General features: G+C 44.2%; 2 protein-coding genes and 1 long non-coding RNA gene across 3 annotated transcripts; all 3 read left to right on the top strand.

The window, feature by feature from the left end:
• The first annotated feature begins 14,789 nt into the window (after positions 1-14,789).
• Positions 14,790-55,088, top strand: MTHFD1 (methylenetetrahydrofolate dehydrogenase, cyclohydrolase and formyltetrahydrofolate synthetase 1). Its single transcript, XM_041476353.1, has 28 exons — positions 14,790-15,186; positions 23,105-23,189; positions 25,497-25,556; positions 26,227-26,280; positions 26,643-26,779; positions 26,901-27,001; positions 27,330-27,466; positions 28,884-28,995; positions 32,740-32,867; positions 33,505-33,602; positions 34,154-34,327; positions 34,835-34,971; positions 35,260-35,306; positions 37,588-37,695; positions 37,797-37,871; positions 39,659-39,761; positions 40,925-41,001; positions 41,967-42,107; positions 44,657-44,725; positions 45,268-45,379; positions 45,570-45,709; positions 46,131-46,172; positions 47,196-47,296; positions 48,020-48,197; positions 48,548-48,655; positions 49,855-50,007; positions 53,870-53,978; positions 54,160-55,088. Exons 1-27 carry the CDS (start codon positions 15,146-15,148, stop codon positions 53,957-53,959), a joined length of 2,808 nt encoding a protein of 935 aa, XP_041332287.1. The 5' UTR covers positions 14,790-15,145; the 3' UTR covers positions 53,960-53,978; positions 54,160-55,088.
• A 3,230-nt stretch (positions 55,089-58,318) lies between these two features.
• On the top strand, positions 58,319-59,337 carry LOC121358186. The gene is made up of 2 exons (XR_005955844.1): positions 58,319-58,452; positions 59,095-59,337. It is a non-coding gene; the product is annotated as an uncharacterized LOC121358186 (long non-coding RNA).
• A 388-nt stretch (positions 59,338-59,725) lies between these two features.
• On the top strand, positions 59,726-62,429 carry AKAP5 (A-kinase anchoring protein 5). The gene is made up of 2 exons (XM_041476392.1): positions 59,726-60,842; positions 61,470-62,429. The coding sequence occupies exons 1-2, from the start codon at positions 59,726-59,728 to the stop codon at positions 61,955-61,957; spliced, it is 1,605 nt and encodes a 534-aa protein (XP_041332326.1). The 3' UTR covers positions 61,958-62,429.
• The last annotated feature ends 7,930 nt before the right edge of the window (positions 62,430-70,359 follow it).

The raw sequence follows: 70,359 nt of genomic DNA, 5'->3' as shown, positions 1-70,359 counted from the left end.
CCTGTAAACAGATACAGGGGAAAAGGGTTTATACCTTCACACAAAAACTAAACTCAATTTACTGATTGCCAGAAGTAGTCATAGCAAGGAAGGATCACTCCATACAGGAACCCTTCCTCTCATTTTTTCTTGGACATCAGTTATTGATCAACATTAAAAACAAGATATTTTTCTAAGTAGAACTTTATTCTAAACTATGTATTAAGTCATAGGTGTTATGACTCATAAATTACGTTTTTTAATACATCTTTTGGATGAAGGAATTGTCTGTATTTCTTAGGGGAGAGAGAGAGAGAGATTTGTGGAAGCAGCAGGAAGCTATCATGCTCAGTTCAGGACTGCTCAGATCTGATACTTTGCAAACATTCAGAAATTTTGCACAAATGGCCCACAGCTCCATGTTACATGGAAGATATCTGAACAACAACTTCCACAGAAGTACCACACTCCATCATGCTGGGGGTGGTCCTTTCCAGATTTTACAGTATTGCCCAACTAAGTAGGAATTCATGCCTAAGTTTTCCACTGCAAAACACTTCTGGTCCAAGAAAATATTTAGGCAAATCACATAGAAAAATAAGACTGCTTGTTGTAACAAACTCCATGTAAATATATGATTCAGCAACACACAAAAAGATGTTTTGCCAGCACATATTGAAATTGATTCTAATGCAATACCACTAAGGAAAGGATGTGATAAAAGGCAAGTAAGTGTCTATCAGGCAGTTTTAGAGGCACAGAAAAATACAATAATGTTGTTAAGTGTTTCTTTTCCAAGCCTTATATTATTAGCTGCTTGAGAGGTGCAATTTTTCCAGGCAAAATGTACTTCTCATTGATAATTTTAGTTTTAAATTGAAAATTACCTTTAATTTTTTTTTTCAAGAATAACAATAATATTAGCTGTCGGGAGCTCCTATAAGCGTGTTAAGGGATTTTAACACACCATGAAACCTTTCTGTTCTCTTGACAACTCTCTGCTGAGTGGTCCCAATGCCTGTATATGATATCTCCAGTTTCCTGTGCCAGTGCAACCAACAAGAACTCCAAGGATGCCATTTCTAGCTGCTGCTCCTGTTGTCATGGAAACAGGTGTCAGAAGTAGGTACTTTTAAACTAATCACAGTTTCATGTAAAAAAAAATAAGAAACTGTGATTGTGTATGAGTGTCCCCCTTCTTCTGTTTTTTTGTTTTGTTTGTTGTTTTTTTTTAATATGATCTTTGATAGATGTTTTCCCTCCACTGATTATTTGCTACACTTTTGGTGCACTATTGGAGTGAGAGCTATTGAGTTCCAATCCATGCTTGTGTGAGGTGCTTGGTACAGTCTCCAGGTAACAAATTACAAGTCCTTACCATATCTTTATATAATTGATGTAGTATGAATCTGCTAGAGCTACTGCAATTGTTTGGAAATTCTAATGTATTTTAGCACATTACTGAACACAAAATCAAATCAGTCACTCCTAATTATTTCCTAGCTGCTTTTTTGATGAAGTGAGACCAGTCTCATACCATAATAGATTGGCTTTCCTCACTTGCTGAGTATCCAAAAGCCACTTCTATTTGGATCAGGTCTGGCTGGGTCCCACCAGCCTCAGCCAGTCTGGTAATATCCACTGGCCAGTGGAAAGAGCAGCTGCAGATGATCCATTATTTTTTTGGCCCAAAAGGCAATGCTGGTCCCAGTTTAAAAAAAAAAAAAATGATCTTCTCTGCAGGATCTTTTTCAATAAGCTGATCTAGCAGAGGAGACAAACAGCTAGCCAGAAAGAAAAGCAGTGAAATTCTGATTTCTGTGATGATATATAAATTTAATCTAGGAGAATGTGGGTGTGAAATTGTCCATATAATCTTAATGTTGCTACATACCTGTGAAGAGCATGATTAGATTGCAGAAAACCTAAAATCATAAGGTGAAATGAAGCATCTGAATTACTAAGTGGGCAGGTGCAATCCATATAACAGGAGCAAGTAATCATGGCTTAGTATCAGAAATAAGAGGTATGTAACTGGAAATGCAGGATATCTAAAACAGGGAGAACACAAGCAATCTAATTCATAGGTAAAAGTCTCATTAGCCAGAAGAACTAACCAGGTTTTCATGTGGACACCATTATCTCCCTCTGCTACCTGCCCAATCACACAGTTCCAACTGACAAAATATGAGAACTGTGAAACTCACAGGAAAATGTCAGAGACCTCCTTGATGTGATGAAGACAGCCAAACAAGAAACCATCACATCTTTTTGATTACAGACTCTAGAAATGTCTTCCACAGATAAAAAATTTGTTGAGATCTTTACACTAGCAGTACCTTCCTTAAACAACCTGGACAGTGAGAGAAAAGAAGTGCTACTGGGCTAACTGAGGTACAATAATACAAAAGATAACAGGAACTGTGTAAATTCACAACAAATTTTATCTGCCATACCTAGAAGTAAGCTGCTTAATATCCTGCTCAAACCTCTCCAGATGCTGCAGGAAGTGTACAGTTAATTCTGGAAAATAACTAAGTCCTACTCCTTCAAAGAGCATAGGAGTTTGTTTCTCATGAATTGTGCTCTTTGGGTGAAAAGCAAATGAGAAGTATTAAGCAAGTTACCATTCGGGTGTAAATGAGGAAACAATTTCTGGCATTCAGGCTGCTGCTAGGGAAAGCCTGCAATGCAGATTGCAGTGCTTTAAAAGCCCAGTGAAAAAAAACCAAAAGAGTCATGATTAATAATAATAATTTTTCATTATCATGACTAAAAAATCTTACAGAAGACCCAAATGATGATTTCTTCCCCCCCATTTCACCAAGTCTCTGAAGGATCTGTAATCCATAATGCAGCATATCAATATTTATTTTATAGATCTGCCTCTGAAGCCAGTGTGCTTTCAGCTGCCAGCCAGGCTGTTCATTACACACTGTGCTGGGGACCCACGGCAGCTCTGAGGGACGGGGAAGCTGCTGGCCCTGCACCACACCTGAAAATCCTGACCAGCCCCATCAGGGGCTGCAGCCCCTGCCCAAGGTGAGTTATACTCACACACGTCCCCAGTCCAGTCTCAGGCCCAGTGTGCTGGGCTGGCCATGGAGCTGTGCCACAGGTGGATGGAACCCAAAAATCCACATTTTAGCTTGCTCCCAGCCTGTCTCTGTCCGTGTATCCTAGATGGACTTTGGACACATGTACCAGCCTTGTCTATAACCCTCTCTCCATTTGCTCTGGATCCGAGTTTGGACCCTGGATTTTGTTCATTACTTGCCTGGTCTGGGACTGTTGATGAACTCTGTTATCATCGTCCATGTCTGTCCATCACATTCAGACAGAACATGAAGACATGAAGGCATTCTTCTTAAAAAGACAGGCTGAGAGAGCTGGGATTGTCCAGCCTGGAGAAGAGAAGACTCCAGGGTGAACTTAGAGTACATTCCAGTACCCAAAGAGGGTAATAAAAATAAGGAAGAGTGACCTTTTACACAGGCAGATAGTAATAGGACAAGGGGCAATGGTTTTAAACTAAATGAGAAGAGACTTACATTAGATGTTAGGAAGGAATTTTTTACTCAGAGGGTGGTGAAACACTGGAACAGGTTGCCCAGAGAAGCTATGGATGCCCTATCCCTGGATTCAAAGGTTGGATGGGGCTTTGAACAACCTGGTCTACAGAAAGGTGTCCCTGCCCATGGCAGGGGGTTTGGAACAAGATTGTCTTTAAGGTTTCTTCCAACCCAAACCATTCCATGATTCTAAGTTCAGCCATCAGTGAGGACACTTACTAGGCTGTAATCACCCTCTGCTTCTGGCTCACCTTCCCTTAAGGAGCAACCAGCCTTGCTGCTCCTGACAATTATTTTGCAGTGCCCAAAAATTTATGCAATTTTTAAATTTCCTTCTGCCTTTATTCTGCCCATAGGAAAACAGAAAAGAATTAATTAAATTATACTATTTTGTTTCCCTTGTGAAAAACAACGGGGCAATACATACAAGACCATTTTATAACAGGACCTTGATAAAGTATGTACCCAGTTTTTCAGACTTAGCACAAACCAAGGAGTCATAGGGACTGAACTAATTCATAGACAGTAGAACTGGGGCTGAAACCTAAAAGATGAGAAAGACAAAAAGAAATCCTTTGTCTTCAGCCAGACAGGCAGGATCTCCGTAGCACACAGACACAAGAGATTATCTCACCAGCTGTAGAGGCTTTAGCTGCCTGCACAAAAAGAGCTCTTTATTAGCAAATGCGATAAATACACTTAGGTTTTGCAAATAAAGCCGTAGGACCAGACTAGCGCTGGGAGCAGCCTTACACCATCCTTTGCCGTTCAGTGTCCGCAGATGATGCAGGGCAAGTTTCTCTTCTCTGTTACCAGAGCTCCCCTGTGTGTCGAACATCTGAGTAACAGCTTCAGCTGCACAACTCACTGAGCATCTACCTCGGGTCCAGTCTCTCAGGTTCTGGCATGCAAGGGCCATGTGGTCACTCAGTGTACAGTGGAGCATATTTATTACATGTTGGAGTGTAAACGCAGTACTGAAATATTCTGATAGAAAAGTGTGTAACCTATTTTCTTCTTACAGCTATAGGAGGGGTTCTGAGGAGAAAATCAAAGAACCTGGCAAGAAAAAACTAAAGACCACCTGGCAAGAAAAAACACTCTATTGCCAATTCTCAGTCTAAAGATCTCACACCAGACATTGAGAAACTGCTTTGCTTTTTGACATTTTTGATTTTACCAGATTAATTCCACAAATGGTTTTGGTACTAGGGCAAATGGTAAAATAAACATATCCACAAAGTTCTTGTTCAAGTTAATGGAAACTATAAATATTCATAATGCAGGCTTGTGCTTAATTCACGGTCTCTTGAATTCAGTCTAACATGTTTACTTTTTTTTTTTTTTTTTTTTTTTGATGGTGTAGAGGACTCTCCAAATAAGCCATAGGATATCTGGACTCTTCCAAGAGACAATCCAGACAATATTACCATTTTATTACCATTTGCAGGACATGGCACTACCAAAATATTTCTTGGAGAGCAATGGTTTGCAAGGAAGAGACTGATAGAGGAGAACTCACATTGCTTTCTATAAATAACTGTCTCCCTCCAAGTAGAATTGGGAGCATGGAAAGGCCTTGAGCAAAACGCTGTCTAGCCCAGCCAGTTCCACTCCTGAAGCTCAGGGGAGCATGTGCTTCACTGGGAATACTGCCACTGTCTGAATGTGTTCAGCAAGTGCTGTCACTGCCACTTGTCATGAGAGGGTGGGGAAAGGTTCAGTTTATATCCATCACTCCCACAGAACTGGAAAAGACAGCACTGCCTTTTACCAATAGAGTCCTTCAGGATTGTTTAAACACAGCTGTTGGTGTTTTGTGTAAAAGCACAGAGAGGGTGAGCTTGTGACATTTGTTACACAGCTTAAAATGCTCCTTCTCATCTGTGCAGGTTTTCAGCTTGTGCTGACCTTCACCATTACCAAATGCAGTGTCTGCCATACCTGTGCAGTCAGGGACATATTCAGAAAGTCTAAAACCACATTTGAAGTGATTGCTTTTAGCTGGCCTCTCGACTTTCAGAGGGCTCGGCCCATAGGGATAGCCTATGGACACAGTTGACATGTAACCCCATCTAGATCTCATAGAGTAAAATTAAAGAATTTCTCTGTGAAATTCATATTTCTCCAGGAAAGAAGCACTGATTCCTGCTCTTGCTGTGTGAGGAGCATTTACTTTGAACTTGTGGTATAACCAAAATATTTCTCACTATTTAAGAAAAGATGACTAATTCTTCTTCAGAGCTATTTAACAAGAATAGAAATTCTGTGTGCATGCAGAACACTTTGTAAAAGTTTAAAAAAAATTCTAAGCAACTTACCTTCCTCCAAGTTTTATTTGCCTTGGCTGGCAGCTACTGTTGCTGTCTGTTTGCTTTTTTTTCCACTGGGTCAAGCACCTACATTGTGACGTTTGTATCATTGTACCACAGATGTTGCATCACCTGTGATAACAGAAGTCACTGACTGTCACAGGACAAATGGCAAGGTTCCCACCCACTTCAGCGGGCTGGGAGGTCACAGCCTGTTCCATCACAACACCACAGCAGGAACAGCACTGTCCTAGGATCCTGCCATAGCAGAGTGACACCCAAAACCAAACAAGGGACTTTTTAGCCTGTTATCTTGGTCAAAGCTTGAATGGTTGGCCCAAGGATGGGGTTTGGTGTGGGTACTCTTTACATCACTCAACTCTTTTTATTAATTTCTTAATCTGCCAAAAGAAAGTATTTGAGGTCTGCTAATTCTGGGGAATGGGACAGAATTTTTTTACTTCAGCATTGTCATGAGCAGTGTTTTCTGCCTGTATCTTCAGGAAAATCCCTCTTCTTCTCATCAGAATCATTAGCTCTCACTAGGCACTTAATGTGGGTGTACAAAATCTTCAGTAAACTCTAGATTAAAAAGTAATCAGGCTGACTTGAATTTTAGCCTCTTTCCTTCATGATAGCAACCTTGCTGTAACAAACACCACAAAAGAAAACAAAATAACATTATGCACTTCTTAAAATACAGTGCTGAAAAAGTATGAAGTTTTACAGAGAGCAACTGATAGGAGGTTATGTTGATCTTTTCATGTACTAATTAATTGCTCATTCACATACATTCAAGTTGTACCAAGAAGAAAAGCTTCCTAGGAATATTTCCCTGTGGTGGGATTACCCCCTCTTCTGGTTTGGCTCAGAGCTTCCTAGCATGAGCTGGGCCTGAGGAGGGAGAGGTGCAAGTGTTAGAGACGGCCAGAGCAGAGAGCACAGTCCAGCATAAGTGGTTCAAGGAGGCAATAGCTGAGACAGAAAGGGAAAAGCAGCAACAGTAAAGGGGTCGTGAGGGTGGCTGGACTCTGGAACAGGTTGCCCACAGAAGTTGTAGGCTCTGCATCCTTGGCCATCTTCAAAGTTCTGGACACACCAATCTTGCTGACCCTGCTTGAGTAGAGCAAGTTTAACCATCAGTTCTGAAAAGGTTCCTTCCATCCTCAGTTGGCACTACAGCAGAGAGGTCAGCTGGATCCAGAGGTCAGGACCAAAAAGGAGAAAGACATTGCCAAAGCTTGCTAAAATAAGGCCAGGAACCATTTTTACAAAGATATTATGACATTAATGTCTCGTATGTTCCAAAATGGTGAATAGATAATTTCTGAAGGGACCACTTATACAATCAAATTCCTAATGTGTAGCAGCCAACTCCACATAAGAGGTGCTAAAAGCTCCAGAGTTCAACTCCATTCTTTTAGCATAAGAAGTGCTAAAAGCTCCTGTCTTCCTTAGAAAGTAACACGGAAGCATGGACACTTGAACTATGCCCACATTTTCTAATTTCTTCACACATGAAGACATTCCCCTTCAGACTTTTCCAATAGTATGGCTATAGGGAAAACAGGATACTGGCTCATGTTCATATATTTCCCCTTCCAGCCCAGAGTATTCTGACTAATCAAGAACATGCAATAGGCACCTGCAAGAACTGTTCCCATAAAAACCTGGAAAGTACTCCTGCTAACAAGGCTTCATACACCTTAAATTTTAGATTAAACAAAGCACAATGCCAAAGCTGGCAGTTGTAGAGCAAATTATCCCCACATCTTCCATTAACCCAGAGGACTGAAGTGATCAGCACAAGAGACCATGGGCTGGGAAGTTTGGTATGGACCTGCTGTATTAGGTTTGAATGGCCTGGTTTTGGTGGCAGGGGTGCTACAGGGGTGGCTGTCCAGCAATTCCTGGCAGCTCCAAGCTGGACAGGCTGCTGGCCAAGGCTGGGTCAATTAGGAATGGTGATAACACCTCTGTGATAACATATTTAAGAAGAAATAAGTTGTTGTGCAGATGTAACTGCAGCCAGAGAAGAGCAGGATGAGAATATGTGACAGGAACAGTTCTGCAGACACCAAGGTCAGTGGAGAAGGAGGGGCAGGAGCTGCTCCAGGGACCAGAGCTGGGATTTCCCTGCAGCCTGTGGTGCAGACCATGGTGAGACAGCTGTGCACCTGCAGCCCATAGAGGAGCACAGGGATGCAGAGATCCGCTTGCAGCCCATGGAGGAGACCCAAACCAGAGGAAGGGCATGTCTGAGAGGAGGCTGTGACCCTGTGGGAGGCCTGTGCCGGAGCAGGATTCTGGCAGGAACCTGCAGACCTGTGGAGAGAGGAGTCCAAGTGAATCAGGTGTCCTGGCAGGACTTGTGACTCTGTGGGGGACCCACACTGGAGCATCCCATCTTCGAAGGAGTGACCACGTGTAAGAGCGACCCACTCTGCAGCAGTCTGGAGAGAAATGTTGCCCATGGGATGATCTCACATTGGAGAAATTCATGGAGAACTGTCCCATGAGAGGGACCCCTTGCTGCAGCAGGAAAAGGATTCCTCTCCCTGAGGAGTGGCAGCAACAACGTGTGATAAATTGACCATAACCCCCATTCCCATCTGTCTGCACCACTGATGGGGCCAAGTTAGAGCTGGGAAGGAAAAAAAGGAGGGGGGAAGGTGTCTTTAAGGTCTTACACTACATCTCATTATCCTACTATGATTTTGTCAGCAATAAATTCAATTAATATCTCTAACTGGAGTACAGTTTGCCCATGACAGTATTTGGGGAGTGATCTCTCTCTGTCCTTAACTCATAAACCTTCATGATTGTACTTTTCTCTCTCCTGTCCAGGTGTGGAGGGGAGTGAGAGAGGATTTGGTGGTGTCTGGCACCCAGACAGGACCACCAACTACACATGTGTAATGCTGTTCACTCACTCTAAGCCAGTCTGTTCATCTTTAAGCCCAAATTCGTCTTGCAGTCAAGCTGCCTGGTTTCCATTCCAAGCTCAGAAGCACATGTTTATGTCATGGTGATATTTGGGACAGTTAGAAAGAAAGCCTGAGCTCATCCAGATGCTCAGCACAGGCTCTGCCACATGTACCCTGCAGTGTGGTTTGGCAAGACACCAGCAGCTCACCAGACTCCTCCATTCCCTACCTCCCAGGGCTTTCAAGAGATGTCATTTAGCCAATGGCAAGTGGACAAATTGGCCAATTCTCCTTCACAGAATCTGTCTGCCAGTCCTGTGCTGCTCTGGTGGGCACAAAGGACACCAGCAACATCCCAGCTTGGCACAGCTCCTCTTGGAAGGATTATTCATTTTCTTCTCCTGGCTTCTAGGCTATAAAGAGGAATCACAGGCCAAGCAGACTTCTCCCTGCTGAGCTCACTATATTTCCATTCCACTGCAAGTCTACAGGCTCTGAATCTTCCTGTGACCCAGGCAGCACCAGCCACTGTCTCTGTCTCAGGAACAGTTTGGAACACAGGCTCATCACGTTTTTATCTGCATAACACTGGGGCTCCAGAGCATTACTACATATACAAGCATCTGCACCAGGGTGCTCAGGCTACAGATGTCAAAATCCAAAGCTTCAAAACAACAGAAAGGACCAGAAAGGTCCTTATTGTGCTTCTTGCCAGCTATGGCTGACATAGGACAAAACATTACCACTGCCTTGCTGGATTATGTAAAGATCTTGGAGACAGGAGCAAAGGATGGACCATTTCATGACACAGACTTTCTAATGAGATCTCCAGCTGGTTTATGAATCAGGAAGCTCAGAGAGAGCTCACAGTAACAGACATGAGCAAGCCTTGCTGTTCTTTTGAGAAATCTTCCTCCCAGAGGTGTGCAGGACAGGCACTAGAGCTCTGCAGACTTGTGAGATTAAATCACTGGAATCACTGCTTTTCATACCTGATGCAGCTGAGCACGAGGGAAGGGACACACTCCACAGCTTCAGGGCAAATATTAGCAATGTGTCTCGGAACAATGTGCCTCACCAGGCTCTGCCACATTTATTAATGGAGGAATTCGTGGTATTACTACCAGACAAATCATTCAGTTCTTAGGAAAAAGAAGGGAGAAGTCCTCTGTAGCCACACACTGTTAATTAAAAATTTTTAGCCAAAGAGAATTAGGAGGAGGTGGAAGTGTCAAGATAGTTAATCACAGCTCCATTGCTTCAGTTTGTATTCTGCTTTAGGCAATCAATATTCCCTTCTTTCTCAGCTACCTTATCTGAGAAATGTGGTAATACACGACTCACAGGCAAGTTGGGACAGGAATTAGGCTTTTGTTTACTGCACGGAGTGCCCCAACATGCTGTAAAGTATTAGGAATGGTTACTATGTGAGAGAGGGAACTACTTAGAAAATGGTCTCTTTGATCTGAATTCTCTCTTACCATCAAAGAGCTGGGATAACCTAGGGCCCACATTTATCAAGCACTCTGGCACTGTTCTCAGTGGAATCAATTTTGACACAAAATTCTTCAAACAGTTATCAAGACCTTATGCAGAATCCCTAGGAGGTCAATGGGAACTGTTGGATTTCTGTGTGAAGGTAAGATGACACAGCTAAAGGAAGCGAGCGGGAAGAACAAGAAAAACAGCCAATGGAAAATTCACCCAACTACATACAAATTTGTGTCATTGGCATAGTAACACAAGTGGAAAATCAGAGATAATCTGAACTGTTACTGCTGTCTTTAGAGTGACAGATAAACAATGGTCAGTACAAAACCCCTGCATGACAAGCAAATGATCAGCAAAGGGGAGACAGGGGTCAGGAAAGCATTTGATGCTTGTTACTGCAACTTTGTGGGGCACAACCAGCTTTACCTCCCTGCCAGAAATACCTACGAGGAAAGTACCCTTCACAGGTTTTACAAAAAAAACCCCCAGTTTGTTGGAGTGTTGTCTGTGCTTGGAAGTGATTTGGTTAATTTGTCTGTCTTTGCACTGAAATGGACAAAGAGGACTCCAAGTATCTGTTCTGCTGGTTCAGCCATCAGACCAGGAACCACGAGAAAGCCAGAGAGGAAATACCATCCTAACCCAGGAGAACAACTTCCATCGTGACTGTCCAACAGCTGGCTGTGTCACCACCTTCTTATTTCAGTGATGGAACACATGATATGGCTACACAGAGTAGGATACAACTACACTTGGGAAACATTTTATGATTGAACAAATCATAGCTCAAGCCATCTACTATTTCATTAACACAGCTTAGCTATAAGGGCTGTTCCAAAGAGCATACACTGAAATCAATCTCAAGCCTTACGTCAAAGTTCAGTCATGCTCTGATCAAAGGGAGAGTGGACCAATAGGATGAGATTAAATGTGTCACTGTTACCCTGGGACAAAGTTGTGTCCCTCATCATGGTAGATAAAGGTGCATTCATGGGAAATGTCATTAATTGTTCAGCGGGGCATCTTTAAGCACAAAAAGTTCCCCATAAGCATTTGAATATCAAAGTCTAATACTGGTTTTCTGGTGTGCTCCTGAAAACAGATTTTCTCAAAATCCCTTTTCTGACCGAAGTTTATAAAATTAATCTAACTTGTCTGTTCCACCTCTTTACTAGAGAAAATGTCACAGGTTCTGGGGCCCTGTGTCATCAGAGGCACAGCTGTTAGCTCACCAATAACATTGAAAGTCTTTCTGGCATGTGTTTTGCAGCCCTCAGGGTTTTTTTTAAAGAGCAAGCTACATAACTTTTGACATGTTGGGTAAGAGGGGGTGGATGCAAAGGTAAACAGTCACACTGTGGGAATTGCCAAATCAAACCCAGGGATCCTGGCAGGGAAGTGAGGGAGGGAGAACGACTATGCTGGGGCAATACTCAGAGCAGAGAGAACTCTCTTACACTGAGGCTTCAGCCTATGCCAAAGTAACTGTTCTTATCCCTATCCCAACAAGCATTAAGCAGTAAGCCTGCTTTGATACTGAATGCATAAAACATTGATTTTTGCTGCCAACTCTGTAAACATTTTCACAATGTTTGTCCCCTTTGCACTGTGTTTCTCTGAGAGTCCCTATATGAGAATAGGAACTTTAATTTTTTTACTGCATTTCAGAGCTGGAAGTGACTCTGAGCTGGGCAGAAAGGTCTGTTCTGCCATTTCTCATCATATAATCCCTTTTCTGTTTCTTCCCCCCTCCTTCTCCAGCATTTTGATGTCAGGTTGAAAATTAAGAATAAATGTTAAAGAACATGTTCTTACTTAGAGATATGATGTGCACAACTTCTGAGGAAAAATCCCAGCTTGACTGCCACATCAGACAAGTTAGAAATACAAAAGGACTTCCTGCTCTGACAAAAGAAGGTTAGTCTGATTTTCTGGCATATGTATATTTAGAATTCATGAGTCTGTCCCTTCCTGAAAATTAGAATCTGGATCAAAACTAAAGAAGTGATAGAAGAAGTTGTTTGGAAGTATTCTTAGTTCCTTTCCTGCAATAAATTTGAGTAATATTCAAAGTTTTATCTGTCATCATAGCATATGTATTATTCAAAAGCTGGGGCATTAAGAAAAGCAAGAAGGGAGGTTTATTGCTCACACACATGTAAATCTTTCAAATTAGCAGCTCTGGGTAGGAATCTCCAGCTCCTGATGGCAACAGTGTCTTCTGCTCACTCTACAAGTAAGGTTACTTGAATATTTTGAACAAAAAGTATTTTTTTTTTTTTTTCCTTTCCCTGTCTGATATTTTTACACTGTAATCCTGGGTGTTAGGTCTATTTTTGACAAAAGTTGTTTTTGTGAGCTTATCCAGTCCTTAGCTGAAGGAGTTCATGTTTTGTGGGGTTTTTTTCCCTTAACACTGGGTCATTTGGCCCTCCAAGAGTTTGTTCAGGCCTCAGAAAAAGGCAACAGAAGAAACAACTAAGGCACAGAATTTTAAGCAGCCTAGAAAAATCACTCCTCTTGACCAATTGCATAATCTTAGTTTAGTATAATACTGCAAGTGCCTGTTGCTGCATTTCAGGAAATACAGGGAATACATAATGAAGGGGGAAAATAAGTTTCTTACGGCTTTTTGTATTTATTTCTACGGGTTTTCTTATTTAACATAGAAAAGACTCAAACTACAATGTTTTCTCTCTTTTCCAAGTCACCCCTAAAGAGAAACTTCTGACCTTTTATCCTACAATTACAACATGTTAACTTAAGTAACTTAATCACCCAAGGTAGCGATCTCTACCCTCAACAGAAAAAAACAAGCAGAAAAAAAGCAGAAAAGATATCACTTTTCAGTGTATTAAAGGAAACACAAAGGTAACTTATCCTCAGCTGAGTTTTGAATGATGTATGGTTTATATTCACCGCCTGGAATGCCAAAGAAGCAACCTTAAAGCCTCTGACCTTCTGAAACAGAAGAGCTTGTATATTTCTATCCTCACAGTTCTGTGCCCTCGGCGGAAGCTGCAAGACCCGCATTTCTCTCATCTCAAAATCCGAGAGCTCCCTAAATCCCTTTGTGAGCTGATTACATTATGGAGTAGCAGGATTGAAAGTTTTCTCAGCAAACTCTTTGGAACAGATACTTTGTTTCTCCAAACCTAAGCATTCTATTTAAAGCAAAAGTCTATGTGAAAACACTTCACACAGGCCTTTTAAGCCTCAAATTCTCAGCGGGAACACTGCTGTTCTAGCATTCAGTCCTGATTCTCCATAGCTTGATGATTTGCAGAGAAATTATCCCATTTCTTTGCTGTACTGACAACATGTGGCAGGTGTTGCTAGGTCCCAAAACAGAAAGAACACAGATTTACTGGAGGCACAGGAATGTGCTACTACTCCCCAACAGCAATCTAACACTGTGGGGTCAGCCCAGCATCAATCCCCATCTGCCAGTTCTCTGCCCCAAAACTCTTTATCACCACTTTCTTGAGTCATGGACCTGTTCTCTAACCGTGTGCTAGACATTAGCAGGGAACACTGATGAGTTCCTTAACAGTTCTCTGGGTCACAGGATTATCTTGCCTGGGCAAGTCTGTCTCAGTGATATTCAACTGTTTTTTCCATCCCCAGCTCTGGCTGGATGCTAATCACTCATTTGCCATGTGTGAGAAAACCACTGACAACCAGCTCTCTAAGAAAGGTCCTAAAATGTGTGCACTGGTCTGGAGAGTAAGGAAAAGCATTGGTTATGCAAATAACAATACATGTGGACAACTGCACAGATCTGACGGGAAAATACCACCTTCACCAGTTCTAATGGGATTATTTAGTGCAAATACATCCCTTGGAGGCCACTGTTAGGAACCTGTTTCTCACTCTTGGAAACTTTTATGAATTTAGGCCACAATCCCACTCTCCTTTTCATTGCCCTCTTTCTGGTCAGCCACTGATTTGGTAACTCTATGCTGGACAAATGTGCTGAAATCCTGAATACTAAAATTACTTATTTTTATACAAATGAGGAATGCTTCACAAGGGCATGAGCAATAGACAAGGGGGAACGGCTTCAAACTGAAAAGTGGGTAGATTTAGATATTTGGGAGGAAATTCCCTACTGTGAGGGTGGTGAGGCCTGGCACAGGCTGCCCAGAGCAGTGCCCTGGCAGTGCTCAAGGCCAGGCTGGGCAGGGCTTGGAGCATCCTGGTCTGGTGGAAGGTGCCCATGGCTGGGGGGTGAAACTAGATGATCTTTTAAGTCCTTTCCAACCCAAACCATTCTGTGAATCCATGATTCTGCTCTTAACTTCCAGTCTTGGCATGACCTGTTACGAGAAACACAGGACAAGAAACACGGATTATTCTTACACCCAAGTGGGATTTTCCTATTTATTCGCTGTGCACAGCTCAGCTCAGCTGAAACCGCTCCCTCCGGCGCTGCCCTCTCCCTCCCGCCGGCCCCGCTCTCGGCGGAGCAGAGGCCGGGCACGCCCGGGAGCGCCGCCTCGGAGGCGTTTTGGAGGCCGCTTTGGCGGCCATTTCGCCTCGGCGCTCAGCCCCGCTCCCCCGCTCTGCGCCGGGCCGCGGACGGGACATGGAGCGACCCCGGCCCCGCCGCCCGCGCTGAGGGAGCCGCGGGGCTCAGGACATGGAGCAGCCCCGACTCCACCGCCCGCGCTGAGGGAGCCGCGGGGGGCGGGACGGGGGCAGCGCCTGCGCGGCGGGGCAGAGGTCGAGGCCGCGCGAATTTCGGGGCAACGTGGGGCGGGAGTGAGGCGGCCGCGGGGACAGCGCGTCTCACAGACTGCCCGGGAGTCCCGCCGTGCTCGCCTCTGCAGGCTCGCTGCTCGCCCGCCCTCCGGCCCTCGCCATGGCCCCCGCCGAGATCCTCAGCGGCAAGATTGTCTCTGGGTACGTAGCGGGGCCCGTCCTGCCCGCAGCGCTCGGCCGGGTTCCCTCGCGCGGCAAAGTTCGGGAGCCGCCGGGCTTCTGCCCTTCGGGGTGACCGGGGAGCTGAGGGGTGCCCCGGCAAACCCCCGGGTGTGCTGGCAGCGGGATGGGGCTGGGGGGGCTTTTACTCTGGCTCTGTGGGCGAAGCAGGTTTGGAGACAGCCTAAAGCTTTTTCACCACGTTGCAGCCAAAGCTCTCTCCTTCCTGGCTGTAAACTGGGAGTTATTAAACAAAGTGCGGTATTAAAGGTCTCAAGGAGAGTGCAAAGTGCTGTCAGTGCTCCCCAGAAACCAGCGGTGCGTCTGCTGGGGGTCTCTTTGGCAGCCCCAGAACGCACGTGGTGCTGCTCGGCGTCCATGGGATGAGAGCCCAGGCAGGTGTGAAGCCACGGGCTGACCTACGGCTCCTGTGCGTGCACGCTGGGCTGGTGCGATGCTCTGTGAGCAGGAGCTGGGAACGCGTGCTTTACTATGGATTACGTTTTCATACTCTACAGGCATTGACTGTTCCTCTTTAAAGCAAAATAAGTTAATCCACGTGTTGGATGACACATAGCTGAATGGTCACAGGTGTCTTGCCAAAGCTATTTAAAAGGAAGGAAAAAGTGTTCTCGTACTTTTCAGCATTTACTTAGCTGGCAAGCCCTGGGTATAGGTGAGCCTGTATTCTGTCTTTAAAAAAAAAACAATATTTGCTTGTTTTTCCTGCTGCCATTCAACATACGCATTTGGTAAGAAAGCCATTTTAAGAAATAAATTTCCCTAATCCTGGGGGAAATGCAGTGTAGTGGTTCTGTTGTATCCTGTGGAAACAGGGTTTGGTTAGGTGGATTCATTGGGTATCTCCTGTGGATATAATCAGGGAATTCAAATAGAAAGGTTACATTTGAAAAGGTATAAAGTAATCTCAGCAAAGCAGTTAGTCCTCCTCTTAGGTATTGCTGTGTATGACACAGCTACATCTAACCAACAGTGGAGCAGTACTGAAAAGTAGGCCTAATGTGCCTTGAATTTGAATATCCACAAGGAAAGGCTGCTTGCATGTTTTTTACCTGGTACTTGGAGGCAGTACCACCTGTTGCAGTCTCTCAATCTTATATGCTTCATTCCACCTGATGCATTTGGTAGTGTTGGGGCCAGCACACTCTGTAATGCCTGTGCTTGCTGCTGGTGGGACTTCATGATTTGCCTGTTGTAGGTTTCTTTCCTGTCATAGAAAGTCCCCGTGAAGTGCAATAGGTCCTGGAAAGATGCTAGTTTGGGTAAAATGATAATTCACATTAAAACTTCTAGCTTCCTTGGCATGACGTGTTGCATTGCTTACTTAATTTTAAAGATATAGGGGTGAAATTTTTTATTCTGTTTGTTTTCTGTACTATAGTAGCAGCTATAAAGTGCCAGTTCTCAGAGGACATTCATGATATGCAAATACCTGGGAAGAGGCATGAGCTTTTAATAGGTACATGCAGGAGAACGGTTTGATTAACTTCCAGCACATCTCTTGAGGTGTTTGGCTGAAGTCTGTCTTCCAGAGTCATCAAATCTTGACCTGAAGACACCACAAAATGGAAGAATAATGGCAGTTGTTCAGCTGTCCTTCAGCTCCTTTATTTGTGCTGTATTTATGTTCAGTATAGCACAAGCATCACCTGCTCCCTATGGGCCTTAGGTAATTCTGCCTTTTTCTGGTGGAGTTCTTGAAGGAGTCATGAGGAATTGGGTCGTCCACCCTGGAGACAGCTGTCCCTTTCTTCCAGAGCCCTGGAAAAGTGTAGGTCCAAGGGATTCTCACTGTTCAGAGTTCACTTCCAGGCCAAGAGTCTGGCAGCTGCAGAAGTGATAGGCATGTGGTTTTTCTAGGAATTTTCAACTGAACTGCCTGTTGTAGAAAGGGAATGTCCCTGACTTTACATCAACTGCAAAACGTTTTCAGTTGCTGTCTTGTAGGGGGTGGTTTTTGTTACTTTACCCTTTAATCAAGAAAAATGTTTATTTGTAAGTCAGTCAAATATTGACAAATGAGTTGAAACAAACAAATGTTCAGCTATGTAATGCTGGGTTTCTGTGTGTTTTAAATCAAAGCTCATAAGTATTGTGAACTTCCTCCTCCAGCCACCAAGCACCCCTTCCTCAAAATAGATGAAAAAATACCTAATTTACAATCATGCCAGCTATTTATACAAAAAACAGGTAGATAGTGGGATTCTCAGTCTTGTGAAACATGTCAAGAGAATAAATACTTTGAGAGAGTTTCCATGACTCTATAAATAAGGAAAACTTGATGAAGTGATAAAGCTAGTTCACACCTTTGTAAGGCTCAGAAGAAATAGAAAGGAAAATTTACACTTTCAGTGGCTTTGAGTATTACCTGTGAGGATGGAAAATGTGTTTAGGCTGGGCATGGGAAGGAGAACACAGCAGGCATTGTTTTCTCTAGGATTTTGGTGTTGATGTTAATGCATCAACATCAAAATTCATCTAGTCTGCTCCTGTCAGTACCAACAAGAAGCTTGCACAGTCTGTGAAATATATGAAATAGGTTCTGCATCAATCTGAGTTGGCTGGTACCTCAGGATGGCTTTCCTCTACTTCTCTGAGGGGCTGTTCAGTAATTCTGCCTTAGATTTTGCTACAAGTTAAATTTGCCTCATTGGCAAATGAGTTACAAAAGATGAGTTATTGTATAACAGCACAGTAAACAAATGACTCATGAGAGGAAGAGTAGCCGTGCTTTAAGTATGCAGGATATGGTGGGTTTAAGGTAATAAAAAGACAGTATTCTCCACCTTTTATTGCTGGTATTCCCAGAAGAAAAAACAATCTCTGTTTCTGTGTCTAAAGAGATAATCAGTGCAAAATGTGGTAGTGGCTCTTTACAGTTAATGTGCCTTGCAGTGAGCTGTGAGTTCAGGCTTTACCATCTGAAAGAGCCCAGGTGTGGAGACCTCTGTCTTGGCCTGAATTGTTTGGTAGGACCAGGAGTGGACCAACATTTCTGCTCTGGAAGAGTGGCTGATGAGTTGCGATGGCAGGGAAGACTTAGCACCCCTCACAGCTCCTAGGGGTGGGCCAGGTAGTGCTTTGGGTTTAGAGTGCTCACTGAAGTGGTGGTCAGGCTGAACTTATAACTGGAGGTAACAGTGCAGTAAACAACTCCTCAGCCTTTTCAGTCTGGGCCTTAAATTTATTTTTTGAGTTCCTATTGTAACTCCAGGTAAATCTAGTCTGACGTGGAAAAAATTCCCTGATCCCTGAGCTTTCTTTTACTAGATCCTACCCACAATGTTTCAGGCTTGCACTGAAGGGTCCTACACTGTGGATGGGCTGAGTTAAAGTGAACTGCCAGTGCTATTGGTTGTCCCAAACACAAGCAAGAACCCCTTGTGTTCAGTGCTGTGCAGACACCGTTTAAAAAAATGGGACCCTGCTCTAAAGAGTTGATAAGAGAGGAGGAAACATTGTCTGGTGGACAGCAGGGCCACAGATGTGTGATTTGTGCCCATCAGCACCAGCTGACAGGGAAGGCAAAGAACGTTTGGGGACTGCTGTGTCCCTCTTTGTGGAATGAGTAAAATATCAATATTGTTCCTGCAGAAGGCAAACCTTTGTAGATAGGGCCTAGAACATTGTCTGGAGTGCTTGCAGCCACTCAGTCCAAAGGTAGATTGAGTCCTTACCTATTGCTATTGTGTTTTCCTCTGATTAAATCACCTGATAATGGGGTATTATATACAGTATCCATTTTGGGAAGCAGGCCTGCATGAATGTTGCAGCATGGGAAGGTGGTATCACAACTCGTGTTTGGGGCAAAATCTTCCAAGTTTTAAAGACTCAGCTTTGTGTTAAACTCTGTTGTTCTGTTGTCAGTCATCCACATTTGCACAGTGCCTCAATTTCTGCCTGTCTGTCAGACCCACCTTCGACTGAAATTCTGGACATGATGAAAAAGCATCTAAAAAAGCAGAAATGTCTTCATGTGTTCATCTGGTCTGAAGAGAGTTCATGCATGTATTTGTGCTGACACAACCAAAAAGGTGGTTAAAAAAAACTTGTGAGTGTGGAAGTTGTAGAAAGTAGCAGGCATTTTTCCTAGGAGATAATGACAATGTGCCAGAAGCATGCAGTGGTGGAGCATGAGACAAGAGGGTGGGAGACATGAACTTATTCCAGCTTGAAACGATGTCTTCCTGCAGCTGGAGCCATCTGTTGAATTGCAGTGTTCAGATGGCCTTTCCCAGGTATTTCCTATCCCAGTGCCACTCATTGAGCCAAGCTGTGACTTCCCTCAGGAGAAACTCCTCTGTGCCTCCTTTGGGTGCAAGTGGGATGTTCTGTGACATTCTTCTCTGCAGTTCCCTCATAGCATTTTAAGATAACGCAGTTGTCCTGAGCTGGGACGTGGTGCCATAGTTTGGAGATGGGAAAGCTTGTTTTTCCACATTATGGTGTTGGTCTTAGGAGCAACAGGAGGTGAGCAGTGGCAGTGCTGCAGGCTGTAAGGAGGAATGGCTGCAGGGACAGCAGCTCTGACCAGGATGGTGCAGGACCTGGAGAGGACCATCAGCCTCATGCAGCTGTTTCTGCAGGGCTGCAGCAGGAGCATTTCTGCTGCATGTTTATGAAACCCTTGGGGAATCTGTGATCCAGGCAAAGCCAGACCCTTCCCTTTGGGGACAGGCTTCTTCTGGAGCATCACTGTCTCTGAGGAGGTGTTTCCAGCTCCTGTGTTTGACACTCTTTGCGCAGACCCTTGACCCTGTTACTCGAAGAAGGGACAGAAACACAGCCTGGTGTCATCTTCAGTATGGTGCTGTGTGTCCTCACCAGATGAGCACCGTGTCTATAATCCCACAGGAGGGTGTGGGGTTCTGCTGACTTGGGAGTCATGTTCTCTACATTCCCAGCAGAGCTAAAGGAGTGTGATTTGTCCTTTGTCTGAATTTCTGGGAAATTCACTTAATAAATTTAAATTCAGCTCACTGTTGCAGTCTACAGAAAGAAATGCTAACAAGTTCTTTAATCTTTGGAGCTGGCTGTTGCATTGTATGCTTAGAACCATGTGTGTCCTTAACCTGTGTGGACCCTGGACTTTTGTTTGCTGCATGAATTTGTTTGTTGAAGGGCACGTGGGCACAGGAGGGGGCTTAGAGTCAGAGAGAAGGCTTTTGGGGAAGCAGACACATAGAAATGCAAATTTTCTGTTTGAAAACTTAAAAGAATTTTCATACAGCTAGTAAAAAGTAGTGTTGATTTATCAATATGAACTTTTATCTTTGGGAAGGTCCACAACAGTATTTTGTAGAGTGTATAACTAAATAGCTGCTGGTTTGCAAAAATTATTTTTATGGCTTTTGTAAGTCCATAGAGAAAATCAATGATTTCTTCTTTTTTTCTTGAATTTTCTCTTAAATCTTTGCCCATGTGGTTTTTGTGAGCACTGGAGAGCAGTGCTACCCAACGCTAGGTGGCTGTCTAACAAGTGATTTCTTGATTCAAGGCTCCTAAAGAAAATCACACTGACAGCACCACGTTTGTATGTTTGTGTGTGTTGCCTTTTTTCGGGAGCTGGAGGAGAGGTGACCTAGTGCCTAATTAGAGAAAATGACAGCAGTGTAATGTGTGAATAGTTGTGGCTGCTGGGGGTGAAAGCACACCACAGCCCTGCTTCGCACAGGAAGTTGGGTGGGCTCGTTTCTCTTCAGCTGAGAAGACAGCAATAAAAGTAATACCTAAACCTGGGACCCTTTCTAATATTTCATGTTTGTTTGCATTTATTTGTTTGCTGGCCACAAACCAGTGGCAATAAAAGTAATACCTAAACCTGGGACCCTTTCTAATATTTCATTTTTGTTTGCTGGCCACAAACCAGTTCTGCCCTTTCCTTACTGGGAAACCAGAGACCTCAGTAATAGTTCCCTTGGAGAGTTGCCCACAGCCCCCACTCACTGGCCACGTGCAGGGGGTTTCTGACGCTCCTTGAGATTGTTGTGTTGGTACAGGCTGCTCATGAGCCAGCTCAGGTGCCTCCCTAGGGGCTTACAGCTGGAGTGTAAGGAGAGACAGTTGGGGATTTTGCTACCCAGCAGATGAGTTTTTGTCACTTAAGCACAAAGAATTGCTGGATAAGGTTTGCTATGAACTGTTTTCTGAGCTCATCAGCTGGTCCTGATGTCAAGTGTTCTACAGAGGTGACAGCCAAAGGAAGGCTCAGAACTACGGTTTCTTAAATAAGGCTGAAAACAGGTGCTTCCACTGAGACTTTGAACCACTTGGCCAGATGCAAGCACCTATAAATACTCTGAACTCACTCCTCAGGTGCAGCTGAGCCTTAACCACGTGACTCAGGATGCAGCAGGAGAGATGCATGATTTGGGATGCAGCTGGAGGCTGTGACTCCCTCTGAGATGAGACTTTAAACAGCCTTAGGGCTGCTTCTGGCTGGGCCAGCTGTACTGTCCCCTGGGATCAGTGCTGCTGGGTTGAGATAGCTGTGTGCTGCTCCCATTTCCCTGTCTTCCTGCCTCTGGCAGGTCTAATTTGGAGCTCACGGTTGCAGGGTAGAGTGGCTCACTGGCTATTTGTTTTCCTGTAGTTTTCCTCTGTGCAGGGATCACAGCCTCCCAGCTGGCATCAGCTACGTACCCTGTCCCTGTACCCTTGCCATTCACATTTTTAGTGACCTGGCAGCAACAGCACCTGCTTCAGTCTGGGAAGTCTGGTCCCACTTGGGAAGTAGCAGACCTGGTGATACTGATCTGAGGCTAAATGAGCACGAGGAGACCTGTATTTTAAACAAAAGGCTGTTCGGTGCAGGGTAGATTTGCTGAGTGTGGTGGTAGCACCTTCTCATCTCAGAGAATGGAGATGGGACGCAGGATGGAGTTCACATGGACAGACCTGTCAAGCCTCTCGTGTCCTGTGAGGTTTTGCTTACCTGGCTTTTGGTTCTGAGTTTCTTACATTTGCAGCGCAGTGCCACAGGCTCCTTCCAGTGCCATGAGCCCGTGAGATGGACAGAATGGGTCAGTTCTTTCAGAATCCTGACTGCCTCTGGTGAGGAGATGGAGCAGTTGGGCCTCCACCTTCCCTGGTGAAGGTTTATGTGTGGGGGGCCAGAGAGTGGTTGAGAAATTGGATGGGGGAGTGCAAGGCTGGGGAGAGGTGATAACAGTGACTTTTGAGCTGTCTGTGGCTAATTTCAGTGCTGGGTACTTGTTATTAAAATGTTCCAAGGTAAACTGGGTGTGAGTTGTCATTTGAGCAACAACAACCAATCAGTGCTCTGTTTCAAAGTTGTGGTTTTTTACAACTGTATCTTTAAGCCTGCTTTTACTGAAGAGTTGACCTGAGCTGTGTACCAGGGTTTGGTGACTTTTCCTCACCTATGTCCACCTCCCATTGTCTTCTCTGCTTTATCTTTGGGTACCTCCTGCTTGTTTAGTTATTTCCCAGAGTTTTACCCAGGACAGCTTGTGTGACAGTGACATCTGGTGCCTCTGGGATTCAGGTAATTTTATTACAGCATAGGTGGAAAGAGGATTTCCTTTTGAGAAAGAAGTTTGAAATACCAAGAGTTTCCATGCCAAATTTTGAACCTTTCTTTTTTACCCTTGTATCCTGTGAGACTGTGAAGAAGCACAATGTAGGCTTAAAAAAAATAAAATTATTTAAATAAATTTGAATGAATCTGGTTCCAGAGTGTCTCATTGATTTGTGGGCATCAGTCTTATTGGGAGATTGCTGGGAGCTGTGTACTCAGTGCATAAGTACATGTTTGCCAGTCTGCCCATCTGTCACTTTTACAACTCCTGATTGTATCAGAATTCAGCCCTGTGATTAACTTCTACCTTGTATTTGTATTCATTTTTCCCCTTTTCAGACAAGTGAGAGAGAGACTAAAGCAGCAAGTTATTGAGATGACTGAGAAGTTTCCAGGCTTCAGACCAGGACTTGCCATTTTACAGGTATTGTTTTCTTTAATGACAGCTACAGAAAGTAAGAGTTGCTTTGCAGGGGTAAGGGCTGATGAGCTTCATCAAAGCTGCCTTGTAGTTGGTAGCATTTTATTAGGAACAGGGTTCTCTGTGAGATGGTGGCACAGTCCTGTTATGTCTTTTTGCCAAGTATTAGAGCCCAACATTTTTTGGGGGAGTTTTAAGTTGTTTTATTTCTTTCTTCAGGCCCTGTTCCCTGTTGGAGTGTTGTGTTTAAGAAATGGTGAAATCAAGCTGTTTGTGTATTAAGAGCAAGCAGTGCTTGTAGACTCCATTTGAAATTTCTGCACTTGTGTGAGCCCTGAAGTTTGGCAGCTTTCAGAGATGTGTTTGTACCAGAAATCCTCCAAATGGGATGTTTATTAAGTGATCTGGTCTGATATTATGTCAAAACATGGAGAGAAAAGAGGGGTAGAGAAGGAGAGGGAACCCAAACAAAACTAAAATTACCTTTGGCCAAGATGACTTTGAGTACAAGGGATGGACCAACATCCTGTTGCTGAATTGGATATTGCTCAGAAATGAGCAAGTGTTAGAGTCTACACAGAAAGCCTTGCAGAGGTAAAAAGCGCATGACAAGTACAGGGGTTTGACCTGTGTTTGGCATCATTTTTTTGCTTTGCAGCTATAAAAAAAATGGAAATTGTGCTTAGTTCAGAAGGTGACTAGCAGTAGCAAGTGTCATGCTACGGGAAGGACCTGTGTGTCCACAAAGGATTGAGGGAATATAAGTGGCTGCTTACAGAAGTGACTTTTGTCCTTATTCAGTATTTTGGGCTCCTGCAGAGCCTTTGGTGCCTGTCTGTAGATTCCAGTGCTAATACCACCATTGCACACAAAGGCCATGCTCCTCTTTGATGCCAGGAACAAATTTGTGCTTGTGTTTTGAAGGTTTTTTTCTGGTATTCCTTTCCATTAACTTTAAGTAGATTGTCTCTACAGAAGCTTTGTCTGCAGATGCTGAGAAGGAAGGAATTACAGTCAAAAAATTTAGTAGTGCTTTGATGAAAGCTGCTGAACTGTTGACCTCGTAAACTGTGTTGAAAAATTGCTGTCTTGTGGCTCTATTGGATTGTTTTCCTGGTGGGCCTTGTATTCAGTCCTGGATTGTCTCACAGTCCATTACAACCTGTTTGCTCTTTGGCTGTCTGACACTTTTGTAAGCTGTCAAACAATCTGGGCTTGGAGTTCATCTCCTAATACTGATATTTGCAGCTGTTTTTCAGTGAAGTCAGGACAATGAGCTGTTTCTTATTTGTAGCACATCATACATTATGTGCTCTGTTCTTGGGAGGCATCTGGTGTCCTCTGAGCTCAAAGAATAAGTCAGTTAATCTTTATTTTTTTGTCCTGTAGTCAGTAATTCCTTATTCATAAAACATATGTTTGCTGACATCTCCTGCTTCTCTGCCCTGTATGAAGCAAACCTTTTCCTAAATCCAGCAGACTTTACAGGGGAGACAGCTCCTTTATCTGTACCTGGGGAGGAAGAACCAATGTGTTCTGGGTATCAGGTGTCACCCCTGCAGCTTGTAGTCTATGTGAGAACAAGGGATGGCTTCCAAGTACCAGGGAACAGAATTTCAAGAGCTTGCTTATCAGCTTTTCCTTATTTGACCCCAATTTTCTTAAGGTTAGAAGGAATATTACCTTTAACAAAACATACTGGATGAGGCAAATGGTCTCCTGAAATGCAGTTGTACTGTGAGCACCCAGTACTGCCAAAAACTGCAGGCATTTGTTCCGCTTGCTGCTTTTTCTTTGTGCACCACTTTGTCCTTGTTTTGGTTTTTGTTTGGCAGGAAAATTCTCAAGGTTCAAAACAGCAGTGGAAGAAATGTCTCCATCAAAGCACACATGTACATAAAATTAAGATTCCTGGCTATCAAAGAGGCCCAACGTTTCTGAAAGCCTTAGTCAGATAATTGAATGTTATCAGCACCTGCTGATTATGTTAATTAGCTAAGGATTTAACTTTCTCAGATCAGATGGCAGGCAATATTTTCTGCTTTGGAGACTACTGTGTTTTTAAGGTTTTTCAACAGGTGCAAATATTTGGTGCAGGAGATCAAACAACTTGTCTTTAACTGCCTTGTACTTGAAAGAACTTTCCTGTTAGCTCCAGCTGTTTATGTCCTCTATCAGTGTGTTTTACAGTAATTCAGGAATATCTCTGTCTCCTTGATGTAGATCCAAGAAAGCTGAGGTGTAAGCCCATCTCAGCCTGTGTCTGGGTCTCTATTCTGTGCTGTAATCCAACTGTCTTTTCATCCTTAGGTTGGAAATCGAGATGATTCAAACCTCTACATTAACATGAAGCTGAAGGCTGCTGCTGAGGTAATCCTGGAGTTTTAGGGCTACTTTTTACCCTCCTGCAGTTGGTCAGGTCTGAATATGAAAAACCAGATGCAAGTCAATAGTTTTGTCTGAGTTTTTCCAGTATTGGAGAAAGCAGTGTTGGCCTGAGTTCTCAGTTACAAGAATGTAGTGTAGGTGTGTAACCTGAGAGCCAAGTGGGGTGCTCTGGTCACAGCAGTGTGGCTTGGTGCCACTTTTTGTGTGATCATCACAGATTACATTTGTCTGAAATGCTGTGTCTTTCCTGACCCATGGCCTTGTTCTTATCTTCCCTGCCTGTCTTGTACCTGCAGTTGCTTTGTGCTTGTCACAGGTGGAACATTACATGCTACAACAGGGCAGGAACACAGATGAGTGCATTTTTCCCTGGCATTTCTGCTGGTATTTTAAGGCAGTGTGCTGTCAAGCAAAGCTGATGTTGTTCATGTCAAAAGGTGAATAGGACAGTTAAAGGACAGACTCAGTAAGCAAAGCACTAATCTTTCTTTGATGGTATTTCTAAATCATAGGACTTGGAGCCTCAGGAACAGGAGATAGTCTTGGGAAATGTGACAGAATGCAGCTGTGATTTAGCTGGATAGAGAGATTAGCCAGATCAATTGGATGTCAATTCAGAAATCAGATAATTTGTTGTTATTCTCATTTGCAGATTGGGATCAGTGCCAATCACATAAAATTGCCAAACACAGCAACAGAAGCTGATGTAAGTACTACAGCCAGTGATGAAAAAATGCATAACTTCAATGTTGTGCTGAAGATATTTTTACCCTGTCATTGTATAAAAAAGGACTACTTGCCTATTGATACTAACTAATAAAAAAATAATTGGACTCTGCTGAGGTGTTTTTGTTTTTTTAAAGAAAACTAAAACACTGCAATTTAAAATTTAAATACTTTAGGAGCTTTTTTTTAAAAAATAAAGAGTGTAATTGGTTTGTACTTTTGGGTGGAAAAACTAAACATCAAGTTTGTGTCTTTTAATCCAGATAAGATTATGTTTTTTCCTTTGCATCACTCGTGTTTCAGTTCATCAGCCATTAGTTTTTTTGGTGTTTGCTGTTGTAGGTGCTCAAGTGCATTGCCTCTTTGAATGCAGACCCAGCTGTTCATGGCTTTATAGTGCAGCTGCCACTTGACTCCAATAATCCCATCAACACAGAAAAAATAACCAATGCTGTTGCACCTGAGAAGGACGTGGATGGGTAAGCTGGCTTCACCCCTGGAGAGCATGAAAGCTATTCCAGAAAGAAACCTCTTTTCTTTATTTTCTCTTGAATAGTGAGGCTGGGTATCTTACTTGGCCTTTATTCTTTCTAAATACAGCTTAAGTAGCATCAATGCTGGGAAGCTCTCTAGAGGGGACCTTGGAGACTGCTTTATTCCGTGTACGCCAAAGGGATGCATGGAACTTATCAGGCAGACAGGTAAGGAGGTTCCCATACATTATTCATGAGTGCAGTAGTCTTCAATAAGCGTAGAAATCACACACGTTTTGAGGCTCTGCTTCACAGCTTTTGCTGAGATACCACATTTCATCTCTGCTGCTTTAGATAGTAAGAGAACTAGGTAAAAATGGTCTTTCCTTCCTCCCTCCCAACTGCAATTCCCTGCCACACACAACGAAGAAGAGCAGTACTCTGAAGTACCACGGCCAGAGTTAAACTGACCAATACTCCAGAGCAGTTTGAGTTAGTGTGTACCAGGCTGCACAGTGACCTCTTTTTTGCTCTCTGCTGACTCTCTGTGGTGCAGGTGTCCAGGTGGCGGGGAAAAGAGCCGTGGTGATCGGTCGCAGTAAGATCGTGGGTGCTCCCATGCACGACCTGCTGCTCTGGAATAACGCAACAGTCACCACGTGCCACTCCAAGACCTCCACCCTGGCTGAGGAGGTAAGGGCAGGCTGCAGTTATTTGTTCCAGGCCACTGCTGCTCCATGCACAGTGCTGCTCAGTGTGCTGCTGCTGTGAGTCATTAGGTCTGGGGTGTCTTTCATCTGACTTGTTTTCCCAGTCCTGCTCATTGCGTGGTTGTGTAAATACTTTCGCTGGAATAGGATCTTGATTATTTTTGGCACTTAATTAGAGGGGTTTAATTATAACAATAAAATTATTATTTTTGTTGTCTTTGAGCAAGTGCTGAGAATTTAATCATCCCTTCCTAATCTCCATGTAAGGGTTGGCAAAACAGCATGTGTTTATGTTGTTTTGGTTTTTTTTTTTTTACCGAAGAGACCAGATAGTCTTCTGCTCTCATGGCTGAGAAATGTTAGGCCAAATGATTTCTCAGTTGGTTTATTTTTTTCAGTCGATTTTCTATGACAGGGAGTTGGTACCATTTTCCTCTTCAGCAGTGAGAGTGACAGAAATAGTGTTTTGCTGTGCTGCCACCTACTTGGATTTCGTAGCGCCATCAGCACTGCCAGGCTCTGTAGGCAAGTATTAAAGCTGAAAAAGGGAGTAGGAGTGTTTGAATATAACTCACAAAGTAGATCAGAAACACTGCAATGCTTCACGCCATGAAGTTGCTGTTCAGTAAGACCATCATTAGGTTGATTAAAAATTGAAGTGCTCATACTTAATGATATCTTAAAAATAGTTTATCTCCCTTGAAGATTAAAGGAAAAAAAATCCAAAGGATAGCAGCTTTCTAAGCAAATGTGAATGAAGCAGTGCAGGAACTGACAACGAGCTTTAATCAGAGTCTTTAACACCAGCTTCATGACTGGATCTGTCAAATTTACTGAATAGTCCCTGAATGACTGTTAGTGCTGAAATACAGTCAGCTTCCCCTGGAGTTGTGTGTTATGCAGTCCTGGACATGAAAAGCACAAGACAGTGCTGTCACAAGTGAAGTGCTGCTTAGTTCTGTGCAGGGGTTGTTCTTGGCTGAGCAAGATGAGTTCTTGCTGTCTGATGAATGCTGGGTATATTTCTAGCACTGAATGTGCAGGGATATTTGAAGGAAGAGAAGAATATTCAGAAGGCTTTAATTTTATCTAAATGTAGCCTGTATGATCCACTTGGGAATCATGGAGGAGTTCAGAGGAGGTTGTGAAGTGTTGACTAGCAATAGTTCGGGGTAGGAGTGTGAAAATAGGCCATTATTTCTAGCTGCAGGAATCTGTCCTTGCCAAGGAACTGGCAGCTACCTTTAAATGCTGAGAGTGCCCTTCCATGCCTCCAGTGGCAGTGGGTGAGCACACTTTCACTACAGCTCAAGCTGATTTAACTTGCTGCAAAAGCAGCTCTGCATTTTTTCCCTGACAGTGTGATACACAGTTGTTTGTTGTTTTTAATTTTTTTATAGGTTGGCAAAGCTGACATCCTGGTGGTTGCAGCTGGTAGAGCTGAAATGGTAAAAGGTGAATGGATCAAGCCTGGTGCAATCGTAATAGACTGTGGAATTAACCATGTGCCAGGTGCGTGGGCAATGTATAACAAGTGGAGATGTGTTTGTTTGTGTATAAATGCAGTTGCTAAGTTCATGAATACTATTTCCTTGGTGTCTCTGGTCCACATGGACTTCTTTCTCCTGTCTTAAGTAGTGGTGACAACCTGACAATGCCAAAGTAAAGAAACCACTGGTCGGAAGCACTCTCCTGAAGCAGATCAGTGGTAGTTTTGATTCAGCCTTCAACGAGGCTGATGATTAATAGAGGAAAGAGGAGGCCTATGAAATATTGCAACAGAATATCCATTTAATTTGCCCCAGCTACATGCTGAAGTCTTGTCACTGTTGTCACTTCGGAGCGCAGGGCTTTGCTGTCATTGCTTCGTGCTTGGATCTGTTGAAGCAGTTGCCTTTGAAGTACTGAAATGACAAGCAGTCTCTTAAAGTAGCTGTGGATTTGTTGAATCACAGCATTAACTTCTTAGGCTTGAATGGCTGTTGTCTTGAAACAAAGCAGATTGTGCAAGAGTATTGGTGACAATGGTTGAGGCATAGAATAAAGTGCTTTAACATAATGGATTTTAGGGTAGGGTTTCACTTAGCTGCTCCTTCCTTATAAAGATGCTACAGACAGTCTGGCAATTTCTGTTTTCATCTCATTTTAAATCCAAATTACAGATATTGAATGATATGGAAAATTAGTCACTCTTACTGTGCTACACCCACAAGGCTTTTAAAAGGTAGTTTTCATAATTAATCAGTCATTTTGTTGCCATTATTTAACAGAATGTAAAGAAATTTCTGTTGAGTGGTCTTGTTACTCAAAGTTGACATTAGTCCTCTATCTAATTAAAACTAAAAAGTCATCTGCTGTTGCTGTTTGTTGCTTGATGGTTCCAAACAACACAAATTTAGGCCATTTGCCAAAACCCACAAGGTCACTGCTGATGTGCATGAAGCAGAATGGGTTGGAGTCTCCCCAGCTGACATGTTGCAAATAAAGCCCCCATTGTGTTTCTGATATATGATGGTATGAGCTTTTTTCAGGCTTTATGTGAACTGCACCTCTGAGGACACATCCCTGTTCCTTTGCAATTAGCCTGCCTTGAGCAGTGCACTGACATCTGAGCTTCTTGTGCACCCAGCCCAGTCAGTGTCACGTGGAGAACACTTAATGACTTTGAGATTTGATAATTGAGACTTGATACAGTATCATGGAAAGTGTCACATTTCTAAATGATGGATGTTATAGGATCTTTTTTTTTTTCTGTGGTTTTCTGAAGCTGCTGCGTTTTCCTGAGTTTTTTCCCCTCTGATATATTGCAAAAAACTTTTCAGGTGAATCTTTTCGGAAATGAGTACCAGAATTGTGGGAATTGCAGTGCTACAGAAAGAGCAGCAGCCAGCTTGCTGTCTTCTCCAGCAAAGTCACTGTGCAGATAGAATATTGCTGCTGTGATGGTGCTTTGCATGTGGTGGGTGAGAGCACATACATCTTACCACAGATGTAAGTGCCCCCAGCTAGGTGCTTCCCAGGTGCAGCTGGAGGACATGGCAATCTCTGGATATGCCTTTGGCTTGCTAGTCAGGGTACCCCATCCATGAGTGATTTGGTATATCAGGACATCAGCTCATGCTGTCTTGCCAAGCTGGAGTTAGGACAAGTTACAGCCATATAGCACCATACAAATGCAACTGTTGTGCTTTTGAAAGGAGGGAGGCCTCAGTGCTCCAAGGGTGCTGTTTTGGAGGCTGGAAGAGACACTCCAACCACATCTGGCTTGATATGCTGCAATTAACAGAATTTCTTCCAGGCAGACAGAGAGGAAAAAACAATCTCCTGAAACCTCTACTAGAGCAGACAAGTGCCTCTTACTTTCCAAAGTGGGTTGTATTTGTCTCTCCCCATGGCTGCAGTTGGAGGGCTGGTCCAGCAAATACTTTGGATGCCTTATTCCAGGCCTGTAGAAGTTGCTTTGCTACAGAAAGGGAAAGCAGTGCAGGTAGAGGATATTCCCAGAGAGGGCAGTCGCTGGAATGTCCCTCTCTGAGTCCTGATGGAGGAAGCAACTCTGCTCAAAGTTGCCTGCTATGGGATTTTGCAGCCCTTGCTAACAAGGAACAGTGAGAGTGGAATATGAGAGCAGCTTTTTTGCAACATGGTTATAGTGTCACTGATACTCCCTGTAACTAGTTTGTATTTTTTAAGAGTGGGATGATGAATATTGAAAAGGTGAAATTATGGGGAGAGATGGCAAGTATTGTGTGTGAGCTTTCTTTCAAAAGAATATTTTGCAGGTAATTGAATAGCTCCTAGGCTGTGCTCAGCAGTGCCTGGTGTGAGGTGCAGAAGCAGGGACTGGGGGATTGTTTGGCGTGTGCTCATCTCTGTGTCTGTGGAACAGATGAGGCAGTTTGGAGTGCCAGCTTGTTTTCCTCATTCTTGGGAGAGCTTTCCTGGCCAGGATGGCTGATGAGCCTGCTTGGCATCCTTGGAAGAAAATAAAATTACATTATTTACTGTTTGCAGCCTTAATTAAATTGGTCTCTAGGGGGGAAGGCCAGGCTGGTCTGCAGTTGAGGCAGCAAACTGACAGCGGCTGCAGAAACACTGGTTACCAGCTGTGATGTTGTTCAAGCTTTGAGCTTTAGGGAGAAGTAGTGTTGCTTAAAACACACAGCAAAGCATCCAAGCTGCTAATTGTCAGTAACAATGCAGCTGAAAAAATAATGTTGGCTTTTATTCTCTTTGGTTTTAACATAATCTGCTGTTGGGGAGTTTGATTTCTCTTCCACTCCCTCCCCCTCACCAGATGTGAAAGTGATTGTGTTCTGTTCAAATACACACGTATTGTATGCAATATAATATTTCAATATAACAACATTAGAATCTATTTTCAGATTTTCATGCTGAGTAGAAGCTCCCTAGAGTCCTTTATCTGAAGTGAGAATCTGCCATTCCAGGAGCAACTTAAATTTTCTGGTTTTATGTGCTGTAATCAGTGACTTCCTTAGATAACTTTTAGTTTACTAATTCATTTTGTCTCTTCCTCTCTTTATGAGTGAGTTTAAAGGTCACCACTGGAAAAAAGGACTATGTCTGCTTCTGAATTGTCAGGTCATATAGTGCAGCAGGATATAGCAAAATACATTGGCTGAGAGAAAGCTTCAGTAGGATAATCTTTCTTAAGGCACCTGTGAAGTTTGTTTTGACAAGACTGATCTCTGTGAACTGCAGTATTTACTGGTCCATCATTAGACTAACAGTGATAACTGAAATGCTCAGCACTTTGTGCCTTCAGTTTCTGTAAAAGCAGGTGATTTTATTCAATAGTAAGGCCCAGATGCCCTCCAAAATGAAACAGAGTAAATGTAAACCTGGTGGTTTGGAACAAGTCAGCCATGTTTCATCTCTCACCTCTTCATGACTGTTGGTTTATGTCTCATTCAAACTGCCCCGTGGGCAATGAGCCACTGAGAAGAGACTTGCATCCTCCAGGAAAGGGAGATCTGTCTGGCTGAGGATAAATGGTGCTTAATGGGAGGATGTGTTGCATGAGCTGTTGACACTCTGCAAGTGAAGTATGATGATAACAGCTTCATCTTGTGGTGTTGTCTTAGCTGTTTCATCTTTCTTTGCAGCTTCCTCGGTACTCAGCTTCTATTTTGTTTGCTCGAGCAGAATTAAAGACTTCGGCTTCAGTCAGTGCTGTCTCCTCTGTTGCTGTGCTGAAATGTGATGTGTAACTTACTTTTCTCCTTAAATCCCCAGACAGCACAAAGGCCAGTGGAAAAAGAGTTGTGGGAGATGTGGCATACAATTCAGCAAAGGAAAAAGCTTCTTTCATCACTCCAGTTCCTGGTGGTGTTGGACCTATGACTGTGGCCATGTTAATGCAGGTACTGAGCAGACTGTGTCATCTCCTTTGTGTTTGCTTTGGGGGGTGTTGCTGCTGACCATCAGCACACTGCCAAAGCAGCAGGTGCTCTCTTCTTGCTCTTGAAAAATCTAGTTAGGATTTCCAGGTTCTAGTCCAGACAATTTGGATTGAGTTAACTGAGGAAGAAGATGAACTTCAGGAAATGTTAGAACAGAGGTTTCTGGTTGGTCAGTTTTGGGAGGTTTTTTAGGGGTTTTTGAGTGTGGTTGCTCAAAACCATAAAAAAATGTGTCTGTCCTATAACGCTCTGGCTGTAATTCTGAAACTATCCTTAGAGTGATTGGACAAAAAAGAAAGTATAAACCAGCTCCCTCTATTTCCATGCTTTGCTTAGAAACCCTGCTGGCACAGAACAGCCCAAAAAATCCAGCACACTGGAAGATCAGTAGAGAGATAGATATGGTGGGATTCTTTTCTTTTGAAGAAAACAGCAAGCAGAATCTCATTTTGGATTATTAGCAAATGCTTTAATAAATGCACTTTGGTTTAATCCCAGACTGAGACAGATAGGAAGGGCAAACCTTTCTGGTCTCTTTGTTAACCAATGCAGTTCATGCAATGATGGTTGCTTTAATGAATTCACTTGCTTGTTTTAGAGCACTGTGGAGAGTGCACAGCGTTTTCTGGAAAAGTTCCAGCCTGGAAAATGGACCATCCAGTACAACCAGCTTACCCTGAAGGTGCCTGTTCCAAGGTAATGCTTTCAAATTAAGGCATTCTAAGGTCTTCCTGAGGAAGCAGAGCTAAGCTGCAGTGGTGCTGTGATATCTCTTTAAGTGTAGTCTTCTTGGACTTTCACACACTTCAGGCCAGCTAGATGGTGGCTGATTCAGGAAATAGTGTAAAACTTGTATTTTGGAAAATTTTCAGTCTGGCATGTCAAAACCCTAACATCTTCAAATAGGAGTTGCTGGTGTCAAGTCCCCAAGGAGCAGCTGAAAATATGCAAAATACCATATGGGATCATAACACATTGCCTACAAAAGGCATTTGGGAAAATGGGGAGGTTGAGGAGAGGGGTTGTTGTTTGTTTTGGGTTTGCCCTTTTTTTTATTTTTAAAAAGGCAACTCTGAGAATGTGTCTGTTGTAATGTAACTGATACTTGTGGGATTGATTCATTTAACTAGGGGGATTTAAAGATTGACTTCTAAAATATAGATTAGGTGTTTGTAGTTTATTCCCTACAGAAGCAGGGAATTTGTGGAAGTCTGACTTATAAACTCATCTCGCTCTTTTCCTTTAAGTGATATTGAAATCTCCAAGTCTTGCATGCCCAAGCCCATTGATCAAGTTGCAAAAGAAGTTGGCCTTTTCCCTGATGAGGTGGAGCTCTATGGCCAAACTAAAGCCAAGGTTCAGCTCTCAGTGCTGAAACGTCTGCAGAACCAGCCAGATGGCAAATACGTTGTTGTTACTGGGTAGGTGCTTCCTGAACTGAGACATCACTTACAAGATGAAAAAAAATTTTATTAGCATGGCTTGTTGTTGAATTGTCTTTTGGTGGGGTGACTGTATGGGGTGCTCGGGGTTTTAGTGAATCACACTGTGAAAATGTAGGCATTTGGGAAGTAGATGGATCATTTGTGGCAAACAGTGAGAATGTAGCTTAACATTTCTCTCCAGCAGATGAATTGTTTTGGTCAGGGTTATGATGAGTAGACTGGTTCCTAGCCATACTTCTCCAGGTCTAGTAGCCTGCCTTCAGTAGGAACCAGCAAATTGTTTCAGAGGAAAGTTGTCAGCAGTTATGTGATAGTTTACCAATCTCTTTCCAGTTTTGAATTGATGAAGATTAGCTGAAGTATGAGCCAGTTCAGAATTTGAATTCCCATTATCTGCAATCACTGGGTGACTGTTTTATCCTGGGATTTGATTCTCACCCACTGCAAGGGTGTAATTGTGTCTTTTCTGCTTTGTGGCTGCAGAATAACTCCAACTCCCCTGGGAGAGGGGAAGAGCACCACCACTGTTGGCCTTGTCCAAGCCTTAGGAGCACACCTTCATCAGAATGTCTTTGCCTGTGTTCGGCAGCCTTCTCAGGGGCCAACTTTTGGCATAAAAGGTATGATTGTTTTGTTGCTTGCAGTTAGCCTAAATGGACAAAGATGGAATTCAGAAATACTATTCTTCTGCACTGTGGTTTCACATTATTTCTAGTTACAAGTGCATTTATTTTAAGAAAAAAGAGCTTTGGGTAAGTTCTTCAGTTTTGTCTTCAAGGTACTGTGTTGGGACTTAAACTCAGCTACTCAGTGGTAGCTGCCCTCTTGGAGCCATTAAGCAAACAGATGTAATAGCACTGGGCTGGAGATACCTGGATTGGTGTGGTCTGACTGTTGTCTCTCTGCAGGTGGAGCTGCAGGTGGTGGCTATTGTCAAGTTGTCCCAATGGAAGAGGTAATTCTTCATACAAAGCCTCATTGCCCTCACAGCTCACAGACCCTGAAGAGATACTGCAGTCAGATAACTTAGAAAATATATGAGTTTATGATCTAGTGTAGCATTTGAAAGAACTGGGTGCTTGGTTTCAGCAAAGCTTTTTTTTTTTAGCAAGCAACCATCCTTCTGTTGTTTCAGAAGTGTGCCTTTATGGTTAGGGAACTTCATAGAGCTAGGAATTCCCAGTTCCTCTCTTCCCTCCCCTTCTCTGCCTTGAATTGCTGTGTACCCTGGAGCAAAGTACATCCTGTGCCTCATTTTCCCAGTGCTGAAATGAAGATGATAATGGCTTAATGCATTTTGGAAGAATATTGCATAGTTCTGTCAGCTGTGGTGGCCACCGACTCTTTCCATAGCTATTTTGGTGTACTTGTGTTTTAGATTACTAACAGGAATTGGGAAAAGGGAATTTGGGAATCAGCAATGCCAAGACCTCAGCCTGTGGGGGGCTGGCACTGGAGCATATTTCTGGTGTGACTTGGCAGCAAGTAAAATTCTGTATTTGGAGGCAGGGAATTAAAAAGCACGTGCAGCATGTGCTCTCGTGCCTCTCTCAGCTCTCAGAGTAATTGCCTGTAGAACTCTGCCTTTGTCTCATGCATTGTAGATTGACACAGGACAATTTCAGGAAGAAAAGTAGAAACAATCAAAAGGGCTGTTGTTCTAATTGATGCAGCAAGTCCATAAAAGATAAAGATGTTCAGGAGGCAGAATATTGATTTAGACAGGTGCCAAGAGCATGTGTGGAAGAATAGATGTGACAGGAAAAATAACCTCCTCCTCTTTGGGAGTGTTAGTAAGACAAGCCAAAATACCTGACTGTGTGCTGCAGTGGGAAACAGTCACACTAGGAACCAAACTGGTTGGAATTACTTTCTTTAAGTATGACCCACGTGGTACAAATACACATAGTTTTGTGGGGGTGTTTTAGTCAATGCATGTCTGGTAAAATTTAAAGTATCTGGAGTCACTAGTTAAAATAATGATCTTGATGCATCATTTAAATTCTGCATGCAGTTTTCATCCTAGAAAAAAATAGCAAGTGAAAAACTTTTAAGTCCATACTGCAGAACAGAGGTAATAATAATTGCTTTTTGTTGCATGTATGCAGAATGAGACAACAATTAGCATTTACTAATTAGGATTTGTAATTGGTGTGTGACTAGCTGCATTCTGTTTTAGCTTTGTGGGTTTTGAGACGACAGTAACAAGGCTTCAATAAAATGGTGTTGTAAGGTATTCCGTCATATCACCTTTTCTAATATCCCCTTTTCGTCTTCTTCCTTTGCTGCTTTGCTAGAGAGGAAGAGGATTGTTTTAACAGACTTTTACTCACCTGCCATAATCATAGGATCATTTAGGTTGGAAAAGACCTTTAAGATCACCAAATCCAGCCACTCCTCCAGCACTGCCAAGTCCACCACTAAAGCGTGTCCCCAAGTGCCACTGCATGTTTCTGAAATACCTCCAGGGATGGTGACCCCACCACTTCCCTGGGGAGCCTGTTCCTGTGCCTGACAACCCTTTTCACAAAGAAATTTTCTCTCATACCCAGTCTAGATCCTTCACCAGCTTCACAGCTACAAGATAGTGCAGTGCAGCCAGATAACTCAAGTAGGCAAACCCACTCAAACTATGTTTTAATGAGATAGAACTAAGAAAACTACTAGCAGTGTCACTGTGTAGTACGTGGTCTACAAGCTCTGCCTGTGATTCTGTGTTTGGGTGGTTACCTTAAGCAGAGCTCTGTGCAACCACAGAGCTCCACTGCTAGTGCTGCACAAGGTTGCTAGTTCCAGTTTAGCTCAGACTCCCTTGTGGGAGCAGCAGCCACTTCAGCTAATGTATGTGTGAAACCTGCTGTGCGAATGAGCGGGTCAGTAGGAAGGTGAAGGAGGAGTAATGCAGAATACAGAGTGTGTTGAAGTCGGGTCTTTAAGTGCCAAAGCAGCTTGTGAGAACTGTTCTGGTGGAGGAGAAAAGAAAAAAACAAACAACTTTTTATTTGGGAGCTTTGTTTTAGAAGTTTGTAAAATGACATGAATGTGGGGGAGGAATTTTTATGTTTTAGAGAAATTCTTTCCTCTCTTCTACATACTGCACTGAGCAATCTCTCCCCCTCCACCCTCACCCACTTTAACATTACTATTAATACTCCTCTTTCCATCTGTCTACGGTGAGTTGGAATAAATGAAAATTGCAGCAGGATGAGGTAACTGATATGTTTCATGTCCTCTAGTTTAACCTTCACCTCACTGGTGACATCCATGCCATCACTGCAGCCAACAACCTGGTCGCTGCCGCTATTGACGCGCGCATGTTTCACGAGCTGACTCAGTCTGACCAGGTACAGTCCTTCCTTACCATGTGTTTGATCCCAGCCCACTTTGGCCAGGCTGTTCTGGAAGTGCCAGCAGTGCTGATTGACTGCTTGTTTCATTTTGCAAGGCTCTCTACAGCCGTTTGGTGCCATCTGTCAATGGTGTCAGGAAGTTCTCAGACATTCAGATCCGAAGGCTACAGGTGAGCTCGCTGCTTTCTCATTGGTTTCTGGTTCTGTTCCATTTACTTATCCTTTAGGTAGGCAGAGCTACGTTACAGAAACCCCTGTGTTGCCCCTTGGGTCATTCTGCTGGCATTTGTTTTTTACACCAAACAGAGTGTGACAAAGTGTGGTAACCCTTCATACAGCACAGAAAACAGATACAGGTCCAAGGGGAAGAATCATTGCTATAACTCTGTCAAATACTCTATGATTAATACAATGGGAAGAAGTAGAAGTTAGTGTCCTTTATTAGTGGTGTCAGTTCAGTATCCTTAATGCAGTTTAAGAAAAGACCAGAATCAGTCTCTGTACCTAACACACAGTTACAGCTAGGGATGAGTGGTTCCCATGTGACAGCTGTGTAGATAATGCAGCACAAAAAAAAAAACCAATTCATAAAATTCAGCAAAAAGAGAACATACAGAATTTTCTTTGTCTTACCCAGATTGAAAAAACGAAGAAAAATTAAAAAAAAATCTGTTCCCTACATTGCAAATTTCTCCTCTGGAAAAAAAAAAAAAAAAAAAAAAAATTAAAAAAAAAAAGAATTCCTGGTTAGATAAGTAGCCCTTTCATTGAATGGCAGTCCCTGAGCAGCCCACAGCTCCTCTGATCCTCAAAACTTAAGGGCATGTGCAAGTTCACATTGGCTTCTGCAAAAATGAGGATTAGCAGATGAATAGTTTTGCACTGGGCTTGAGCCTTGCAGCTAGGAGGACAGACTGAGGCCTGCTGAGCTCCTTCAAGGTGCAAGCCTGTTTTGTAGAGTATTCAGGCTGGATCAGTTGCCCATTTGGAAGTCAGGAGCAATAGTCAGGCTACTTGGGAAGGTAAAACTCTGATATGTTAATTGGCTATAATGTCTTAAACCGTTAGAGAATGTGTGGTTTGCTTCCATTGCTGAGCAAGAAATGATGTCATACTGCTTGGTGTTCCTGATGGACTGCTGAGGGAACTCTACCCTAACCACTCTTCTGGTTATTAAATGTCAAGATGTGAGCAGAATGCTAATACTCCAGAAAGATGGTATCTCTGTCATTGTTGTTGTTTATTTCCTTTTCTAAATGATATGCTTGAAGAGGAAGAGAACAGACTTTCTTCTTCCCTGCTGTTCTTCAGGAGAAAAAAACGACTTAACTGCATGGTTAATTAAAAAAACCTCACTCGTTCATAAATCAACTGTATCATTTCCCTCATGCCTAAGCGTGTGCTTCTATCAGGCTTCTTGAGATAATTCTTCTCTCAATTAAGCAACTTGGCAAACTGCCCATCCTCTCAGTGTGTTCAAGATCAGCTTTCTGGGATGCTGACAGCCTTGTGACTGAATTGTTTAATTCCTCCTTTGTGCTGCTTTAACCAGCATGCTGAAAGCAGTGGCTTTAAATACGTGTGGCTGTGTGCAGTGACCCCAGGCAAACTAATGAGAAATGGATGTAAGCATGTGAGGCTAATGATGAGAGCAAGGCATGGAAGGAAGTGCAGAGCTGTCTCTTTCTTGTAGGTGCCTTGCACAAAGCTTGGTGACAACCTGCCCTGATGAGCTCCATTGTCTGCCTTGCCCTTTCCAAGCTGGACAGTAGCAAGCTTTGTCCAGTATATGCTGACATGGATCATCTTATGTTGTTGTGGGGTTTGGAAGAAAGGGTCCCAAAAAGGCAGCCCCTCCTTATCTCTGAATATGCAGATGCTGATGCCAAATCCTCAATACTGCAGTAAAAGGTTAGTGTCTGTGAATATTTTCTACCTCTTATTTATCTTCCCACAGAAACTGGGCATTAACAAAACTGATCCTATGGCTTTGACAAAGGAAGAAGTAAATGCATTTGTGAGACTGGACATTGACCCGGGCACCATAACATGGCAAAGAGGTACTAGAGACATTAAATGAAAAAAAACTTGTCAAAAGAGACATTTGCAGTTGCAGCTGAAACTGTGTTTCCTGGGAAAATGGGAAAGAGGGCAGAGCTGGTTCCTCCCTCCTTAAGTTTGGTGGGATAGTTGCCTGCAGCTAGGATCCCATATCTGAAGGGCCTAACACAGGGGCTTTGAATCTGCTTTGAACTCACAAACATTAAGAGTTTGCTAATGGGTGACAGTTTGTGTTTCTGGATTTGTCAGTCACTGAGAGAGTTGAATTTGGCAACTGTAGCCAGCAGCCTTTTTACCTTACTGCTCTGTGAGTAAGGAGAGGGTTCTGCTCTGGAATTAAACTCAGTTTTAATCTGCCCACTTGCTCTGTCGGGGACTGACAGCAGATGAAGACCAGATTTTTTTAAAGGTTTTTAAGGATAGTTGAAAGTAGAATCATTCTCTGATCTGGCAGATTTAATATTTCACTGTCAAAAGAATTTTAAAAGTGGCCTTTTTTTCTGAGTTAGGCTCCAAGTGTATTGCTTTTTTCTTCTTTCTTTTAAAATACAGTACGAAATGTATTCTCCAGAATTTGCTTCATAACCTGTGATGAGACTAAAGTAGTCTACCTCATGGGAAATACTTCATAGAACACTTGGAATATTTCAAGCATATAGAAGGAAACAGCAAATTTAAGCCAGTGTTTCATAGTTTGTGTTTCCAAGGTAATTTGACTTAATGGAGCTGTATGAAACAATTTTCACTGAATGATAGTATCTGACCATTTTATCACTTTACTTATAAAGTGTTAATTTTATTTCTTTTTGACTGCAGTAATTTCCTGGATTCATATTGGTTAATGATGGTGAAAAATCAATTGGAATAGTATTATCAGTTCTGCTTTTCAGAGAAGCTTTGGTCTGGTGGTTAATGCACACAAAGGGATGCAGACTCCCTCTGAATGCCGTGCAGGCTCTGGTGTGTCTCTGGGTATCTTAATTTCATTGCAGTTTTTGTGTAAGAATCATGTTGAGAAGCACCTGCCATTCCCTAGTAGAGGATGGTTTCTTAAACTGCCATCTTCTCTTCATTGGTGACCTGGCTAGGTGTTTGTCACAGGGCAAAGATGTGAATTTATGACTTGGCAATGTGACATCTCACCTCTCTGCATTCCTTGCAGTACTGGATACAAATGACAGATTCCTTAGGAAAATCACTATTGGACAGTCTTCAACAGAGAAAGGCTTCACACGGACGGTAATTGTTCCCTTTTCTCACATGTTTTAAAAAATACTTTGAAAAAGATGTTCCTGAAGGAAGTTTCTGTAACTGCAGCTATTTTCGTCTTTGACCATTATCTTGTTAAAAGAGAAAGCAGAAAGTCTTCTCAACTGAGCAGTTAAATTTGCTATCAGCGCTGTGTTTGGTTTTAATTGACTCTTCCCTCCTTCCCTGTTTTCTCCTGAATATTGGCTTCCCAAACTGGGATGTCTGTGGCATAATAGTGACACACGAGTGCCCTTTGTAAAGCTGGTCATGACAGTGGTTTGTCTTCACTACTTCAGGTTTTTTGGATGGGGTTTATCTGGCCAAAACTAGACACAGAATCTGAGCTTGTCTAGATTCATTGTATACTCAATAGAGTAAAAGAGGCAATTGGGCTGTGACTCCCCTCATCCCTTAAGTAACTGTCAAATTTATACTTCAAATTAATTGTGCTCAGAAAAGCCTCTTTCTTTTGACTTCAAATGTCCTTAGGGTGCTTAGCTTCCCTAAGGTGGAAGTGCCTGCATTATGTCAGATGAATTTTACCCTACATTTCCTATAGAATCTGTTTTTTCTGCTGGTGGGCTTTTTGTCTTTTACTGTATTGTTTAGCAATGATCAGATGAGTTAGTAAGTCTTCAAAAATATAATTTTTTAGTGTTACGTGTTCTTAAATGAATCACTGATGTTCGTGCCAGGAGAGACACGTAATAGCAACAGAATGAGTAAGTTTTGTTTAATTTTGCAGGGAAAAAAAATCTAGTTTAAAATGGCCAAATTAAATGAAGTGCTCTGAGAGCAATGCTTTGGATTTCTTGTATATTCTATGTCTGTATTTTTTCTTTCTTTTCTTTATTACAATGGTGGTGATTTGCCTTGTTTCAAGAATTGAACAGAGGCAAGAATTGCTGGGAGGGAATCTTAATGAGTTCACGTCCTTCATTCATCTCTTGCAGGCTCAGTTTGACATCACGGTGAGCAGTGAAATCATGGCAGTCCTAGCCCTGGCTGATGGGTTGGATGATATGAAAAAGCGATTTGGCAGAATGGTGGTAGCTTCCAGCAAAAAAGGACAACCAGTTACAGCAGATGACCTTGTAAGAGTCATTGCTATTAAATGTTTTTTCCTATGATTTCTGAAAGTCCTTGGATTAAAAAGCAGAGAGGCAGTTGTATGGAAAAAAGTAAAATTAGCATAGAGAAGAGTAAAGATAAAATCCTGGCCCCTGCAGGTGATGAAGGTTATTTTCCTTCAGTGTGGCACCTTCACACCTTATTTAGAGAGGGTGTGTGTGGGGAGGGATAAGGGTCCTGTGGGATGTGCTGTGTGTCAAGTTGCAACTGGCACCATAGGAGTTACAGGGGAAATAGATGGTGGCTTCTACATAAAAAGCATGTTTATGAATCAGAAGAACTCAAAATACATCCTGCTGGCCATCCTGTTTCTTAGGCTCCCTGGAGTGAGGAAAACATTGAGCAGGAGCAAAGCGTTTGCAAATTCAATTACAGACAATGAAATATCTTCTTCTGGGAGTCTGTAAATGCTATAAAAGCCAAAGCATTTGCAAAAAGTGTGTGTTCTCTGTAAGGCAGCCTTTGATGAGGGACACAAATGTTTAATTTTCCTTCAGGAAATGCTGAATGTCATAGTCCTGGTGATGCCTGTTACCAGTGTGTAAAGCAGCCCTAAGCAGCAGTTGCAAGCTGCAGCACTGTTTTGCAGCTCTCCCTCCAATAATTGTTAGTTCTTGGCAGGTCTGTGGAATGACTCAAATAGCATTTTCCCAAGTGGTGCTTGAGCCTGGTATCAGAACAATGCCCTGTGTCTCAGGCACTTCTTCCTGACCTGTGTTTCCAGCTAGATGGGACGGGGCATTAAGGCTTACCCAGCTCTTGCTATCTTGCTGCAGGTTGTTTCCTTATGTTCTGGTGGGATGTGGAAGTGTAATTTATTTGTTTTACTTCCTCCCAGGATAATGCTGAGAAACAGTAGATTGATGGCCTAACTCTGGCCTTGCAGGAAAAGTGCCAGGCTGGAACAATTTATCTGTAAATCCCTATGTGAGACATTTGTTGGGAATGAGAGAGAGCATGTGCCAAAGTTCTGTAGGCAGCTTTGAGATTTTAATTCCTACACCTAGCATGCTGCCAGTTTAACTTAAGTAACTGAGTTAAGCCCTTTTTCTGGAAAACAGGAGTGTTTCGTACTGCCCATCAGCCATGTAGGCAGATGATGCTTGGCTTGGGAATTTCTTTGACTTTTCTGTAGTCCAGGTGATAGAAGTCTTTCATCTCAATTTTTTTAAACTTTTTAAAAAATCTAATTATATTTAATTCTGTCCATTCCAATTGCAGAATGGAGGTGTTATCAGACGTCCAAAAGGTTCTCTTGTCTGTTATGTTTACACTTGATGGCAGCCAGTGGCTCATGTTATTAGGAGCATGTCACCCACTCCTCATGCAGGCAGAAATGTGATTGCAGAGACCAGGCTGGGTCCTGCTGCTGTGGTGCAACCAATGTCATGAGTGTGCTGCCAGGAAGTGCAAACAAAATCTGGGAAGGAACTTGGAATCAAAAACTGACTAGAGGTTTTTAGAGATGGGATGTATCAAAGTGCGCTGACTGACATGGGTCTGAAATGTCGCCATGGAAATCTTGCTCTGCAGTTTTCATTATTGTGGAGATGAGTGAAGTTTAAATCTTATCCATTAAATGTTAAATAAGCTTTCATGTGGCAAGATTGAAACTAATGAAACAAAGCAGTGAATGTCTTAGAAAGACATAGGCTTTCATATCTTTGAGTGCTGCAATTCAGTTCAAATTGAAAGGGAAGAAAAAGAGATTGTGGGTCAAGGTTTTCATAACTGCTGTGAACATTTGGCTCAGGACATGACAGCAATTTTCATTACTTTTTCAAGTGCTGGATAACAGCTGGTTTGGTTTCCACTGGACTGTCAGTCACAAAAATGACCAAACCCACATCTTCTCTTCCCAAAGCACATGGGGATGAAATCATAAGCTTTCGTTGCACAGGAAGCAGAATTCATAAGGGTACATGGCTGCACCTGGGAGGAAATGTGGGCTCTGGTGTTTGCCTTTCATGTCAGCCTAGTTGTTCTCATCAGCACAGAGGTTCACTTTAAAAGTTATTTCTGCACAAGAGACTTGAGCAGGATATAGCAGGTTGTTATGACATTTTAAGGCCAGTATGTAGACCAAGTTGCTGAGAAGAAGGAAGAAAAATCCAGGATAAATGGACCTACAAAATCTAAGAACATTGTTTTCTGCTGCTGAATGGGTTGCAGTAAACCATACTTACTGAGAGGTTACTCTCTTGCTGCCCTTACCTGCTAACCTTGCCATAGCATTGAAACATTAATTAATTGTTCTTCATGCCTTTGCTATAAAGTGATGGCCCAGCAAGGTCACAACTAAGAGGCTGCTCCCACCAGAAATCACAGCTCCTCTTACAGGAATGTAAAGGTCATTTTTCTGCTTTGCCCTGACTAGAGGTAGTGCTGTGTTGACCAACTTCTGGTTCTGGTACCAAAAGCCCACAAAGACAAAATCAGAGCCTTTACACTGCATAGGAACCATCTCAAGGTCTTGGTACATCTGGAAACTGATTGTCTTTCTTTCTTTTAGGGAGTAACTGGGGCTCTGGCTGTCTTGATGAAAGATACTGTTAAACCAAACCTCATGCAGACACTAGAGGTGAGCACAGGTTATTTGGTTCTTGGCTCTGAGAAGACACCTAGAGCAACTGATTTAGTTTATTCATCATAATCAGTGTGGCTCTGCTGAGCTCAGAGCTGGGGGTTTACTGTGGTTTTGTGCTCAGGGCTAGGGGAGAGGGCTGGGTTCCTTCTAGGTCTGCCACTGGCATGTGGGATGACCCTGAGCAAATGCACTAAAATTTGCTGTGTCTTTGGTCTGTTCTCTTTAATGTCAAGAAGTGTTTCGGGAATTTAAATGGTGTGGATGAAGGAGAATGACAAAGAGTTGCTGGGATTTAGCCATCCTTTTCCTAAGCGGATTAGTACCTCCACTTGTGGAGATTATAATAATCCTGTTTGCCCTGTAGTCCTTATTGCTGATAACAAATGTCTGATCAGAAGGCTTTAAGATCTGTCTTCTAAAAGTGTTTTTCTTTACTTTCAAATACCACAGTACTTAGCTCCTGACATGCTGCATATTTGCAAAATTGCACTCTCTGATTTCCTCTTTCTCTCTCTCCTGCATCCCCCTTGTTCTAGGGAACACCAGTGTTTGTTCATGCTGGACCTTTTGCCAATATTGCACATGGGAATTCCTCTGTGCTGGCAGACAAAATAGCATTGAAGCTTGTGGGTAAAGATGGTTTTGTTGGTAAGTGTGTGGAGTGTGGGGTATTTTTGTTTGCTTTTTGATTTAGAGGGATTTGCCTTTTTTTATCACGACTGTCTTCGGGCTTTTATAATTTTTTTTTTCCTTGGAAGAATTTCTGATTTATATAATCAGAGTATGATTTCTCCACCCAGAAATCTTTCACAAACTTCTTTTTTTTTCCCTACTCTAGTTACAGAAGCAGGATTTGGTGCGGACATAGGCATGGAGAAATTCTTCAACATTAAGTGCCGCTATTCTGGTCTCCGGCCTCATGTGGTGGTGTTGGTTGCTACTGTCCGCGCTCTGAAAATGCATGGGGGAGGACCTGCAGTAAGTACTGGGGAAGGTTTTCTGTAAGTCTGAGGGGCTGTTCCTGTTGTTCTGTTCCAGTCACTTAAAGCCTTGTAGCATTTGATCAGCTTGAAGTTGTCTTGAAATTCAGAATTGTAAAAGGAATTGATATTTCCCTGTTTGTCAACAGTTTCATTGTAGTATGTTATGGGTTCATACCTGCTTGTTTTATTGCCCTAGTGAAGTGCCTGCATGCTGGGCCTCTTGTAACAGTTCCAGAGTGAGTCATGTATTTTATCATGCAGTCTTTTTTTCTTCCTTTTATTTTTTTCTTAGAAATAAAAAGGATCAGCATGGAGTAGAGTGTTGTATCTTGATACTGTTTAAAAAGAATCAGGTGGGGATTGCTGTCATAGACAAAAGTCTTATGGGACTCCCATTTCTTTCCCTTTTTCCACAGGTCACTGCTGGGGTACCTTTGCCAAAGGAATACACAGAAGAGGTAATCTTTAAACTGTTGTGACAGTGGAGAAGCTGACTGTGGTCATGATATGATGGTGTCATGCAGTGCATGCCTGGACTACTAGTGTGTCTCTTACTTTGCTGCCACAGAAAGGCTTCTTCACACAAGCTGTATTGTTCTTTTTTTTTTTTTTTAATTGTGTTAATTTGGCTCTGCTCTTTCAAACATTTATTGTCCTTCCTAGCCACTGTTCAGAGCCTTTTTTTTCTACTTAACTCATGCAGTTGTCTGTGTGCTCAATTTTTCATAGTAGTATCTACTCTGTTTCCCCAACCCTCTCAATGTGGAGTAATTGCTTAGCTGAAATATTGTCTCTGAAAATATCCAGAGTGCCTCTCTAATTACTCTCTTCTTGGCAGCAGATTTTGTTTTTATTCCCCCCTCGTTTGCAAGCAAGGAAAGTGAACTAAAGTCTCACCTTCCATCCTTATGCCTTGAATGGTTGTGTACCCTTTGGATAATTGATCAGGCTCTCTGCATTGCTGCAGCTCTTTCACTCATGGAGCTTCTGTATATATTATCCTTTGCATAGGAAGGGATGAAATGTCTGAATTTCCAGGAATAGTCTCTGATGCTGCAAAATGTAAATATATGTAAACTGAAAGCTGTTACCACAGACTTCAAATGGATTTCATGAAATTCACTGCTGGTGATATTTAATATATAAAGAGAAATGTGTCAGAGAGGAAACTGAGGTTTTTCTGTGGGGAGTTAATGAGAACAGGCATTAACTTTTTAAGCATAAAAAAGGTGATAAAAATGGTTTCTCTTACCTTGACTTGGGTGCTGAAACCAGTGATCATTAGAAATAGTCACTCTTTTTCCTGTCTCCTGTCCAAGAGCTTGCAGTGGTGTGGACTGTTCCAAAAGCAGCACTGGGGATTTGCCTTTGTGGTTTCATTCCCATTTTGACATTTTTACAGTTAGCTTCTGATTTAGTGGGTTTGGGAAAAAAGTTTCCCTGCCCCTGATAAAATATGCTTCCTGTTTGCTTCTCTGCAGAATCTTCAGCTGGTGGCAAAAGGCTGCAGCAACCTCAACAAGCAAATCCAGAACGCGCGGATGTTCGGTGTCCCGGTGGTCGTGGCTGTCAATGCTTTCAAGTGAGTGAGCTGGGAGGGGGGGGTGGTGCAGGTGTAACATTGTGGCACTTCACATACTGTGTTTAACACAAACTCCTATTCTCAGTACTGTTGATGTGTTGTTGGCAGCATTTCCATAAGAGTCATAAAACCATAGGATGGCCTGGGTTGGAAAGAACCTTAAAGATCATCCATTTCCACTCCCCTGCCATGAGTAAGGATACCTTTCATGAGATGAGGCTGCTCAGAGCCCCATCCAGCCTGGCCCTGAACACTTTCAGGAACACTTTCAATACTTGGGCAACCTGTTTCAGTGCCTCAGCACCCTCACAGTAAAGAATTTTTTCCTGGTATCCAATCTAAACCTACTCTGTCAGTTTGAAACCATTCCCCCTTGTTCCTGTCACTTCGTGCTCTTGTAAGAAGTTTTCCTCCAGCTCTCTTGTAGGCTCCCTTCAGATGCTGGAAGGCCATAGTTTTGCATTGTTGGAAAATGCATGAATTGGGCTCTGCATGTGGTACTGCACAGCAAACAACCACTGTGTGGTCTTGTTATGCAGCAGAAGTGCTTTGAGCTGTGCTGTTAAAGCTGATGCCAGCCGAGGAGGAGGCTGTGGTTGGTGACCCCTGAGCAGCTTTCTGGTAGCTGTGGTTTCTTTGGACACGTTTTGGATCTTGTCAAGAATGAGCATTCATTTCCTGTGTGTGCATTCTGGTACAAACATGCAAACTTTCTCCTTGCAGGACAGATACAAAGGCTGAACTGGCCCTCGTAGTACAACATGCAAGGGAGGCAGGAGCATTCGATGCTGTGGAGTGCACTCACTGGGCAGAGGGAGGGAAAGGAGCCCTGGCCCTGGCCCGAGCTGTTCAGAGAGCATCCCAAGCACCTAACAACTTCAGGTTCCTCTATAATGTGGAGGTAGGAACTTGCACTATTACAGAGATGCTTTGTTTATATCAGTTGGTTTCACTAGTTTAAGTTGCATAGGGCTAAAAGGCTGCCTGAGAAATTGAGAAGAAACATGGTGTTAGAATTGAAACATTGATTCCACCAGTTTCACAGTCCTAGTTAGTCAGTTCTTACCATTTTGGCTACCCATTGAAATACTGAAACATGTTTTGAAAACTCTCAAATTACTCTGTATTTTGTTCTATAGCAAATGGAATTAAGCTAATTAAGCCTTATGTCTATAGAAGAGCGCTTCACAACATGCTGCAGGTCTTTGTGATTTGGCCATGCTGACTTGCCTGTCTTTTTTGTTTTTCTAGCTACCTATTGTAGACAAGATCAGGCTTATTGCCCAGCAGGTCTATGGGGCAAGAGACATTGAGCTGCTTCCAGAAGCACAGGAGAAAGTTGCCCTGTACACCAAGCAGGTGAGTTTTCCACATCACCTGGTAGCAGTGGTGCTTTTCATTCAGAATTACCATACTGAATGGAGGTGTTCAAGCTGTGTTTGAAGGGAATCCTCCCTCAAATCGTGTCCTTATCCAGGAATCATTAGATGCTGCTATGGCAGAGGAAGAAAAGGATGTGGGAAAAGAGAAACTGGCCTTGTCTTCTAGTGAAGAAGACAGAACTCACTCATGTGGCCCAGTACCTCCTGGTGCCCATCTGTAATAGTTTTGGGGAGAAAGTGTAGGAGGATTTAGTCATCTTTCCCTACTATACTCTCCAGTCTTTCAGCATTTAGAGAATTAGGGAATTACAACTCATTACGCTGGTTTTAAATAGTCTCTGATTATTTTTCCATTGTGTTCCATTGAGATCAAGTTCCACTAATCAGTTTTTGATTCCATGTGGATTTTTCTTAGTCACAATTATTTTGGGGAAAGAGTTCTATGGGTTATACAAGACTTAACATGGAAATTTTTTAAGTTTTGCACCTGCCATCTGGTTGTTGAATTCAGTGTTTTCTGGTTGCTGTGTTGCTTTTGCTCTTCTCTAGTGTGACATTGTTGTGAATTTACCTGCTTCTGCATTATTGAAGGTCTTTGAAGAGGAAAGCAATGTGAGGACTGGCAATTCATTGGCTGCAGGGTGCTGTAACCAATTTTCCTTTTGCAGTCCATTTACTACTGGCATATAGAGCTTCTCACTTTCGTGCTTCTTATATATTCCTTTACAAGTCCATCAAAATCCCAAAAGCATGCAATTGCCACTTCCTCACAGCCTGCAATTGTATTGATCAAACACTTCTAATTAATTGACTTCATCTGAGCAAAACTTTAACTCTGAGCTGTTCAACATTTTGGGAAGAGAGTAGGAAGTAAGTTGGCTGTCAAGGCTGTATATCCAGCACCTCCGTGACATTAATCTTTTCCTCAGCTAGATGTGCCAAGGGACATGGTGGTTCTTTCTTTAGTACTTAATGGGAAGTGGGGACAGAATTTGATAGAGAAGGAATGGGGATGTAGAATAATCAGTGGGTCTGACAGGCTGTGGATGAAGCACTTGTTGGGGAATAAAATGCCTGATGTCTGCAGAGAGTGGCACAATAGAGCAATTAGCTTTTATACTGGAAAAATTACTGGTTTTTCCACTTATGTCATTCATTTTCTTTCTCTTTTCCCAGGGATTTGGAAACCTGCCAATCTGCATGGCTAAAACTCACTTGTCATTGTCTCATGACCCTGAACAAAAAGGAGCACCTACAGGTTTTGTTCTGCCAATCCGAGACATTCGGGCCAGCGTTGGGGCTGGGTTCTTGTATCCACTGGTGGGAACGGTATGTGGTAGCTGTGGGGTGAGGAAAACAACTTCATGTGCATTCCAGGAGTCATTTACTGTTAAGTGTCTTCAATCAGGAGAGTCCTTGTCTTTTACAGTTGGTGTTTTGACAGTCCAGTGTATCAGATGCCTTAATAGGGGTTTTTCTCAGGGGGAAGAGGGAGGCTGAAATAGAGCATTTGACATTTGAATAATTAGCAAGCTCCTGCTGTATTTGTCAGGTCCTACATCTCTCTTTTCCTCAATTTTGAGAAAAGGGTGAGCTCTGTAGTTTGTGAATTGTAGGAACAGCAGGCTGGTAGAGGGAGAAATCTTGGCCCACATGGTTGCTGTTGTGACTTTCCATTCCTGGTGAAGCACTTTGCAGATGACCTCTGTGTACAGCTGTGGATCAGGGCAGAGCCAGGCAACCCCTCCTAAGCTTACAGAGCAGATGTCTCTGGATGAGACCCCTCCAAAGCAAAACTGAGCTCTGCTATCAATCATTTATCAGGCTCCCCTCCTCTTTGGTTCTCATGGTTTTGCTGACCATCTGTTTGCTGTTCAGACTGCAACAATTCCAACAACTCATTTCACTGCGCCCTTGAGTTTTTAGTTTCTGTTCTTTGATATGATTGGCATAATGTCAGCTGAGAGGAGAGAGAACAACCAACAATGGAAATAGGATCCTGGAACAGCTTTGTTATGAATTGCCTGGCAGAAAGAGGAGCTATCTGCAAAATGAACCCACATTCTGGTTTGCATCTGTAGAAGCAGCGCTAGGATGAAAGGACCCTCTGGAAATCTTACCTGGGGAATCTCTTCTGGGCAAATGTTGAGTAACTAGTTAGATTACCTTAGGGCATGAGGCAGTTGGAGCAAGCAGCTCTTTTTCATGTTTACTAGCCCTTTTTCTGAGGTCTTCATGGCAACATGTTTGTTACAATAAAGTTTCAGAAGCATTGGGGTGCATGATTTAGTGATGAAGTTTGCTGATTTAAGAGTTGGATCCTCTCTTTCTTCAAATGCTAGCTAGAGCCAAATATTGGCTGCCTTTTTCTTTTAAGATAGTTAAGGTTTCCAGATTATCCAGCATAAATAAGGTAATCACATCCTGATTGAAGTGTGGCTCATCCATGTTCTAAAGACTAATGTGTGTTTTGGAATAGAATGAAAGATAGCATGCCTGTTCCTGTTATAAATGGCATTTTTTGCGAGCCAAGATTTAGTCCAAACAATTATTTATTTTATTATTTATTTCATAAGCATTGGAGAAGGAAAGGGTACACTGCATTAATGAGTAAACAAGAGAGAGATGTTTTCAGACATTAAAACTAACATTTTGGCTGTTTTTCTGATGTCTTCAGTTTCTATGGAGTTGGACTTTTTCCTTTCTGCTCCTGTACCCATTTCCTAATGTTTTCTTGGCCGTGTAGCAAATCATGGTGTTAATTCTGCCAGAGTTAACAATAAGTCTTCTGGCTGGGATGTGATCACTCTTCCGTGGTGTCTAAAACCCAGGGAATGGATGTCCTTTGGAGAAACAATCTTGGGCATTTTGAATCAGATCACTATTTTAAACCCATTCAGCAGGGGATGTGTTAGCCTCAGAATAAATTTTAGGCAGCAGCCATTGAACTGTGAGCTGAAAATGCAACAAATACGTAGCTCTATGCAGAAGCTTTTAGGATAAATGTGAGGTGAAATTAATCACTGGTGTGTGCCTATTCTTGTTACCTGAAGTTAATCACAAAGGCACATCGTGCTTTTATTTTTTTCTCAGCTTCTGAGTTTTGGAATTTTCCTTTCTGGCTTCAAGTTGAAACTGTTGTACCTCCATGAAATACTGTGAGATTTTAAAGGAAATACAATTTCAAAGGTTATCTAGATTTAAATGTAATAAATCATTGGACTCAGATTGATTTGGTTTCTTTTCTGGTGCTGCTGCTGAATTGAAAACAGTTCTCAGTTATTCAGCTCTGGTTTTTTTAGATCCTAAATGGCACAAGAGCAACAAATATATGTTTGGTTGGTATTAGTTTTATTTGAAATCTTGCAAGGGGCTTGATTATACCCAGGTGGTCTAAGTTTTTCTTGTAAGTAAATAGTGTAAATTGCCCTGTGTTCTTTTTGAGCACATGTGGTATTAAAGGGGAGGAGGATAAATGAGAAAAAGTTCATTCTTTCAGCTCTGAAAATAACTGCATGAAGCATTGTAGACAATTGTAAAGAAAATTATTGGCCTGGATGGAAATTATTCTGCACTGCATGGAAATTTGGGGTTTAAGCAGACTGCCTTGAAGTAATAGATAGCAGAGTAGCCACTGTGGGCTGCCCTCTGGATAGGAAAGGAGGAAAAATTGACTGTTCATTTCAAAATAGAAAGTGCAAGAAATGGCAAAGTCAGGCACATTTGCAGCACCTCCTACTCTATTGAATGCCACTCTGAGCTCCTGCTGTGGCCCTCTGAATCTGGAGGTGGAGATCTGCAAAGCTCCATGATTCTCTAGTGATACATAAATAAATAGGAAGTTTCTTGCTCTTCATGGCCGGAGAATGGGAGCTGAGAACAGGAAAACCCCTCTGGGCACTTTGAACCTGTTAATACTTTCTTGAGATGTTCTTGAGAGCAAAATATTTATACAGCTGAGCAAAAAGACAAGGAATGGGGGTCCTGCCTGTGACCCACCCCCCCCCCACTTCTCTGTCTGGGAAGGCAATGGATCTCATAAAAAGCTAATGCAGCCCCAGAATTCATTACAAAAAGGGGACTTCAAGTGATTTTTACCTTTGCATAATCCATGAAAGACTTGCAGTGGTACAATGCACGTGGGACTGGTGTTAGCACTTATAAATGGCTAAGGAAAATGGGCTGGGACTCCAAAAGCTCCCTGAACAGTTTTGAGAACTGCAGAAAAGACCTCACCAACAGAGCTTTGCCTTCTTGCTGCTTAGCTTATCATCAAAAGGAAGATGGGGAGGTAATTTGATTAGCGTGCAAAATACTTGCTCAGGGAGAAAATACCAGGTTGCCAAAGAGATGTTTAATCTAATGGAGACAGGCATAACAATACTGACTGTGAAAGCTGAGGCAGGGTGATGCAGATAGAAAATGAGACCTTTCAAGTTCTTCCTTTTTATAAAAGCATTTAATGACCACTGACACAAAGTACCAAACGTGGTCATGGACCCTTGTAGAGTCTGTGTTCAGCCTGTGTGTGCTGCTGGGCTAAATGCTGCCTTAGGGGAGGGGAAATGCTGTCAGCTGCAAGGATAAATCAGGCCAGGTGTAGTTCCTGCCAGCCTTGTTCTGCATCCCTGAAACTGGGTACTCAGCAGTGGGACAAGTGCAGAGGACTGGCCTGAGGCAGTAGTGCTGGCAGCTGCTTTGTGAGTTCAGTTCTGCCTCTGAGCAGCTCTTCTGAGTGTGTTCTAGTAATTATTCCTAATTATTTAACATGTCTAGTTCTAGATTCTCAAGGAATTGTAATCAGCTGAGACTTTACAGCTGGCAAAGTTGTATTCAAATTTGTATCTTCACTTTAATACTCCAAAAACTTCAGAAGTAATTGTCTCATCACAGCAAAGTCCATGAACACTCCTCCAACAGTGAACTGGTCAGCTGCATAACCAAGTACTTTGTCAAATCTTGGGCTCAGTTACTTGCAGCTGCAGAAAATCCTCATGAAAAGCAAAAACTTCATATCTGTCTACTGAGCCAGGAGTTTCTGGTTCTCATGGGGTGCTTCAAAACAGTCCATGACCATCATTCTCTGGTCTGTTAGTGTTCAGGCTGCTATTGCCATCCAAGTCTTCAGTGTTGGATCTTGTGCCCAAAATGCTGCCACTGCCACTTTAACATTCTGTCTCTTGTTGTCCAGATGAGCACTATGCCAGGACTTCCTACAAGACCCTGCTTCTATGATATAGACCTGGACCCAGTGTCAGGAGAAGTAAATGGGCTCTTCTGAAAGGAATGTTAAACCAAAGGTTGGTGCCTTCTTGAAGGCCTTCAATATTTGGGTTTTGTTTTTCCAAAGATCTTGAGATAATGGAGTTAAGCCAATCCCATATTATGCCATATGTTTCCAAATGACATTTTATTATAATTCAGCCTGAAAGTTGCCTGCAGTACTATATAATAGTAATTAAATTTTATTTTTGTTTTTAGCTCCCAGAAGAACACCTGATGAGTCATGTAAATGGAACTGTGCTCTGATTTTTTTTTTTATTAAGTCAGAACAAGAGATCAGTGAGAATATAGTTCAAGAAGTGACTGGAAGGAGGAGTGCTGAGGAATCAACCAGTAACTTTTAATCTGTAATAATTTTTAAACTGCTGTTTTCCAAGCTAGTTGACACTGAGCATATAAAGCAAACTTCCTCTGCAGACCTCCCACTTCATGATTGTAGCTGAAGCAGATACAGAAGCTTGGGTTTAATGATCTCTTTTGATTCAGTGACATGATTTTAATAATTAAAAATCCTAAAGCTGGAGCTGTTTGAAGCAGTCTTGGGACTTTAATTGTCTTAACCATCAGGGTTTTGCAGCATCCATCATCTTTAGAAGTCGTGCTGGCTGCAGTTTCCCCTTTGCCACACGGAATCTTCTGTTCCTCTTCTCGCACCTTGGGAGAACCTGCTGTGCCCTGGCACTGCTCCAGTGTCATTTCAGAGGAGCAGGGAGGATCCCTTCGCTTCCCAGTGCTCTCCACAAGTGCTTACCCTGCTTTCTGCTGGGAGTTACTCCTGCAGGCACCTGAGCCACATCGATAGCCCGAGCCCAGCTGCAACTGCTGTGTTCTTCTGTCAATGGAATGAGAGCCCTGGATAGCAGATCTGGAGGGACTGGGTCTCTGGCCCATATCTGTGGCTTCTACCAAATGTGTCCTTTGAACCATTTCCTGCTCAACCATAAGTGCAGTTACACCATTGACAGGCCTTGTTTCTGAAGGTACCTTTTTGATCAATAGAAACAATGTGAACAGTGATCAAGTGATTTGTAACAGGTTTTGTTAGCAGCCAAAAATCATTTTGTAACAAGAAGATAGCATTGCTGACAATTTTTTAACTAATACAAATAAACTGGCAAATACTTCAAGTGCTTTTTGGGTTTTAATGTATGCACTGAGATTACTGAATTAGAATTTATTTATGTGATTAACTACACACAACAGCAATCATTGTATTGACAAGTAGGAGTGATTATTGCAGTAATAAGTAGCCTGCAATGCACCAGGGGGTGTGTGTTTTAATCTGGTTTCCTTCCCTAGATGATGTATGTTGTCTGTAGGAAATAAACTACCTGAATTATTCTGTGAATGTGAGATACTTGCATCTGACTGCAGAATATCTGAATTAACAGTCATGAGACCCATCTGCTTGTATCAGAACTGAATCTGAAAACATTCCAAATTTGGTGAGAACTGGGAGGATCAGGATGTAGGTGTGCACCAACGTAGGGGAGCATTTGTAGTACACAGATACTGTGTGTGAATATGTATATATATGGAAAGAAAGATCTCTATTTCTTCAGTTATTCAGGAGGGGAGAATAATTACATAAAAGTTACCTGGTTGTGACACAAGCAGACAGAACACTTAAAATGGTTATGAGAGCATTTGAGATGCATTCACAGCCTCCTAAAATGTTCCTTTTGATGTTATCCAGCCAAGGATTTCCTGGCAGGCAGGAGAGCAGCCTCAGTGCCCTTGCAGGGGGTCAGGAGGGGTTCCCCCATTGCTGCCCAGCCCCCCAGCCTGGCCGAGGGTGCCTCTTCACCTGCAGCTCCAGGGCCCAGCCTTCCCTGGGAGCAGGGTGCCAGAGCGGATGCTGCCAAGTCTGCTGTCAGTTCCTACATTTAATCTTCCCTGCTACACTGCTTTCCTGCAAGTGCTCCGTGTTCCACCTTCATTTTATGCTTATGAAAGATGGGATAAGTGCAAATTTATGCTAAGATTAGCCTCCTTTTAGTTTAGCATGAGATCATAGCCATGTGCTTGTGAGAGATGGTTCAAGAGGTTGCTAGTCCCCCTCCTGCAGTGAGGCACAGCGCCGGATCACGCACGAGCTGTTGAAGGGTTTGCTGCACAACAACAAAGCACAAGGGCCAAAAAAATAGCCCCAAGCATCTCCAGAGATCAATGGGGAATGTTTTCTAACCTGCACTTCTAACCTCTCTTTTCTCTTGCAGGATGGATACATAAATAGGTTATTTTTTTAATACTCTCCTTTGTAGCTAAAGGTCCCAGCTAGGTCTTGTCCTGTCAAATAGGACACAGAGGACACTTAATTTCTCCTAGCTAAGTACTCAGTGGTTTTCTTCTCCTCCTGTTGCTTAGAGAAAAAACTAATTATGTACAAATTTCTAATCTGTGGGGTATTTGTGGGCCTGGTCCTTAGCTGGTGTTATGGCCATCCGTCCCCCGTGCTATGCTGTTGTGAGAGCACTGCATCGCATCCTGTAAGAAATAACACAGATTTATGGTTTTAGGTAGTGCTGGGGGCAAGAAAGAGGAGAAGTGTTGCTTGGTTGACTTGTTGCATGTCACCAGCACCACAGAAAGAAAACAGGATCCAGCTGGGCCAGGATCTTCTGTCCAGCTTACCCAACTTCTGACCTGATCCTTTGCTTACCTTTTATTTCCCTTTCACCACAGCCATTGGTGCTGCCATCTGCCCCTGGAGTGTCAGGAATAATTGGATTCCATGCAAAGTGCTCCCAAGGGAATTCATGGCAGCTTGCCTCCATCACACCACCACATTCCCCAGCCTCACATTAGCCATCCTCATTGTCTGCTTCCCTCCCTCCTGCCTCCAGCTGCAATGAGGGAAAAGCTCCTTGCATTGAAGGGCCTCACTTGGCTTTAATAAAGAGGTGGATCATAATTAGAACCCACCACCCACCTCAGGAGAGAAGCTGTTTCCAAATGAAGTTTATTATCCTGAGTGAATGCGAGCAAACACATCTCAGAGGGGAGCTTTTAAAAAGGCAATTCCTTGTGATGCTCAATGCACTTTTTCTGCCCTCCTGGCTGGCGTTTCAGCCCAACTAATCCATTTTGTACCTTTTTTCCCCCATGAAGAAGCTGAGGAGGGGGGAGGCCATGTGTGTTTTTTCTAAGCCTGGCCTACACTGGAAGCCACTTGCAAGTTCAGAGTGCTGCTTTGCTCAGTTTCTCGTGTGCAAACGTGCTGTGAAGCAGTTAATGTCTGTAAAGCCTTTGTGGGCGTCAGCTCCCCGTGGAGATGAATGGGGACGTTCGGGCATCTCAACTGCAGTTTCCTGTAGTTCATCAGCTGCACTGGGAAGTCCTTTTTCTGGAGGCTCTCCCATCAATCATCACAGCTGGAGACGTGATTTTTTTAAGTCAGATCTCAGCTGCTTTGGAGAGAAGAAAGGCTCCGATGAAAGAGGCACTTTCTCTGGTGTTTTGGGCATGGATTAGTTTGAAGCCAAGAGCTGGCTGTCCTTATCTCCACCTCCAAAGGTGCAGCTCCTGCAGCACCTCCAACAGTGAGTGCTGAAAGCTGTGAAGGTTTCAGGTGGGACACAAAAAACAGCTGCCAAGAGCAAGACCCCCTCCCTTCGCAGAAAGCCAGGAACCCCCCAGCGGTGCCTCCTCCCGCGGGGTGTGCCCCGGGCTCCCTTACAGTGCCTCCTGCTGCCGCTGGCATCCAAGCTACAAACCGCAGCTCGATTTCTGGGAGGACCTTCACCTCGAGCTGAAGTTGGCGGTTTTCGGGTCTGCAGCTGCTGCGCACAGCCTGGGAGGGGACGGAAGGTTCCTCTGCCAGCGGGCGAGGGATCCTGCCCCGCCAGGAGAGCGGTGCTGTCCCGCCACAGGGCGGGATGCTACCCCGCCAGGGGAAGGGGATGCTGATCGCCGAGCAGGGAGCGACGCTTTCCCACCGGAGGAAGGAGGCGGCGAGCAGGTGCCGGGGCCGGGGGCGGCTCCGCCTCGGGGGGACCGCGGGGGCGGCGGCACCTGCGGGGTCCCGGGGCCGCCTCCGCGGTGGCTGCCCTCGGAGCCCCGGAGGGGTCCGGCCGTGGGGGGCTCCCCGCGGCCGGGCGGGGGAGCGGCGCTGCCGGGCGGGTCCTGCTGCGCACCCGCGGACGCCCCCAAAACTTCCCGGGCGCGGGGGCGGCGGAGCCGGGCTGCGGGATGCGCTCGGGGCACCGGCTGCTGCGGGTGCGCGCTCACACGGCTCTGACAGCTCCGCTCGCTTTCCCCTTAAAATAGCCTCATTAAAATAATAACCATTTTTTAAAAAAAACCCAGATGTGCTGCGGGGGAAGCGTGGCCCGGAACCCCCTTTTAATCACCCTGCTCCTGAAAAGCAGAGCACGAAATGCCGTGTAAAGCCCTGCCCGGAGACCCCGAGCCCGTCCTGCAGAAGTTGGTCTGCTTGTGGTAACACCTTTTTGCATCGTTCTATCCAAAAGGTTCTGATGATATTTCGAGGTAGAGCTCTTTTTTTTTTTTTTTTTTTTTTTTTTTTTTTTTTTTTTTGCTAAGGTTGACAGGTTGACACACATCTTACAACATCATGTCTTTGATGAGCACACACGGTGTTAATTGAGGTTGCCATGGGAGGCATGCACGTAGTATAAATAAGCTCCCTTCTTGCCATGTGATTTCGCTTTTGTATTCCTCAAGCCTCCTTTTTGTATTCTCTGTTTTTGCATATTGTCATATGGTGCATTAAAGATAAAAATATCTGCTGTCTCAGGGTGTAATTTCCCTAGCTGGAACTATAAGTGCATATGGAGCAGTGGGGAAAGGATTTAGCAAACCGTAGGAGAAGGAAATATGTGTGTGCCTGTGTAATAAGTATTCACCATAATATGGGCAGTTATATAAAAAAAAATCCCTTTTTACCTCATAAAATAGCAAAATATTACTTTCTGTGATGGAACATCACTGGGTTGACATCTTGTGGCCTTATTTTGCCTTTGGATATTGATGCTAATTAGTGAGAAAAACCTGCTATAGTGCATCCAGCCCTGGTCTGCCTCCCAAAACGAAATGTTTAGGGAGAAAAAACTTTTTAGTACTTTTTAAAAATTTCTCTACGGGTCTTATCACTCATTTATTGTGTTCCAGATAAAAAGATGAAAGCCTCGGTCATGCTTTGCAGCAAATTTCATGTAACACTCGAGGGGAACTGAAGCAGAAACCAAAGCCAAGGCAAAGCAGCATCTGACCTTGTCACTGGGGGGCAGAAAACAGCCGCTGGTTCCACTGGTGCTTCGATCAAGCTCCCTGGGCAATGTGGAATTGCAGAGAGCTCACAAAGTGCAAGTTCCCTCCAGGTCCGTGGCGTGAATAAAAATTGTTAATTCTTGGCTTGATTTGTCATCCTTTGGGGGAAAAAAAAAGGTATGTGAGACTGGCCATTATACAGTTAGACCAAGCACAACTGGAAGTGGGTTGCTCCAGAGATGAGAGTGACTGAGGCCAGCAAAGCCAAGGAGAAGCCTGTTCAACTGCACATCTACCCGGGATTCCTTGGAGAGGTGATAAAGTGAGTAATAAGGCAAAGTGGGAGTTACAAAGTGGATGTGACAGCTCCAGCAGAACTTCTCACTGCCACATACGCTCGTTACAAAGCAACTAACATTATTTGGAAATCTATTTGAGGAAAAAAATGCACTTTGAGCGTCTCTGCAGTTCTTGTGTCTGAAGCATTGATTAGGAAAATCGGCAGCACAACACCAACAAAAGAGAGGAGAATATGGTGAAGGCAGCTAAGGAAATTGAAATGGAGAACCCAAGAGAGGCAGAGACTCCCAGCACGGGGGCCACATGTTCCCCACCAGAGGAACAAGCAAAAAAACCCTCCATGCTCTGTTTTAAGAAGCGGAAGAAGTCCTGTAAGAAAGGGCTGACTGTGAAGGATGCATGTGAAGGAGCCTCAGAGGAGAAAAGCCAATGTGTCAGCGCTGACCAAGAGGAGGCCAAAGCTTCCAATCCATCACGATCCTCCAAAGGAACCTGGGCAGCCATCAAAAACCTTGCCAGACCTCAGAGAAGGCAGAAGTCCTCCTCACGGAAGAAGGTGCCCTCTGATTCCCAAGTGCAGCTGGAGGTGGATGCTGAGGACAGCTGTGCACAAGACCTCCCAAAGAAACGAGCGAGCTCTGGGGTGAAGATGCCCTGTGTGAGGTTCTCCAGAGGTAAGAAAAAACCCAGCCCCTCAGAAGCAGTGGAGGAGTCAGAGGGCAGTGTTCAAGCAAATGAAGTGATGGGTGTTGTGAATAAGGCTAGTGAAGAGCCAGAGGATTTGGCCCCGACAGACAAATCTGAATCCCTCAGCCCAGTCTCTGCCCAGGAGGAGAAGGATATGGCAAAGCAAGAGCAGCATAGAATGAAGGAGGACCAGGATACAGTGAAGAAGGACCAGGATACAATGAAAGAGGACCAGGATACAGTGAAAGAGGACAGCCATACAGAAAAGGAAAGTGACACCTCTGTTGGGAAGAGTGAGCCCTCAACAGAGCCCACACGTGATGCAGAACATTCAGAGTGCACTGTTCAGTTGGAGATAACCAATTCAGAGACATTTGATGAAACAGCCCAGGACAAGCTGCAGGAAGGGAGTCTGCCCCAAACCACCGATGATGTGGAGGGCAGGGAAGTTGCTCCCGAAGCTGTTTCTAAAGATCAACCTGACAATGCCCCTGAAATCACAGAGTGGCAGGAAATCCCTCATATCTGCAAAGAGATGCCTGAAAGGGATGAATTGGAAAAGAGCATAAATCTTTCTAAAGAGTGCAAAGCCGAGGAGTCTGTAACTGATTTCAGTGAGTTGGCATCTGGAGGTGATGCAGCGAGTGTGCAGGAGGCAGCAAGTGTGAAGGATGCAGTGAGTGTGCAAGAGGCAATGAGTGTGCAAGAGGCAGAAAATGTGCAGGATGCCATGAGTGTGCAGGATGCAGAGAGTGTGAAGGACACCACGAATGTGCAGGATGCAGCGAGTGTGCAGGATGCAGCAAGCATGCAGGATGCCACAAGTGTGCAGGATGCAGAGAGTGCACAGGAGGCAGTGAGTGTGCAGGAAGCAGTGAGTGTGAAGGATGCAGCAAGTGTGAAGGACGCAGTGAGTCTGAAAGATACAGCAAGCTTGCAGGATGCCACAAGTGTGCAGGAAGCAGTGAGTGTGCAGGAGGCAGTGATTGTGCAGGATGCAGCAAGTGTTAAGGATGCAGTGAGTGTGCAAGATACAGCAAGCTTGCAGGATGCCACAAGTGTGCAGGATGCAGTGAGTGTGCAGGAGAAAGCGAGTGCCCAGGATGCAGCAAGCATGAAGGATGCAGTGAGTGTGCAGGATGCAGCGAGTGTGCAGGAGGCAGTGATTGTGCAGGATGCAGCAAGTGTTAAGGATGCAGTGAGTGTGCAAGATACAGCAAGCTTGCAGGATGCCACAAGTGTGCAGGAAGCAGTGAGTGTGCAGGAGACAGCGAGTGCCCAGGATACAGCAAGTGTGCAGGATGCAGCGAGTGTGCAGGATGCAGCAAGTGTGCAGGATGTAGCAAGTGTGCAGGATGCAGTGAGTGTGGAGGATGCAGCAAGTGTGCAGGAATGCTCCAGCCGTCAGATACTAGAAGCAAATGCAGGTGCTGGTGTCAGCATCGTCATCACCATCACCGAAGCTGAGGACTCTGACAACACCGACTCTGACCAGGGCTATGAGCCATCCCCAGTTTTGCACCAAAAAAAGCAAAAAGGGAATAAAAAATCAAACAGGAACACTGATGTTGGCCAAAAAGAGGGCCCTGAGGCTGGTGGTGGTCCCCAGGCAGAGGAGAAAGGTCTGGGTGACCAGGGGCACAGAACTGGGGAGCAGTACGAGCTGCTCCTCATAGAAACCGCCTCCTCCCTCGTGAAGGCGGCCATTCAGTCATCCATAGAGCAGCTGGTCAACGAAATGGCCCTGGAACAGAACAAGCACAACAGCTTTCTGTGATGGCAGCCTTGCCCCAGAGAGAAAGGGCAGAGAGAGTGATTTCAAGCTCCATTTGGCCTGCGGGGTGTGTGGAGAGCTGGGAGAGCTCCCAGTTAATTCTGTAGTTAATTCTGCATGCCCGTTCAGTTGTGTCTATGTGAAACGGATCCCGGGACGTGGGCAGACCCTGCTGAGAGCAGCGTGTCCCCTGGGGCTTCAGACAGCACCACTGACCACAGCTGCGGAAAAATTAAGGTGTTACAGTGACTGTATTTTCACTTATTGGCACATTTATGTCAAGGCCACATTTCTGCTGTCACCCATGCCCTGTTTCCCCGCTGTTCGTGCTGTGGATCTGTACATACCAAGTGTTGGAAGAACGGCCCTGAGAGGCAGTGAGTGCCCGACCTGCTGCTGGGCTGGACTCGGGGCACGCTGAAACAGCTGGAGGCTTGCTGGGCCTTTATTGCAGATGAGGAAGAGCGAAGTGTCTGCAATATTAACAAGAAAACATCGATGCCAGGCTGTGTTTTGTCCTGTGAACCGGCCCTCGCTACGCACGGGCGCCGGGAACCGCGGTCACTGCTGCGGCACGAAGCCGCCGGGTTCCAGCGAGCTCTCTCCTTCCTTCGGCCTCTCCCCGTCAGGAGCAGCCTGTGCATCTCCAGACACGCTAGAGCTCAGCATCAGCCTCGCCTTGCTGACCCCGGGCTGCGCGAACGCCAAGAGAGCCACAGCGCCTCGTCTGCTGGGGGAGCCTTTCCCGCACCATCGAACTCAACGGGAAAAATTCCCTGCGGCATCCCGGGCGTGGGCTGGGCGGGAGCAGCCCTGCCGCAGGCAGCCCCTCTCCTCCTTCCCTCCCTCCCTCCGTCCCCATGCCGGTGTCGTGCTGAAGCTCTCCTCAGATGTAGCATATTTTTTTATACATGGCATGTGATATAAATAGCAGTGAGCTGCATGCGTGTTAGCAGTCAGCACAGTTTGGGAAGCTGCAGTGTGCTGCCGGGATCGCTGCGATTAGGACGCAGTGCCGCTGGCACCCCCGGCTGCTGGCGGAGCCCGTCCCGCACCGCTCCCCGCTCGGAGCCCTCCCGCCCTCATCCAGCCCAGGCATCCCTTGGGAATCGTGCGGTGTGCCCGGCTCGCTGCCATGGCTCTGGCACGCCATGTAGCTCGCTCTGAAACACGCAGGGAAATGCTGGAGCAATCTTACCAAAGTCCTCAGGGGAAAAAAAAGTCCTGACATGAGGGCCTGAGGACATGGCTGGGAAATGCCAGGACGAGCCTCCTGCTGTCAATCCCCGCGAACTGCCCTGCCCCGAGGGGTTCGCACCGGAGCAGCGTGTGTGTGTGTGTGTGAGCATCACCTCCAGCTACCAGCACTCCAGGAGAAAGGGGCCTTTTAGTAACATGGGATTGCATCTGCGTGGCTGCGATTTGTGTCCAGCTGTGGGCAAGGCAGCGTGTTCCTCTGAGAAAATTCTCCTGCGTGTTCCTCAGCCGGCACAGAAATAGCAGCTGTGCTTGGCAATTGCTCACTGACCATGAGCTGAGATTTCCCTTCCCAGCACAGACTTTGGATTCCTGCTAAAATACAAGGGCTGTACCTGTCCCTCGTACCTGGTGCACAAAAACATGTTTTAAACCTTGATAAAACATCTTGATGTCACGAGAGGACTGCGAGCACGAGAGCCACAGCTTATCTCTGTGCAAGTAAAACTTAAAAAAACCCAGAGGGTGGTAAAGAAAAAAAAAAAAGTCTTTTTTTTCCTGTGAATTTGTTTATTAAGTTATCAGCTATTGATAATTCAGTGTGTACAATTTTAATGGCTTTGTACTTCATACTGGTCCTTCCAGGTATTTTGCCATAGTTTTGAAAAAGGGACTTTTAAAGGACTTTTAGATGTACCTTTGGAGCTGCCACAGCACCCCGGGAAGAGCCATCCTGATGCTGGGAGAGGCTTACGGGGTTACACTGGGCACTGTGGCAGGCTGGTGCTGAGCAAAGGGCTGCAGCATTGCTGTGGGATCCCACTGCAGCCAGCTGCAGAGGAGGATGCCCAAGCTTTAGTAAATAAACACAAAATTACCCCACAGGGCCAGGCTGTCATCCTCTGTCAGCCTGCTAAGCTGTTTTGGGAGGATTTGGTGTTATTTCAGTATTGCCTTTTAGGTGAAACATGTCTTCAAAAAAGGAGGAGAATGGCAGAATTGCCCATTCCAGCCCTGCCCTGTGACTCGCTCCATGTCAGGGGTTGGGTTTGCATCCTCTCTTGTATCTGGTTTTCCCTCTGTTATAGCTGTACATAGAACTGATGATTATTCCATTAAAGCTGAATGTACCTGTTGTTTTCTCACCTTGTGATTGAGTGGGCAGCTATGGAGAGATTTTATATGTGAAAGGATTAACTCACAGTGGTGCTCCGTTGTGTCCAGCTTTTTCAGGCAGTCATACAGTGAGCAGAGAGAAATCTTAATGTTGGTGGCAGATCCAAATTCTTTGGAGGTTTGCTCCTCCTCTGCCCTTTCTGTGACATTTCCTTTTGGTTGCTGGTGAATCATTTCTACTACAGAGTCTTGGCTGCCCAGGGACTGCTATAAGGAATTTGTGAAGGATCACAAATCTCTGGCAGCTAAGAAAAGCCATCCTGCTGCCCCATGGTTAAATTCCCTATTAGATACCCTTTGGCTTCAGAGGAAAATGTCTGAGGCTCTGCGGACTGACAGGCGTGGTGCTGACAGTGCTCAGCTTGGAGCTGGCATTTTGGGAGGGGGAGCAGCACATTTGGTGTTTTGGCACTTTCTGGGACAGATAAAATTGATCCCACACCCTAATTGTTTTTGGGTTTTTGGGGTTTTTTTAATAACATCCTTCATATAATTTCTTGAGACAGTTTAAAGCATACACAAAATACGGGGGAAAGGAGTTATAAATTTTAAATAGTATTAATACTATCTATTCTTTCAGGTTTACAGAACAAAATATAGGCTCATAACAACTGCTAATGACTTAATTAAGACTCTCTACTCCTTCCTTATGATTAGAGAGCATTAATAAAACATTTATTCTTTCATAGAAGGAATGATAAATTCACTACTGTGAAAGAGTGCTGGGAACCTGTGAGGATGTGGCTGTGTGGCCGTGACAGAGCACCAGAGCCTGACTTTAGGACCATCATCCTCACCAACAGCTAAAATAATCTGGAATTATCATAGAATCACAGGATCATTCAGGTTGGAAAAGACCTCTAAGATCACCAAACACTGCCAAGGCCACCAGTAAACCGTGTTCCCAGGTGCCACATCTACATATTTTTTAAATCCCTCCAGGGATGGTGACTCCACCACTGCCCGGGGCAGCCTGTTCCAATGCTGGACTCTACTCTCAGGGAAGAATTTTTTCCTGATATCCAATCATTTTTATGGCTCTATTAAGCTTGCTTCTGAGCTGTCTGGCTCCTTACCCAGAAATTCATTGCTTGCTGCCCTCTGAATTATGGTTCTTCTGCCCACCCCACAGCCTGTGCTGCTGCTTTTGTCCCAGATGTTTCCAGTGCTCTCCTCAGTGGGGACAATTCAGCTCCATATCAAACAATCCCTATCCTTGCTTTGCTGTGTCATTTTGAATATTTTCATCTCCCATAGCTTTTTTATATTAGCAGCAAAGAAAAGGGTGTTTAAATAGCATAACTCATACCCAGAAAGGCTTCCAGGGGGATAAAAAGCTTTTCTGTTAAGTCAACACTGAGCCCAGCAGAAAACAAGTGTATCCATTGAAAAGTTCCTTGTGGAAACTGCCAGTAGACAATGATGGCACATACAAATATTGCATTTTCTTTCCTGCCCTGGGACACCAGAAATGGATCAGAAATGCACTGGGGCAGATCTCCAGCTGCTGAAGGTCATGGCAGCTCCATAGGCTTCAAAGGACTGACTCTACAGCAGCCAGGAGTCTGGTGTTTGAATCCAAGGTGCAATCCCTGCATAAATCATGGACATTCTCATATGCAACATGTATAAAAGGTTGTGGGGAGTTCTGTTGTTGTTTTTGTGGGGTTTGGTTTTTGTTTTTTTAAAATGTTTGTAAGAAACTGAGTAAATTCACAAAATGTGTGGGAATCCTGTTTTGCACTTGGGATGGATGGATGGAGGATGGATGGATGGAAGGATGGATGGATGGATGGATGGATGGATGGATGGATGGATGGATGGATGGATGGATGGAAGCCAGGCCCATGTGTTACAGGCACTGTAGCCCTGATGTTTCCTGTGTTATAGATAGAACCTTTCAACATGAGTAACTCAAAATGAACTGCTCCAAGGAAACAGATTGATTTAAATAATTGCTTTAATATGATTTTCCCTCTGCAGTTTTATTTCCCAGAGAAATGGTTCTTGTCAGCTCTTGTTGGGTAGTACTAAAATAATGAAATAGTTTTCATTTGCAAACGGGCAAAATCTTAACATTAAATGTGACTTAAAAAAAACCAACTAATCAGAGGATGTTATTTCTTTTACAATTATTTAAGCTACAATACAGGTTAATGTTTTTTAGGAGGCAGATGTCTTTCTTTTTGCAGAGAATTGTGAAGAGTGCAGTTCTGTGCCAAATGATGGGATTTTTCTGCTGTGGGGATAAAGTCCACTTAGCCAAAAAGTGGATTTCAGCAAAAAAATACCCAAACCCCGCACTTTAAAGTAGGTTTCGTTATATAAAAACTGACAAACAGGCTGGATACAAAAGGGAGGGAGATGGTAAGAAAACATGTTTTGCAATTCAGATTGTTAAGATGAAAGTATCATGTGCAGCTCGAGCTGGCAGTTGCCCTGTCAGTGCTCAAGTCAGACCTCGCGGAGATCTGCCTTCCAAACCTCTTTAATCTGGAAGAGGTGACACCCCCGTTTTAAGATGCTCCAGCATCTTCTGCAGGCACCGCTGTCCTTTCGGGAGGTGCTCTCCAATGCCTCACTGCTGCACGGACACACTGAGCATCACTTTGCCCTTGTCCCTGAGAGAAGATTTCCATCTGGAGAGGGATGGATGTCATCTCCGCGCCCCAGCGCCCGTCACTCGTGTCACATTTGCTCTCCCCATTTGTCATTTATAATGAACACTCGAGGCCGCGGCGTGTCAGAGCTCAGCTCTTGACAGCTCGGCGTGACGGGAGCCTGCTGAGGTGGCAGCTGGGTGGGAAGCGCAAGGACTGCGGCTCCTCCGGAGCATCCCCCGGGAAGGGGGAGCGGCGCTCCGGCCCCGCCGCTCCCGCCCGCCGAACCTCCCCGGCTGCGCCGCACCACGGCGTCGGGCTCCAGACAGCCTGAAACCCGATTTGCATTCCATTTCCCAGCTGGAGCAAGGCAGGCCGAGGCGCTGGGAGGCTCGCAGCCCGCGGGCAGCAGGAGCGGGCCGGGGCCCGGCTGGCGAGCGCAACAGGCACAACAGGAAGGCGCGCCCGCAGCCCGACCATTAGCGCCATGAGTAAGCGAATCGGGAAAACAGCCTGCTGGGGGATGCTGGGCCCTAATGACAGGCTGGGGCTCCTGCCCTGCTGGCTCCGGCGGTGCTGCGGGTGGCGGAGGCGGGCGCTGCGGGAGCGGGTCCCTCCCGGGAGGGCTGCGGGCAAAGGTGACGCGGAGCATCCGCCGCTGCCGCTGCTCCGGCGGAGCTCGGCGAGGCTGCACGCCCATCCCTGGGTCCGCTCTCGGTGGCTGACACCACTGTCAGCGTGCCACGAGGTTCTTCCCCTGTATCCATCACCCCTCGATGGCTCGCCGCCCCGGTTTCCCTGCCCTGGCGCCTATTGCTGGCTTTATGTCCTGGTTTCCTGCCCTGGCACATATAGCTGGCTTTATGTCCTAAACACAATGGTTTGCAACTCCCAGGGATTGCCAAGAGGGACAGGGGGCTTTAGACAGTGTTTTTCTACAGTATTTGTGCCAGTAACAGGAGGATTCACACGGACTAAACATGCTGCACTGCCCTGTGCATCCCAGGAGGTACCCCCAAGTTCCCAGCTGGAATCCCCCAAAGCTTCCCAGAGCCACCTCCACTCAGGTGAAACCCAGAGAAGCCTGAGAGCTTTGCCCTGCCTTTGTTCTGGGTGTGCAGCCTCTGGTTTAGAATAGCTGGTGGAGAACATTTCCTCTCCTAGGCTGCTTTTGAAGTTGTGTCATTACTTTTTCTTAATGAAACATGCAAATCCCGTAGATGCCGCGATTGCATCTCAGGGAGCTCAGTCTTGACACAGCTCTGGTTGCAAATATTTAACCAGCATGTAATTTAGGGCACATCCATCCTCATTACCTTTTTCTTCATGATTTCTTGTTGCTCAGAATACATTTTCTTAGTGCTGGACTGCTGGGAAGCCCACTCTGTTGCAGTTGTTTTGGCAATCCTGGATGAGAAGGAAAGAGACTGAGTTTTATTGAACAGGGAATCTGAAGATCATGGCAGAGGTATGGCATGACCTGTTGGCTGATTGCTGTGGGAGGCCTTCCATAAGCCATGAAATTTGGCCACTGATAGCCCATAGTCCCATCCAATGATGGGGAATTGCATATGCTGAGGTCACTTTTCACTGCAGTTCTGAAGGCTTCACTTACACAGGATAAATACTTTCTGCTTCCAAAATACCAGAAAACTATTCAGTATCAGCATTACACTGAAGAAGTGAAATGGCATGATAGCAGTATTTCATGGCCTTATTTTTAACTGTAATGCTCACTGCTTCAGGTTTACATCCCAACAGCAAATTTCATTTCCCTGTCCAACCTTCTCAGTGTGCACAAAAACAACATTCTCCAGACCCCACACTGCAGGGGGGGATAAATACACTTTTGTCCACACACTTTAATGCACCCTAAGAAGCCTGAGAAACACAGACCCTATTGGATCCAGCAGCATCAGGTCACTAAAAAGATTTCAAAATATTTCAAATTACCTATCTTGAAATAGTTTCTCATGCTCTGGTGGTTGAGCCAGCCAATGTACAGTCAGTATTTTGGGGCCAGCACCCAGCTACATGATGACAGCCACTGCTGCACTTAGTGGCATTTCAGAGGTTCACTTGAGCTGGCTGAAGAGTCTGCTCATGCTCAGGGGCTTTGGCAGGGGGGATCTGAGCCCAAATCTTCCCATCTTTACATAAAATATGAGCTGTAGAGCCCAAAGAGAAGGCACTTCAATGACTATGGTTCATCAGCTCAGTACCCCTAATGATGGGACGTCTCCAGAGCACATGACAAATCTCCAAGGATCCCCTGGAGCTTTGGGACTTCCAGCCTTGAAGTATTCCCACCCCAGGGCTTTCTTTGCCTAAGCCCATGTGCATCTATTAAACAGTCACAGATATCTGGAAGGAATCACTAGTATAATTATTCTGCAGACTATGAAAAAATTTTTTAGGTTATTTAAAAAAAAATAATCAAATCCCAACAAGAAATGAGTATTTGTCAAACCCAGCTGTGCAAGTCAGGCAGATTTCCAAGCATGTACCGGCATAAAGGTTAAGCACTCAGTAATTCAAGTGTCTTCCACATACAGTAATAAAACTTCTCATGATTTATCCAGGAGCAGCTGCTGCCCTTGCTTAGCAAATGTAACTGCCCTGTAAAATTATTTTCTATTCATAAGACTTGGAGAGAATGATGTTTTTATGTTAACATAACTCGGAGCTGATGACTTCTGTCTCCAGCTTTTCCTGCTGCTTTAATTATAACAGTGCTTTAACACTTGCAGTAGAAAACTGCTGAAAATGCATTTCTTGTATTGCAAATGATGCAAAAAAAAAAGAAGCCTTTGGCAGGCGTTTGATGTCACAGATGTTCAGTCCCACAAAGGTTAACCAAAGTGCACCTTTAAAAGGGGGTGTGAGGATAACAGAAAACAATCCTCTACAGTTGTATCTTTTCAAGGATACACGGGAACACAGCCCCGGTTTGTGTCTCATTTCAGCTTTGCTGGTGTGTTTGCAGTCAGTGCCATGGAGTCACTCCTACAGCACGTAGAGCCGAGGGATGTTTGGCTCTTTTACCCAAGATCATGGCTTTTATAAAAGCTCCCTATTTAATGGGCAAGAAGAGAGCAAAACAGTCCAGCCCACGCACCTGAGCATGAGCAGCGTGTCCCTTGGGCACTGCTGCTTGCTGTCCCTGCTGCTGTCCCCAACACTCACCTCTATTGCCACTACTCTGTTACCTCTGCAGAGACAGCAAGAGCCCTTTGACTTCCAACACCAATTACTTCAGGCAAGTTAGGCACCTATTTGACAATCGGAGGTGCTCATCTACTGGCTGAATAGCTGACATTCAGTCCCTCTACAGCTCATTTCTACAGCTCTAGCCACCCCAGCAAACACTTCTCTCTGTTTTTAAATTAAATGTAGGAAGCCGAGGGAAGCAAGCACCCAGAGAAGCCAGCC

Source organism: Pyrgilauda ruficollis, unplaced genomic scaffold (genome assembly GCF_017590135.1).
Source record: "Pyrgilauda ruficollis isolate IOZ18807 unplaced genomic scaffold, ASM1759013v1 scaffold38, whole genome shotgun sequence".
Classification (NCBI taxonomy): domain Eukaryota; kingdom Metazoa; phylum Chordata; class Aves; order Passeriformes; family Passeridae; genus Pyrgilauda; species Pyrgilauda ruficollis.
This window is presented reverse-complemented; position numbering and strand designations above follow the sequence as displayed.

Coding starts and splice junctions, on each gene's coding strand:
- AKAP5 (XM_041476392.1), top strand. CDS start 59,726: ATGGTGAAGGCAGCTAAGGAAATTGAAATGGAGAACCCAAGAGAGGCA. Junction 60,843..61,469: donor GAGTGTGCAGGAGGCAGCAA/GTGTGAAGGATG, acceptor CCCAGGATACAG/CAAGTGTGCAGGATGCAGCG.
- MTHFD1 (XM_041476353.1), top strand. CDS start 15,146: ATGGCCCCCGCCGAGATCCTCAGCGGCAAGATTGTCTCTGG. Junction 33,603..34,153: donor CTGAAGGTGCCTGTTCCAAG/GTAATGCTTTCA, acceptor TTTTCCTTTAAG/TGATATTGAAATCTCCAAGT. Junction 46,173..47,195: donor CAAAGGAATACACAGAAGAG/GTAATCTTTAAA, acceptor GCTTCTCTGCAG/AATCTTCAGCTGGTGGCAAA.